We start from the raw sequence: 57,610 nt of genomic DNA on the forward strand, positions 1-57,610 counted from the left end.
TTGCTGTAGTGTGAAATATGCTCATAATATACATATAAATGTATCTGTGTTGGTAAATCTGTCGATACATTAAATACATAAGGAATCGCTGTCTATAGTTTGTTGGCAAGCATCCCTGTGTAGGGCAGATTCAAGTTTCTTCAAATCAGTGCGCAGGGGGTAGGTTTGGGTCACAATTTGGATTCAAAGTTTAACATGGGAATTGAGAGTGTATGGGGGGGGGGGGGAATTGAAAATATTTGCTTTTGAAATATGGACCATAGGATTAATGTTAAGGTGGGCTTAAAATTGGGAATAAAATTTTACATGATACATGTACATGAATATAGCCTTAGGGTAATAGAGGGCATTGTGTGGAAGTCTTGACTCCGTTTGGCTTAGGTGAGGTCTGACATAGTATGGGTTAAAACAAAATTCATGGGAATAAACAGGCTAAAAGATCTTTTTTAAAATCTTCTTAAGAACAGCAGGACCAGGTAAACTGAAGGAAGCATTGTGGAACTTTGGCCACTTGTTTGGAAACTGGGCTATAATTGGTGAATAAGTCAAATTTAGCATGGACCAATGCACCTCTGTAATAAACACTCAAAATGACTTGCTCCAAATTAATTCCCGTATTAAATGTAATTAATTATCTGGATTACTTTATACATTGCAATGATTGGATTCCAAGTGATGGATTAGTCAGATAGACTGCTCTGGAGGGATGGAGGACCGCAGATGGTACAGTGGCAGTATACAGTAGATGATGGCAATTGAAGGATGGATATATATATTTGTTGATGATGTTACATAGAACAAAACAGAAAGGGGTTCTTTACAATTCAATATTTGCTGTCTGCCAAGTGTTCTCGTGATCATCAAAATGAATTATCTGGCTTTTTTTTTTGTCGATATTTGCAGTAGTATCAGCAGACAGCTTTCTGTGGATCTGTGGATCCCTGCATATTCTGTCCCATCTGTTTCTATCAGTGATGCAATAATTCCCCAGTTTACTGATGGCAGGAAAACATCAACCTATTTCTAGCAGAGTGTATTCCATGAAATATTAATGGCCTTGAAAACAAATGTATTGCATTGATTTTCCATGAACCTTCCCATCCCATGGAACATTCAAATAGAAGACCTGGTACGACGTCCTTTTGTGATTCAGACCTGCAGATTTTCTTATGTGATTATACCCGGATGATTTTTATATTTAGTACCTGGATGATAATTCGTTTAATTGGGACCTTGATATACCATACATATTTTTATTCGTTCTTAGGTTCAGAAATCAATGCTATAAATCTTCCACTTTTAAAAGTTATAATTGCTATGTAAGCTAGTTGACATTTTTCTCAACAAAAGTTTGTTCATAGAATAAGGTGATTCAAGCCTGAAATGGGGGATAAAAATCCCACTTAATCTTGTACATGTATATCTTTTTTCTGTCCATGATATAAGATGTAATTTAGACTATAAAACATTATTTCAGGTAATCAAGTTTTAACAAGAGCCTGAAAGCAAATTATTGTAGATAACTACTGAAAAAATAAGACGTTTTATTTACATTTTATTTTGGAAATAAATGATTTTTGATTTAAACAGGTCTTATTTTTCAAAGAGTCGGTTAAGAAAAGGGATGAAAAACTGTACATTATTTTTCCATCAAATATTTTTGTTAATATTCAGATCAACTAAAAAATACTGGAGTCATTTCCATATTGACTGGTATGGTGTATCTCTACTTAGAAGTAATGAATCCTGTTGTACCTAACAATAACTTTAAAACTATCCTAACTTCTATCAATCTGTGGTTCCTTATCCTCAAAGAGGTCAAAGTTTGTGCTAATGGCCAAAAGAGTCATTGACCACATCTGTTTACTCTGCTGGAATTAAAACTGTTTTAACCAGTCACATGATTTTGTGTGATTTGTTTTTCCTCATAAACAATTTAGATTGATGCTCAAGGAATAATTAAAGATAAAAAAAAAAAATCAGCGAATGAAGTTTAAATAAAAAGAATTGAAATAAATGTAAAAAATGATTTGTGAAGTTTGGTGTTGGATTGTATTTGCAGGGCGGACTCGGGAGTGGTTTACGATTGAGGAAGCTACCCTGCGGTTGTCTCACAAGCCTGTACAAGTCAGCTACCTAGAAATCCTGAAGAAGGAACGAGACTCGGTCTCATGACAGTCACGTGACCACTCTCTACAGAAGAGTATCAATTGTCTGCATTGTTGTATGCATTGTGATAGTGAGATATTGTTTGACTGATAAAGAGGTATTTGTTGAATGTTGATGCAAGTGTTTTCAATGGTAGTTGTGATTGATTGATTTATAGGTAAACAATGAACTGCAGTCATTAATGACGCAGATCAAGAAATCCAGAGGGTTCCCATTAAATGAGGATTTTTTTAACAGAATGTAAGATGCAATCATTGTAGTGTATTTTGGAAGAAAATGTTGAAAGTGTAAATTAATAGTATTTGGAGTCTGGAAGTCGAGAACATTTTTTTGTCTGGTGAATGATGTAATGCTGCATTAATTGATTTTCACCTCTCATTTTTTCCAACAAAATTGAAGAATAAAAAACCTGAGAGAATCGGTAGCTGTTGATTGAGAATGATGTCAATTGTTAGACTGTGTTTGGATATGCAATGAGAGCAACTGATAATTTGAGAAATGCTGATCATTGCATTTCCAGGAAATGTAATAGAGTTGTTCCTATAGGTGTTTGAGTGATGAGGTTATAAGGAGAGGGACGATTATTCAATTGATGAAATTACTTCTTTTAGAAAAAGTAGTCTTCACAAGTTTTGTGTAGAGTTTGGCTGTAAACTATTTGGAGTGTGAGTGAAGAATTGCTGGCCTGTGATAATACATATGTTCCCTAGGGAGTAGGAGTGATGTAGTAGTAGGCAAAAATATTGTCCAGGGCCAGAGAGAAAAAAATTACCAGTCCCAATTATATTAAGAGAATATGACAGATCTGATATGAAAAAATTTCTGTGATGTTTTGGGAATTGGATCTAAAGATCTGGATTTCAATATGTTTTCATTTCCGATCAGTATCCATTTCAACCATTTGGGATTATATTGCACATAAGATACAGTTGTCCATTACTCTCATTATGAAAACAATTTTGATTCAGTGGCTTTTTACACTAATCAAACCCCAAAAGATTTGCATTAAACACAACACAATGTTTTTCATTCTGTGAGAAAATGATGGAAAATGCCATCATATGGTATTTGCTTTCAGAATGTTCTCTAAAACCCCCTTCTGTATTCTATGTATAGACATTTTTGAGGATAAAGAATCAAAACATGTGGTTTTCGTTTTACTGTTATGATTTAGTTGTAAACCCCTTTTTTTATTTTTGAATTGAGCCCTGTCTTTAGTGATTTGTACTGTAGTGCATTAAATGACCCTCAGTTATACAATATATATGTATGCATTCCACTGTTCCTGGAAACAGACAGCTTCACCGTTTATAGACGTGTCCTGATTTTTGTTGTCTCAGAATTCCATCATAGAATCTGTCCAAGTGTTAGCTGATGTGTTTAGTTGTGTGCAAGGCTGTCAACCTCTGTTGATTATAATTTTCTTTGCAATGTACAATCATATTAGACAATTTTTCACTTCTATTCTGGAAAGAATTCCTGTTTAAAAGCTTTAGTACGCTACACTGTTGGGAACACATTTTATTGCATCAAAGTACTCATCAGTCCACGTTTCATTTAATGCTGACATGGGTTGTAGTAATTTATCAACATGGCTACAATGTCTGCTCAGCCCTTTTTCTGTCAACAATTGAATAAAGGTTATCTAAAATTGTAAAACACTAATGAGTTGCATTGATGCTTTTGTACAGAATATACTCACATATAAGTCTTTTTGGGGTGGGGGGGGGGGATGTAAAACTATATCCAACTTGCATGCACATACTACTGCCAGAAGTGTTTTCTAACCGTACAACTTGGGACATTTGATGGGTTTTTTTAATGCATTAATGTCGGTTTAATCAGAAATAAATCAACAAGAGTGATTGTTTGAATAACAAAATAAGTAATTTGACTGAATGAAAGTATATTCATAATTTTATGTTTATGAATGTCAATATACAGCATTTTTTATGGGAACATTTCACATAAGATGAGCCCTGTTTGTAATGGTACATCGGTATTCTGTGTTTACTTAATCAATTTGGGAAAACTAGGTATTAAAATTTGCAATCTTTTCATTTTATTTGTTTAAATGTACCTGCGTGTAGTATTCATTTTAAAAGGCCTAAAGGGGTAAAGGGAGTGGTGGGGGGGGGGGGGGGGGGGGGGGGGGGAGGGATGCGTACAATGAAACAAACACAGACCACAGTATGGTCTTTAGGAAGTGGATATTATTTAATATAATTTATTTGATATATTTATTATCAATAATAAAGATGGATATTGATGTTCGGAAAATACATGTATATACAACAAAGAAACATAATTCTTGCAAGAAAATCAGTATTAAGATGGAAGACAATGTGATGAATATCAAGTCTGCATTTTAAGAGGGTCGATGTCTTTTAGAAATGAAAAAAAAATGGTTGCTAGCTTGTACAGGGGTGGACTTATATGTGAATATATATACAGTACATTTTAAAAGAAGATAATCAAATTTTCGGATATAAATTCATAATCTATATATAGATTATGAGGATTTAACATTTTCTATGATGGATCAAAGGGGAGTGAATTTTTTTCTCCAAATTAATCTAATTTCAAATCAATTTTTATTTATAACAATGGATTCTTGTAGCAGAATTCATCTCCTTCCCTCAGGGCAGTAGATTTCACACAAGGACTATTTTCAAATCATTGTATATTCTAGTAGACTATTTACCTTTCAGTATTTTATATCCACCAATACAAAGAAGTACAAGAGTGTAATGCTAATTTTAGTGAGGTCAACAATTCAAATCCTTTAAGCAAACAGCAGGAAATCTCTCATAAGGGAGATAACCATGAAATTCAGACCCCATAAATCTGCAAATTCATCTCAAATCACCGAAATTTGACCCCTCAAAAATAAGTGATTCTGCAGTTTTAAGTACTTCATTGTTTATTGCGCCAAACAATTTTTATTGGTTGTGGTGTGTGAATAACGAAAGGGGTGTCTGGATAGCATAGGGGTTAATACCCTTTTTCATCACTATAGCCCGAGTTCGATCCTCAGGATCAGCAGTGGTTGTATGTGAGAGGATATTGTGGTCACTAAGTACTCTGATTTTCTTCACATCAATAACCCCTTCACACCAATACCTGACCTGAAAAGAAGCATTGATAAAAGTTGTAAAACTTGTTTGGTAATTGTCTTGAAATAAGCAAAGTTTGAAACTTGAAAACAAGTATACTGTTCAATTTGCCAAAACTTCAGCTTGATATGAATCAGATTTTTACATATCTGATATTTATGTGAGTCATATTTAGCATATATTTTTGAATTTGAAATGTGCATCTATTTCAATATGTAGTGATAAAAAAAGCTATTTGAAAGTTTTGAAAATAATTTTAGAATAAAATGGAAAATTATTATTTACACTGTATTGTAGTATTGTTTTTACTTGGCTCTCATGTTGCACAGAACATCAACACTTTATTTTAATTTTTATAGAACGTGTATCCGAGAAACACAATTTCAGAATGGCTTCCATCCATATTGTACAGAAACATTCATCCTTTGTGAAATAGATTACTAAATGACAGAGCATTAATTATACTTAACAGGATATTACTGTATGAAGAAAGCTTGATGTGATTTGATTTGCTGTTGTTTTATTACCTATTTATTATGCGTTGTTGAACTTTAGTGATGGCATTATGATAGGGTGTAGTTATGACAACATTAATTCCACATATCTATACATCCTGTTGTTTATAAGTAATTTATATGTTTTATTACTTTTATATATGTATTTTCCCCTTGTTTGAAAGCCAGTGTTTACGTAGTTTGATTCCAGTCATTTTAGTCGTGCGACCACAAGCCCGTTGTCATCAGCAATTAGACTGTTACAATATATTTTTAAAATGTCAAACATTTCTGTATTATACATCAGCAACATTCACAGACATTGAAGGAAAATACCAAAACAGTTTGACATTTTTACTGTAATTTTCTTTTAAAAATTTGGTTGAAATGATCAAAGTGCAAATAAAAAAAGCAATTTTTTAAAGTATCAAATTCATGATTTTTTTTTTACCATATTTTCACACACAGCTTCATGGATTTCATAACCAAGTTATCAGACAGAAATATTTGGATCTAAACATAAAAGAATGGATTGATAGAGATGAATGTCAACAAGTAATACTGTTTGCATTTAAGGAGAAATAATACACTGTCATAATGGCTAACTTTCTTTTGAAACTTGACTATCAATATCAGCAATACATGTATATTCCTTTTAAATCTAATAGCCTAGTTGGGTATCTCAGTAAGTTAACATGTCAACTGTTAATCTGTACTTCATGAGTTCGAGTCTAGCAACCTGGGTTTTTCATTTTTTCCAGATTACTTTCTATTAAAAATCTGCATTTTTAAAAACAAAATAGGTAAATTTGAAACTTTTCAATTCCAAAATATTATTGTTCATACTCTCTACTTTCCATCCAAATCAGATTTCTCTGGTGTGTTATTCCTCCTTAAATCATCAATTCCCCCAATGGTAAGAATATTTGTAATATACAAAATGTAGATAATTCATGAAAATCGTAGTAAAACTTGCAACTGTTCGGGTCCCATGAATTCCAATTTAATGAAAATTCAGCTTTTATTCAGTGCCTGACTGAAATATAAATTAGGGGAGTCAGAAATATCAAACCAGTATATATTTATATATATATCAACAGTATTTTTGTCAATTGTTTGAGATTTATTTATATCTAACCAGACTAGTAATTGCAGAATATGAATTTCTTATATTTTAGAACTGTCCTGATTTCCTTGAGATTAACTATATCTTAAACACCTTTTGTACTGAGATTAAATAACTTTGACTCCTGAATTCTCACAACTTGCAATTTTGTTACAATCCTGATCACATTCTGTGACCCTAACTTTTCTGTATATCAGAATTAGTACAAAGAAGCTACAACAGAACTCCCTGTGAATCAGTTTGATAGGAATTATGTCAAATTTAAGCTGAACGTGTTGATAAAAATGTCAAAAGTTGACCACATGTTGATAGAAATGTTAAAGCTGACTGCTTTCGACCAACAATTGACATCTTATTTAAATTATTACTTGGTGGCAGATGTAGAGGGACTCGTTATTTGTTTTGCCAATTTCAGGGATGGAATAATGTTCTAAGGAAGATAACTCTGAGTAGATTCTGACACATTTGTTTGCCCACTTCTGGATGTCATTAAACTGTTGAATATGGTATATTTTTGGAAACAAAAGCAAAACTAATAAAAGATTCAAGATATTGTAAATATTTGTTATGTTTTTGGTGACATTTGGTATTTATACCTTATGGAAGTATAACGGGAAGGAAGAAAATGCAACAGACCAAACCAGGATTTGAACCCGGGCCCCCTGAATCTCTTGTCAGGTGCTCTACCAACTGAGCTAACTGGCGATTGAACCCAGCTGACCACTACACAAGCAAAGTTTGGGGGAAGGGCAGTGGGATATATTGCTTTCACTGTCCGTTTTCTGATACATTTTGCTTGAAAGTTTTCTTGGAGGCTCTTCATTTGCTTTATACCAGATTTTCGGTAGATAGTAAATTTTATTCAGGTATGAAACATAATTAAATGCTGAAACTCGTGTCTTTCTGGTCTTCAGCTATACGTCAAGATTTCAACCTAACTCAATATGGATGTTTTAAAGGAGGCATTGGGTCGAGCCTACTTTTGTTTTAGTAAGTGAAACTCTGTTGGAATAATGAATCGGATACATTTCACTTCCTTTATGCCCACTCAACAGGATTTCTTTACTTGATGACCAATACATTAAACTTTCTATATTTCATATCTTGGGGGGGGGGGGGGGGGGGGGATTAAATTTAGGGGAGCAATATAGAACTGTTGATGAGAATTATCTCAAGAGACAAAGACCAATCTGGAAAAATTGGGGACTCTTGGCTGATGATTGAGATCTCTTAAACATTTGTCACATTTAATGTTTCTCCATTACTAGATGATGGTCAAGACAAAATTTTTAATGACAGTACCTATGTCATATGACAGGTTCTGGTCAATAATTAGCTGCAGATCTGTAGCTCTTTGAAAAATATATTGATACAGACCCATTGTTTTTCCCAGATAGCTTATACAGATCTGCAGCTAGGTCATGCACTGTCTGGTCCTGTGCAACCTTTGTGCTTCATGGACCAAAGTGGTGATTTAATTTGTGTGTGTATACACACCAACAAAGATATATATGGAACGAAATTTTGAGTAAAGATCTAGGTCACTATACAGAGTCAAGGTCATTAGACGATATAGTCGTCATTACCTAATGAACACGTTTTTGTTGTGTATTTTGTGTTCAATTTTAAATGGATATACAAGGATAATATTTTGCACAAAGATAATGGTTCTAAAGATTCAATATCAAAGGTCACTGGAAATCCCATGTTTTCCATCATAGCATTTGGGAAGAGATTTCTGCGATTCACAACTTGCAATCAGCCCCGCTCTGCAGAGTTTTTGTTTCCATCTAAGTTTAGGACAATCCTCAAAATTCAATAAAACTTAACACAGGATAGAAATATTGATTTCTTTTATTTCATTTTTTCATTCATTAAGGTATATACATTTAACAGTTTTTCTTAAAATAAAGATTTACCTTGAATATCATTATTTATATCTATTAAGTTGAAGAGTTGGTCCAATATTATGATTATCATGCCTTTTGTGTCAATGTACATGAATTGTCAGAATCCAAATCACATATAGAAGTAGATATTTATATTGCTGTCTGCCAGCAGTAGATTGAAAACACTAATTATTATTCAACTTCCAGTTATTTCATTAACCCAATGAATGGTACATTTAAAATAAAATAAATTTCACTGCATCTACAAAAATACTTGTCATTTTCAGTCATTATCACCGTCCACATGCATCCTCTATCATACATAAAAATTAAAATTCTTCCCTGCTAGTCTATTTAACATTGATAAAGGAACCAAATGATGAACTTTTTAAAGCCTTGTACACAGGAAAATATTCCTTGTGAATTTCATGCAAAATTTACAAAAATTCATGGGAAATGTTCACATGAATTTCACCTGAAATTTACATAAAATTTATGTGAAATGTTCAAATGAATTTCACTTGAGACACATATGCCTGTGTACACATCTGTATACTATAGAGTGTGCTCCAGAATCTGTATATTGCCCATCTGTGTTTTGCAAATGTTTACCACTAATTGACGATAATTAACACAAAATAAAAATGGTAAACTACAATATCAAAAAAATCCAAGATATGTCTCCAGTCATTGCATTTTGAAATAATATGATACACATGATCTACAGTAACTAATATCCTAAATAGCCTAATTTTCAATTGATTTAACATCCAATGTTTATTTCAATTCAATATTCAGAATCGTATAAGCAATATTATCCAATAAAATAACAATAGCTAGCTTTGTCTGAAAACAGACAGTCAATACTTTTTTAAAAAATAACAACAGAGTACATAAACTGTAACAAGTTTTCCCCCCAAAATTGTCCCCTCCTCTACATAAATACTAAAAGTCATTAAACATAAAAGACAACAAAAAGCATCTGAGATGGCACCATCTGCTGTCAATCATATCTCCATGGTGATGTGTTGGTCATGTGATTTCTTTCTGAACTGGAGGTCGTATTACACTATTGTTCTTTACACTTTCTACCATCCACAATATTCCTTCCTTAACCCCCTCTCTGTTGCAGAAAAAATAAAACAAAAACATTAACAATATGCAAATGTTAATAATCATTTTCATTTAAGTAATGTAAAATCCAAGAATGAAAATCTCACATGTTCAGAATGTGCACCACCAATAAAGAACCATACACGTAACTCTTTAATCAAAGACCATGCTATCTCAAACTACGAAAAAACAAGATGGAGTGTTTTAACTCCAAAATTTCAAAACTTGTATTTTTTTTTGGTAGATGCATGTAGAAATGATACATTAATTTTATGAGTTTTCAGAAAATTTAACAATTCCATGAAGAAGTATATTCCCAATATGAAAACCATACTTCCCTAGTCTAAACATTTACATGTACTTATATTAAATTTTGAGAAACTCTCAATGAAATATTCAAACTTCCTTTACATAACCTTAACCTTGTCTGTTGCTTTGACCTTGACGTTGGAATGATGGACATGAGGGCTGGATCTCAAATGCTTCCAATAAAAAGCTATCTTCATTATATAATGAAATAAAGCAGAGGTGAGCAAGCTCACATACCCCACACTCCAACATTGCTTGACAATGCCTCACACAATGAATGGTAATGCTATGCATTACTGCAAGAATAGGACAGACGGCTCGAAATTCTAAGTTCAAAAGGGGCATAACTCCCACAAAAATTATTGAATCAGAATGTTCTGGGAATATGCACATCTACACAGTGTGTCCTTATAACTACAAAGTTTCATGAAGTTCTGTTGAGTGGTCTCAGATGAGTTGCGCTGACAAGAACAGGACAGACGGGCTCGAAATCTAAGATCAAAAGGGGCATAACTCCCAGAAAAATTATTGAATCAGAATTTCCTTGGAATATGCACATCTACAGTGTGTTCTTATTAACTACAAAGTTTCACGAAATTCTGTTGAGTGGTTTCAAAGGAGTTGCGCTGACAAAAAAGGGACTGACGGACGGGTCAAAAACATTATATCCTTTGCAACTTTGTTGCATGGGGTATAAAAAGATGTCCTTAAAGCCACAGTACTGACTAGAACTGCCTTGATCTTACAAAGAAAGGAGTTTTATATTCCTTCGCATAACTTATTTAAAATGTGGCATATTTAACCCATTTTCCCAGTCACCTTGACCACAGACCTTGCTTCAGGGTTCCGACACACCATCTGACCTCTAGCAACTTTTGTGTTATGCATTTAATTAAGCTTCTAATGTCACTCCATTGCAATGTTTATTTCTCGATTACCAAGTTAAGGCCTAGAAACAAATTTAAAATATTACTTTTACTAGTGACCTTCACCTACTTCAAATGACCTTGGTTCAGGGTCATGAAACAGCTTTATGTCAGAAGCACCATCTGTGCTAACAAATTTTATTCTTAATTTACTACTGACCTTCACATTGCGTAAATAACCTTGGTTCAAAATATTACCCTATCCTCAGTGATTGATACCCACCAGCATTCAGATCATGTGAAGTTTTGGGCATAAAAGACTTCACAGATCATTGATCAACCTCTTTAAGTTCACTCAATAAATCGAAAAATGCCACTCAGTGACTCTCAGACTGCAAGACAAAAGAAATCTCCAACGTATTAAAATTAGAAATTTGCACACAAACAAGTGACGTCACACAGAGAAAGCGGAAAAATCCATGAAGTCTCTGGTGTACGTAATACAACTTCGAAACCCACACAATAAGCTAAAACATTAATGTTCCAGTCACTATAGATAAACCCTAATATTACTAGTATAACAACTACCGGTAAGGCCCGTCAGTAAATGAAAAATCAACACGTCTCTTTTCAAGATAAGCTAGGCCCAATCGGGAAATGCACATGCAGCTTGCCACCTTGAACACTTCCAAATACTGAAGACAATCGATTCCATTTTCCGCCACAAAGGCAAACTGAGTACTACTCAGTGCCTCACCTAGAAGTCGTAAATATAATACCAACAAGGTATTAAAAAAGATATCAGCCATTTAGGCATTAAAGGAACCATCAAGGTTCAGCCACCTCAGTTAAATGGAGTAATAAATAAATTACCTTTCCTAAATACGAAGAACAACTGAAAGAATGTACAAAAGACCTGCGGGAGAAAACATGTCCTTTTAAAGAATAACTAATATGTCACACATACTTCCACTCAGATATTATCCAATGAGCACATCATCTGGCCATAAGGAATAAGATATTAACCAATGAGCACATCATCTGGTCATAAGCAATCAGATATTAACCAATGAGCACATCATCTAGCCATAAGCAATCAGATATTAACCAATGAGCACATCATCTGGCCATAAGGAATCAGATATTAACCAATGAGCACATCATCTGGCCATAAGGAATCAGATATTAACCAATGAGCACATCATCTGGTCATAAGGAATCAGATATTAACCAATGAGCACATTATCTAGACATAAGCAATCAGATATTAACCAATGAGCACATTATCGGGCCATAAGCAATCTGTTGTCTCAATTACAGAGTTATTGCCTGGATACATAATGGTATTCAAGTAAAGAGGCTGCCCTTCAAACAATCTTTATACCTCATCAACTACAGAAGCTGCCTTTCAAACAGACTCTTTCTACCTCATTTAGTTACTGATAGTAATAGAAGGGATATTACGCACTCAGCCTGACAATATGTCACTCACACACATTATGACCACTTACCCTTTTAATGCTGAGATGCCCATTATATTGGAGTCCCTGCCTCCAAACTTTTCACTGGTCTCGAAGAAAATCTGCTTCACACTCGGCACAGTCATACAATCCTAAAACAAGACATTATATAGTCCTATCACAAGACACCATACAGTCCTACAACAAGACATCATACAGTCCTACAACAAGACATCATACAGTCCTATAACAAGACATCATACAGTCCTATAACAAGACATCAAACAGTTCTACAACAAGACATCACACAGTCCTACAACAAGACATCACACAGTCCTACAACAAGACATCATACAGTCCTACAAGACATACAGTCCTACAACAAGACATCATACAGTCCTACAAGACATCATACAGTCCTACAACAAGACATCATACAGTCCTACAAGACATCACACAGTCCTACAACAAGACATCACACAGTCCTACAACAAGACATCACACAGTCCTACAACAAGACATTACACAGTCCTACAACAAGACATCATACAGTCCTACAACAAGACATCACACAGTCCTACAACAAGACATCACACAGTCCTACAACAAGACATCATACAGTCCTACAACAAGACATCACACAGTCCTACAACAAGACATCATAGTCCTACAACAAGACATCACACAGTCCTACAACAAGACATCACACAGTCCTACAACAAGACATCATAGTCCTACAACAAGACATCACACAGTCCTACAACAAGACATCACACAGTCCTACAACAAGACATCATAGTCCTACAACAAGACATCACACAGTCCTACAACAAAACATCACACAGTCCTACAACAAGACATCATACAGTCCTACAAGACATCATAGTCCTACAACAAGACATCACACAGTCCTACAACAAGACATCACACAGTCCTACAACAAGACATCATACAGTTCTACAAGACATCATACAGTCCTACAACAAGACATCATACAGTCCTACAACAAGACATCATACAGTCCTACAAGACATACAGCCCTACAACAAGACATCATACAGTCCTACAACAAGACATCACACAGTCCTATAACAAGACATCATACAGTCCTATAACAAGACATCATACAGTCCTATAACAAGACATCATACAGTTCTACAACAAGACATCACACAGTCCTACAACAAGACATCACACAGTCCTACAACAAGACACCATACAGTCCTACAAGACATACAGTCCTACAACAAGACATCATACAGTCCTACAACAAGACATCATACAGTCCTACAAGACATCATACAGTCCTACAACAAGACATCATACAGTCCTACAACAAGACATCATACAGTCCTACAAGACATACAGCCCTACAACAAGACATCATACAGTCCTACAACAAGACATCACATAGTCCTACAACAAGACATCACACAGTCCTACAACAAGACATCATACAGTCCTACAACAAGACATCATACAGTCCTACAAGACATACAGCCCTACAACAAGACATCATACAGTCCTACAACAAGACATCATACAGTCCTACAACAAGACATCACACAGTCCTATAACAAGACATCATACAGTCCTACAACAAGACATCACACAGTCCTACAAGACATCACACAGTCCTACAACAAGACATCACACAGTCCTATAACAAGACATCATACAGTCCTACAAGACAGCATACAGTCCTACAACAAGACATCATACAGTCCTACAAGACAGCATACAGTCCTACAACAAGACAGCATACAGTCCTACAACAAGACATCATACAGTCCTACAACAAAACATCATATAATCCTACAACAAGACATCATACAGTCCTACAATAAGACATACAGTCCTACAACAAGACATCATACAGTCCTACAATAAGACATACAGTCCTACAAGACATCATACAGTCCTACAAGACATCATACAGTCCTACAAGACATCATACAGTCCTACAACAAGACATCACACAGTCCTACAAGACATCATACAGTCCTACAACAAGACATCATACAGTCCTACAACAAGACATCATACAGTCCTACAAGACATCATACAGTCCTACAACAAGACATCATACAGTCCTACAACAAGACATCATACAGTCCTACAAGACATACAGCCCTACAACAAGACATCATACAGTCCTACAACAAGACATCACACAGTCCTACAACAAGACATCACACAGTCCTACAACAAGACATCATACAGTCCTACAACAAGACATCATACAGTCCTACAAGACATACAGCCCTACAACAAGACATCATACAGTCCTACAACAAGACATCATACAGTCCTACAACAAGACATCACACAGTCCTATAACAAGACATCATACAGTCCTACAACAAGACATCACACAGTCCTACAAGACATCACACAGTCCTACAACAAGACATCACACAGTCCTATAACAAGACATCATACAGTCCTACAAGACAGCATACAGTCCTACAACAAGACATCATACAGTCCTACAAGACAGCATACAGTCCTACAACAAGACAGCATACAGTCCTACAACAAGACATCATACAGTCCTACAACAAAACATCATATAATCCTACAACAAGACATCATACAGTCCTACAATAAGACATACAGTCCTACAACAAGACATCATACAGTCCTACAATAAGACATACAGTCCTACAAGACATCATACAGTCCTACAAGACATCATACAGTCCTACAAGAATCATACAGTCCTACAAGATATCATACAGTCCTACAATAAGACATACAGTCCTACAAGACATCACACAGTCCTACAACAAGACATCATACAGTCCTACAAGACATACAGCCCTACAACAAGACATCACACAGTCCTACAAGACATCATATAGTCCTACAAGACATCACACAGTCCTACAACAAGACATCACACAGTCCTACAACAAGACATCATACAGTCGTACAACAAGACATCATACAGTCCTACAAGACATCATACAGTCCTATAACAAGACATCACACAGTGATACAACAAGACATCATATAGTCCTACAACAAGACATCACTGTGTCTTCTCCGTAAATTTTTTTTTACAAGAAGCCAATGAATTACAGTTTAAAATCTTCACTTCCTTTAAGGATCAAAAATGGAAGCTATCTAAAATACATTATGGGCTTGGTACATAATAATGAAACATTGAATATTATGTGATATGAGTTAAGAAAAAAACAGAAATAATCAACATTTGTTTTTCGTTCTTTTATTCTGACTAGTTTCAATAAGTCTTGATAAATTGTATCTATGAGATGTCCATTCATTGACTTTTCTTGTCGTATCAATGTGTTGCTCTATCAATGAATTTTCTGTCATAGACCTGGTAAGGAAACCTTCACACAAGTTTTAATTTTTCTGGTTATATTCTTGAGAATTATTTACTTATTTAGACATCCTATTTCTTTAATCACCTGTTGTTGGATGAAAGCATGGCCTTTCTTATGCACAAATTTGAATTCTCTTTACCCAAGACACTTTGTGTCAAGATTAAGTGATGTCCAGTTTTTCTTAAGAATCATCATGTCTGATAACAGACATCAGATGAAAGACTAATGACAATTTTTTTTTATCAAATGTCTGAATCTACACATATCTACTGAAGGCCAAGCCAGTCAACTGAATATTGTCTACAGAATGTATGAAAAGGTATTGTACATGTAGAATGTGTACATTAAAAACTATCATTATAACTTCTGTGAGTAAAAAAGTGTAGATTTATGCATAAATCCAGTCTTAGGGTTAGTTGAAAATTAGTTGACCAGAACATAGTACTAGTACATATTTAGTTGAAAATCAGTTGAACAGAACATAGTAATAGTACATATTTTAGTTGAATATCAGTCGAACAGAACAGAGTACTAGAACACTTTTTATTACCTGAAGGTCTTGCTTGTTAGCCAGGACTAGGACAGGCACACCCTGTAACTGAGTATTGGCAATCATCTTCTCTGTAATGTTAAAAAAAACACTTTGAAAATTCTGGTCAATACATGTATATCAACAAGAAAAGTGAACTTATAAGTTCTAGAATTTTGACAATGATAACAAACCAAAGGCATCTTTAGACTCGTCTATTCTGTCAGTGTCCAAAGAGTCAACAATGTAGATCACAGCGTGGGACTCGGCAAAATACTGAAACGATCAACAAACAGTGCTACAGCACAAAATACTAAAATGATCAGGAAACAGTGCTACAGCACAAAATACTGCAACAATCAACAAACTGCTACAGCACAAAATATTAAAATGATCAACAAACAGTGCTACAGCACAAAATACTGAAACGGTCAGGAAACAGTGCTACAGCACAAAATACACAAACCATCAGGAAACAGTGCTTCAGCACAAAATACTGAAACAGTGCTACAGCACAAAATACTGAAACCATCAGGAAACAGTGCAACAGCACAAAATACTGAAAAAATCAGGAAAGAGTGCTTCAGCACAAAATACTGAAACAGTGCTACAGCACAAAATACTGAAACCATCAGGAAACAGTGCTGCAGCACAAAATACTGAAACCATCAGGAAACAGTGCTACACCACAAAATACTGAAACAGTGCTACAGCACAAAATACTGAAACCATCAGGAAACAGTGCTACAGCACAAAATACTGAAACCATCAGGAAACAGTGCTACACCACAAAATACTGAAACCATCAGGAAACAGTGCTACACCACAAAATACTGAAACAGTGCTACAGCACAAAATACTGAAACCATCAGGAAACAGTGCTACAGCACAAAATACTGAAACCATCAGGAAACAGTGCTACACCACAAAATACTGAAACCATCAGGAAACAGTGCTACAGCACAAAATATTGAAAAAATCAGGAAACAGTGCTACAGCACAAAATACTGAAACCATCAGGAAACAATGCTACAGCACAAAATATTAAAACGATCAACAAACAGTGCTACAGCACAAAATACTGAAACAATCAACAAACTGCTACAGCACAAAATACTAAAACGATCAACAAACAGTGCTACAGCACAAAATACTGAAACAATCAACAAACAGTGCTACAGCACAAAATACTGAAACAATCAGAAAACAGTGCAACAGCACAAAATACTGAAAAAATCAGGAAACAGTGCTACAGCACAAAATACTGAAACAGTGCTACAGCACAAAATACTGAAACCATCAGGAAACAGTGCTGCAGCACAAAATACTGAAATGATTTAGGAAACAGAGCTACAGCACAAAATACTGAAACAGTGCTACAGCACAAAATACTGAAACCATCAGGAAACAGTGCTGCAGCACAAAATACTGAAATGATTTAGGAAACAGAGCTACAGCACAAAATACTGAAACAATCAGAAAACAGTGCTACAGCACAAAAAAGTCATAGACATGCTGCCCAGACTCATGGATTTCATCGGAAAATTTACACTTTGGATTCCATACAGTTATTGATTTAGTATATCTATAGAGAATTTAACACTCGTTGGTAATACAATATTTGACATACAAAGGCTGTCAAAAAACTTTGTGGATAATGACGGTTTTGTAATTTTGAATGGTTAAGATCTACATCATACACACCAAAATATTTGTTATGAAATTCTATGTCAAATTAAGTTGGTTTTGAGTATTCTCACTTTAATTAAATGACTGCACTTTAAAAAGGTCTTGGAAGGCATGCACAGCCCCCGGTAAAACAGTTATAAACTGTTAAGTGTCTGCATTCAAATGATTATATATTTCATAAAATAGGTCAAACATAAATAGAATTTAAATGTGCTGTAACAAAAAACAACTGTCATTTTCTGATGTCATTAGTATCAGTTACTTGACAAGAAATATGTCTCTGAAAATCTGCAAAAAAGCAATGCCGGCCATCTGAACAGAGTAGCGTGTGATGATAAAATTCTGTGCTGACCAGAGGAAAACACCACTAAAGACAAAATAATAATTGAAGTAACAGGGAATAATCGGAATCATCCCACTCCTCCCCTCTCACTAACATCCCCATCCCCTAATGTCCCCATTACAATATCCCTAATCCCCTCTCCCTCTCACTAATGTCTCCAATACAACATCCCCAACCCCTCCCCCTAATGTCTCCACTAAATCATCACCATCCCCCTAATGTCTCCAATACAACATCCCCACCCCTCCCCCTAATGTCTCCACTAAAACATCACCATCCCCCTAATGTCTCCACTAAAACATCCCCACCCCCTCCCCCTAATGTCTCCACTAAAACATCACCATCCCCCTAATGTCTCCACTAAAACATCACCATCCCCCTAATGTCTCCAATACAACATCCCCACCCCCTAATGTCTCCAATACAACATCCCCACCCCCTCCCCCTAAAGTCTCCACTAAAACATCATCATTCCCCTAATGTCTCCACTAAAACATCACCATCCCCTCCCCCTAATGTCTCCACTAAAACATCCCTACCCCTCCCCCTAATGTCTCCACTAAAACATCACCATCCTCCTAATGTCTCCACTAAAACATCACCATCCTCCTAATGTCTCCACTAAAACATCACCATCCCCCTAATGTTTCCACTAAAACATCACCATCCCCCTAATGTCTCCAATACAACATCCCCACCCCCTCCCCCTAATGTGTCCACTAAAACATCACCATCCCCCTAATGTCTCCACTAAAACATCACCATCCCCCTAATGTCTCCAATACAACATCCCCACCCCCTAATGTCTCCAATACAACATCCCCACCCCCTCCCCCTAATGTCTCCACTAAAACATCCCTACCCCCTCTCCCTAATGTCTCCACTAAAACATCACCATCCCCCTAATGTCTCCACTAAAACATCCCCACCCCCTCCCCCTAATGTCTCCACTAAAACATCACCATCCCCCTAATGTCTCCACTAAAACATCACCATCCTCCTAATGTCTCCAATACAACATCCCCATCCCCTCCCCCTAATGTCCCCACTACAACATGTACTTACTTTGTCCCACAGTGACTGAAGCTCCTCCTGACCCCCGAGATCCCAGAAGTTTAGTCGCACATGCCCAATATCGATCTTACCAACTGACAAAAGAAAACATTATAATATAAGATTATAACTCTTGGCAAAATGGAAATGGACTATCTTCTTTCTTCAATTACATACAAACAATATGTAAATAAACTAAACATACTGTTTAACACAAATGGTATTAGCATTTACTATTTTCACATTCATAATTCAGGACTAAAACTCTAAAAGACTATGTACTGGAATAATCAATTATCAGTGAACCAAAAATACTCAATGCAATCGCTCTCTATTCAGTGACATGTTGTCATGGGTACACTGTGGATGCACCAAGTACCAAGACGATTAAAATCTTTTAATACAAAAGTATCATTGTAAAGGAAGGTGGTCTATAATATGCTTGTAAAATGTAGAGAATATATTTTGATGAACAGGATTGAACAGCAGGTGCAATGCCTATTTTTGTTCTCTCCTTAACTATCAGCAATGTCTTATTCACACCAAATATTCCAAACCCAGTATCGTACAATAGTTCTATAATACAACAGACCCAGTTTTTACTACACTTCCTTATGCCATCACAGCTGTGATATAATTTCTTCATAATTATTTCTAATCATACAATTTTCACTACATAACACTTCAAAACTAAAACTTTAACATTCTAAAAAAAATCAAATGACCTTTAAAGGTATCCTCTGAGTTTCAAAATACATCAAAGCATTTGATGTTTTGTACACCTAAAACAGACTTCATAAACTCTGAATATACTCTTTCTACATTGCTGGCTTTATGACTCCCTCAAACTTCACAACCATAATTCAGAATACTTGCTATATATACATATGAAGAGGAGAAATTTAATATATTATTAGGAGTTTATCCTCATATCATTGTACATCATTTATCATACTAGAACTTATATAACATGTATTGTTGATGCTTTCATGTAATAGAAAATTGTAATAATGTCATGTTATTATTCCATATAGTCTTCTTTATTATGTTTTATATGTTAAGCATATTACTGTACAAATTATTATATGCATATAATATGTTAAACCCATGAACTGTGAGGTTCTTGGTAATAAACAATAAAATATATAGGTATCAAAAAGTTACGAAAGTGGTTCTGTATTTAAACACTTTTAACTTTACACTTTAATGACAGCATGGTTTTTCTTCCTTGGCATGCTAATTGTCTTTGTGTACAAATTGTAATTATCATTAAAATTTGTCCACAACTTCAATAGGATTACCATTCAGGTTCTATTTTCTGAAGGTTTAATTTTATCTCCATTTCTTAAAATAACAGTCTTTCTTTTATCTACATTAACAGTAAGAACCCAGCTTGTTGCATATTCATATGATGTCTCTTAACATTGGTTATAGATCAGGTATATTATCAGCAAATTGACTTTTATTATTATCTTCATACATGAAACATAAAAGGAATAAAAACAACAAGAATTTCTGAACAAGTTGACTCTGACTTAATTCTCTATCCTGATCTGTAAACAAATTAACCTCAAGTAAGACTCTTTTGTAAAAACTTTGTCCAAAAAGGAAAATTCCTTTCTTCTTCAATTATGTCAATTAAGCCTGTCATCTTCAAAGAGGAAAAGTATGGCCTATAAGTCTGGACTCAGGCTATTGAAACACCTGGGTTACATTAGTTATCAAAACAGAGCCATAATCTTCTTTTATCCTAATCCTTGAAAATACAACCAAAAAAAAAAAACTACTGTAGACAACTGAAAATAAGTATTAAATATATTTTAAAAGCATTTTTCTTCTTCCCATATTAAAATCTCCAACATTTTGAACAATAAATCTCATTTTAATTCTTCACTTACTGTTTAGACCTACGGTGGTGGTGATTTTGTTCAAGTTCATTCCTTGGTAATTTTTAGTGAATTTGATTTTTGTTTGTTCTAGGTAAGTCTGAAATAAAAAAAAAATCAAATACATGAATCTTACAGCAATGAAAATACACAGTTTTGTTTTGAACAAAATTTAATTCAAGATATTAGTTGTGAAACACCATAGTAACAATGACTTGCTGACATAATCATTGTGATCTTTATGCCAAGAAATGAAGCTTGAAATTGACTTTAAATTCACTCACTTAAATATGTCATGAAGTGTCAATTCTGTACAGTTCAAAAGTCAGAGGCTAAAATTGCATGCATGTACACACAACGTTTACTTACATAAGAGCTAAAAAAACAATAATATGCCCCTGATCTTTCATCTTCCGGAGAATTTAGAACTTATAAAAAAGATTGGGTGATTTGAAGCATTGACAGTGATTTACAAGTGTAAAACGACAGTTTTCTTTTTAACTGCAGTTCTGGCAGTATTAAATTGGGAATCCTTACAGTTTTGCCAGCATTGTCCAGCCCCAAAATAAGGACATTGTACTCCTCCTTCTGGAACATGTACTTCCACAGCCCCGACAGCAATGAATACATCTAAAACAACAAAACTATCAAATCAAGTGCCGATTTGGTCACCGATACTGATCACTAATCTTACAATAATACCAAAATCACAGCTTACTGAAAGTTACCAGCTGTGTATCTAAAATCTCAGCTTTCCTTAAAGGTGAAACAATCACATGATAAGTTAACCATCTCCTATAAACATTTAACTTAAATCTTAACTATTTGTGAAATACCATTTTACCAATACATGTCAAATGACCAGACCGTGAATACACAATGAGTAAATCTATAGAAGTTTTTCATCAAAAAAAAAATTATTGAAATTTTGTTAAAGGAAAACACTTTCCACCCAATTCATTTTGTTTATTCAAACAGTTAACTTATCAATCAGTTTCAGAGTTTATACAATGTAATTAATAAATCATGCAAGTATTATTTACCATCAAACAGTACCATTGAAACAAAGTAGTTATTGTACGACCACTGTTTACTAAGATAATTATTTTACAATGTCTAAACTTTATGTGATAGCATAACACAAAAAGAAGTTCTAAAATTCCACGTTTCATTTGTCTGTTTGTAAACAGCTGGTTGATACTAGGAGTATCCGGCCGTCCCGTTGAGATTATGTGCCCTTTTGTGACTTATAGCAATATAGTTTGTTTCAGACAAAATCTTACATACTTCCAGCTATATCTATGTATACCTTGTCTACTCAAGGTTGCTTGAAATGGACCAAAACGTATGTTATACTTTACATAGTCGAAACCCAAAGGGCGCTGACATATTGAAATCACCCGGATGAAGATTTATTGTAAAGGCAAGTAACTCATTCAGAAAGAAGAAAAAAGTTATCTTTTTGTTCACGCAGAGAGAGAGAGAGAGAGAGAGAGAGAGAGAGAGAGAAATTATGAAAAACTTCATTTGGACATGTTTCTATTTTGTTTCACTTCTCAATGTTTGTGAAAAATTCAGTAGATGTAAAAAAAAAAAAAAAAAAATAAAAAAATTTCAGAATCCTCGTGTGGTTTCAACTCTTTAAAAATAAAAACTCCAGAGAATGAAGATTCTAAGTATATCATGCGCTGTTTTCACAACGTAAATCATTCATGCATGATATAAATACACCAAATATATCATATCAATTTTATGAGATTCTTTAAATAGTTCAAACAATATTTAATTAGGCCATGTACACGTATCGAACATAAATGGATTGAACAGCAGGCATTGCCTAAGTAACTTTTAGTCTAAGTCGTCTCCATACAGAATTAATTCTAAGGATAATTAAGAGTAATGGTGATTGTGTAGTATTAAACCTTAATCAGATGTAGTCTTTGGTTTGGACATGTACGGTGTATTTTATTGCATGTAGACACCTATGGTATACAAAAGGTTTAAACAAAAAGTCCTTACAATTTACGAGGTTCTCACCTTAAGATATTACAATGAGAGAGAGAGAGAGAGAGAGAGAGAGAGAGAAGTATAGCAGATATTGCCTAAGTTTAAGTGTCAGAAAACAGCAGGTAGTATTTGTCCTTGTGAACAATATTTTGGATACTTTATGAAAAAGTGAACACCGTTTTGAACAGAAATACTTCGACACAGATTTTGCTTTATAGAAACTTATACAAATCTACATTTTAATTATAGCATTATTTCCTTTACGATTTCCAAAACTATTACTAGTGATTGAGACTTAGGATAGTAAATAGCGGAGTTAAAAAGAAACATGGGCGTAGAGAGACAATAGTTGTTGTGACAACGGTCGTCTTATCTCTTAATTGGTTGAAGTTTTTTGACAGTGGTCATTTTCACACCTTTTTTTTCAACATCAAAAGTTAATAGAGCGAGAAGTGCTTGTACATTGTCCGCCCTTTCGGAACCCCTCACTTACTGAGTCTTTAGACTTCGGAGCAGGTAGACAAAAGCCATTTTAGATCTGACGGTAGTTGAGTTACTCATGTCGGATTTACACTCAAAAAAGTGCTTCACCGAACCTAGTGCTATCTATACCATTTCTTTTTAACATATTGTGCCGTACGGACGCATTTGCTTACTTGTTTTTAACCATGGAAGGAATCTATTCTCGAGAACTTTATTCGAGCACGTTTCCCGAATACAGTGAGAACTATGCCAGTAATATACCAGATGGCGAGGCAGTAAATATTCATACGGAACTACAGGAAGGACAGATGTACCTTTTCCCTAAAGATATAAAGGAGGAGCTGCCCGTGACCATCAAGCAAAAAGTGTCCGCGGAAGATGACATGGAGTGCGCGATTCCGGAGGAAATGTCTGGCACCGTGTTACAGCAAGAAGATGACTCGAATAGTTTCAGTGATTCTGGTAAAAAGTCTAATTGTAGGCGAAGAAAACGTCCTATCCCCAAGGGAAAACCCCCATACAGTTATATTGCCCTGATTAGCATGGCAATATGTAATGCCGAGGATAGAAAAAATACCCTACATGACATTTACAAATTCATAATGGAGAAGTTTCCGTATTACAGAGATCACCCCAATCCCAAAGGATGGAAGGGATCTATTCGTCACAACTTGGCTCTCAACGAGTGTTTCATTAAGCTTCCGCGTCGTAGTGGAATGAAGGGTCACGACTGGGCTATAAATCCAGACTATGAGGACATGTTTGACCATGGAAGTTTTCTCCGGCGCCGCTACAGGTTCAAAGACGGAACACGAAAGAAATCCCGGCTCGGTTCAAACGCAGAGCCACTGAATGTAAATCTCCCCCACATAGATTACATGAACAATCACGAGAACTTTCCTAACAGGTCAGGATTTATCCGACAATTCCAACCGAAGCCGTACAGTCATCTGACAGAGGTCAAACAAAATTCCGCGGCAACTCCGCTCTGGAACCCATTTGTGGAGAGGTCACCACCCCCACCCTACCCCGACCTCAAAAGCCCACCTCCTTATGGAAACACAAGTACAGAGTCCACCTCTCCCGCATCGAATGCGGACGGACACCTTAACTCCTCTGGAAATAGCGCCTCGCCTGACACTCCTAGAGGGTCCCTTCCAACCTACAGTCACAACACTGGATTTCCTGGATTCTGGACCCATGGTCAAAATTTGGCTTCAACATCTTCGTTTCCTTCCTTCACATTCCCTACGACCGGAAACGAAAATGGAGTTTATCCAATGAATCTGAATCCGGTCTGCCCACCATCTGTGTATTCCAAGTTCTTTAACCCAAGTCAGAATGTACCCGACACTGCACCGTGGTCCTCCACATGAACTGCCGCTTAGTTTTCACAGAGAGAGGTGCTATTCATTTTAACCTAACAGTGACATTTTTTGCAGAGGATATATTCTTTTTAAAATTGTAAATATGTTTTTAATTGATGAAAATAAAAGTTTAGACTTTTATGAGGTATTTAGGTGTTTATCAGTCTCACAACAGGTGTGCAAATGTAAGGGGCGTCTAGACAGGCATTTTTATATATATATATATATATATATATGCTTCAGCTGTATAAAGTTAACGGGTTTCAATTCTGTATCTTTGATTTTATTCGATTTACCACAAAAACATCCACTTTGACGCTAAAATCATTAGTTCTGTAAATTTTCGGCGCGATTCATGAAATGATATTTACATTTCCCAATGTTTTTGCCTTCGATATCTTTACCAATTAAGGTAGCTCCATCCTCATGTGACTTATCAATATTAATAGTTAAAAGTGGAAAAACTTTCTCAATTTCCACTCAATGTAGTTTAATTTAATTAATAACCAAAGAAAATGTATATGTTGCCACCTTTTTAAAGATGTCAGACATACAGAAACCGAAGCATACATCAATATCAGAAAACCACTCATTTTCGTTAAACAGAATAATAAAAATAGATAAAAACTTGTTGAAATGACAAAATTTAAATATCAACAGTTTAAAAAAAAAACTGCTAATTCATAAATTTGTATAGATTAATTGTGGACATTAGGGAAACCAATGTATAATAGACATCCAGTAGAGGAAATTCCAGCATAGGAGTTATTGCCCTTCACAACATTTTTTAAACCATAAATAATTGATTATCTATGAAAAATATAAACTTTTTCAGTAATAATAGTTTACCAGATTTTTTATTATATCCAGTGAATAAAATTCCTCAGAAAGATATATTTCTATCAAGTACAAAGTTTAATTTATTAAGATTTTTGCAAAAACCTATGACATCACATGAGGATTGATCAACCTTAAAGGGAAAGGCAACCCAAAAGATTTTTACATGATAAATGATAGGATTAATCATATGATAAAGATTTGTCAAACAATTCTGTTGATATATGGCCTAGATATGCTTCAGTACAATGAAAACGTCAAAAATTGAAATTCCCGCGATCTATAGAGGCTGCCATGATGTGTAACTCTTTTGTATTCAAGACCACAAAATCAGTAATTTTGACGTCACACCGTCTGTTCCGGTTTTGATGAGATTCTAAGTTCATTCACAGGTGCTTGGGTTCAGCCCCCCCCCCCCCCCCCCCCCCACACACACACACACCCCCCCTTCCCTCCGAATAAGCTACATGAGTTGATTTAATTATTTTTTTCTTGAAAATATTTCTAATGCAATTGTCAACAACGTCTTGCATACCCATAAAGTCCAAAATAAGTCCTTAAGAAATACCATCACTGGTTATTATAACAGAACTTATGATAACCTGTGGCTTAGGGTTTGTTTTGGGAATGTGTGAAAAAAGGTTATTTTTCAAAATTCCCGATTCAACCAAGTCATTTGAAAAGAAAAGACTACGTAAACTGTGGATCCATAATTTGCGTAATGACAAGTTGAGTTTCGAGACATTTGTATGAAGAATGTGTACCGTCTGCCCGGTCTGCGAATCGACTGAACGTCTTCTTTTCTCAATTTCTTCTTGCGAAAGAACGGGCTCAAATCTATACGGCTCCAAACTTAACTGTTCGTGACTTGTCCTGTTTACAGTGCTGCTGATGAAATAAACCGGAACAGACGGTGTGACGTCATAAATTAAACTCCAATGGTCACTCTTATCGGCGGGTAATTTAAAATACATGATAGATTAATATTGATTTAATTGTTAAGCAAGGATTTTTGTAGTTAAAGACTGTCAATTACGATATCAGTAAGTGATACTTTATTCATAAAAGGAACTATGTGGTTAGGGTTGCCTCTCCCTTTAAAATGATACATGTAGCTATTTATGGTATCACAGAGTTCGGGCCCAAAACGGGCTTAGCCCCTGTGCTCGTGAATGAGAAAGGAGTGTCTATGAATCTTGATAGATATAGCAATATTTTAACGCTTGGGAATTCCGACAGAAATGAAAGTAGAAGTAGATACAGAAAATACTTTTCATTTTTGAAAAATACATAAGGATATATTCACAGAATTTGTCTCAAATCCAAATCCGTTCATACTGACCATGAACAGCTTAAAAGTGATGTTTATTTCTTAAATGAACAGCAACGCTTCATCCCATTATGCTTTTCATGAAGCGTTAACTCGCTATAAATATGAAGTATGCTAGCGTAAAGCGTGCCTATTAAGTATTTTCAAACATGAAATTTATTTCTTGCATGTATGTGTCAAAGAAAACAGTGCATACTTTCTGGAATAGAAAGCTGTGATGGATAAACGATAACCGCCCCTTAGAGTATATGTTTATTTAAATACACTTTTTTTTTTAAATAAATGTTTTGTATAAAGATTCTTAAGGGTTTTTTTTTTGGTGTATGTAGTTTATGTGAAGATGTCATCGTGTTTTATTTTCTAATATTATAAAACTATGTGAATTAGTTTACTTTCATTGGTTTAAAAACATTTGATAAAAAATGTTATCGCCCCCTGAATGATAAAACGTAGCAACGGTCAATATTACTTGACAACAAGTGGTATTACAAGAAAATGTTGGTTGCGCGGAATACATGCGCATAGGGCCCATCATCAAAATCATACGACGATTCGTTTTAAGTTTGCCAACTGTAATACCATTCAGTATGATGAAATAAGTATTGCATGCAAGTGAGGGTAACATTGGAGATTACCCCCCCCCCCCCCCCCCCCCTCGATAAACCATTGTCAACCTCATTGCGGCATCGCCTTGGTCGACAATAGTTCTCTCAGGTTGATGATTTCCAATGTTACCTTCAATCTCACCAGAGCCAAGATACCCCTCCACTTTAGGAGTAGACAGAGACAAAGTTTTGAATTAGAAAATCAAACTGACAACTAGATTGGTTTTCTTTTTCAGATGTGGCTTCGCCCGACAACGTCACAGTTTTCAGTTTTATCATAGCACGACATCCCACTCCACGCTTTCAAAGGGTCTGATATAGGGGTTTATTATACAAAAGGTCTGATATGGGGGTTTATTATATAAAGGGTCTGATATAAGGGTTTATTATATAAAGGGTCTAATATAAGGGTTTATTATATAAAGGGTCTGATATAGGGGGTTATTATACAAAGGGTCTGATATAGGGGGTTATTATATAAAGGGTCTGATATAGGGGTTTATTATACAAAGGGTCTGATATAGGGGTTTATTATACAAAGGGTCTGATATAGGGGTTTATTATATAAAGGGTCTGATATAGGGGTTTATCATATAAAAGGTCTGATATAGGGGTTTATTATATAAATTAAGACAAAATAGTATCCAAGATATTCCCTTATCCATTGGAATGAGAACTATATACGTGACATAGCTCAGAAAGTAGTTATTCATATAAGGGTACAGAAGCAGGTGTGCCTCAAGGGTCTGTGCTAGGACCTTTCTTATTCTTATTATACATAAATGACATTAATTCTAACATAGTGAATCATGCAAGGCTTTTTGCAGATGACACATCTCTGTTTGTTTTAGTGGATGATGTGATTAGTTCAACACAGACATTACCATCTGAGTTAGAAAGTATTAGGCGCTGGTCTGTACAGTGGGCAGTTGGTTTTTAATCCAAATAAAACTGTAAATGTTGATTTTACTCGAAAATAAATGTCCTACTCTACATTCCATTTTGGCACTCAAGGTGAACCAATTATGCAATGTGACAAGCATATTCATCTAGGCCTTCAATTCCAGTCTAATGGAAGTTGGTCGTCATATATTCAAGGAGTTTACCAAAAAGCATGCAATTGTCTCAATATTCTTAGAATGCTCAAATATACACTTAGTAGATATTCCCTTATTAAATATATTTTTCTTTCATTGGACCAGTACTAAAATATGCTGATGTTGTATGGGGTGGATGTAGCGTACAAGATACAAAATTATTAGAAGATGTACAAATTGAAGAAGTGAGACGATCCGGAGAAAGATATTCCGATCGTGTAAGATTTAATTTTAGAGTATGACCGATAGGTGGCGTTAGTCTCGCTAAAGGGTATATAAAGAAGCGAGGCGGTGGATTCAACATCATTTTGGCACTTGACTCCAGAGTGAGAAGATCTGCAGTACCGTAGATAAAAGGTAATATTCATATTGTTTATTTCTTTTGATTAAAATCAGACGTGACTGAACAAGTCTTTCCTGTTTTAATTAATCGTAATAATCAAAACTCGAGCTGTAAGAGCTGGGACTCAAAAGAGCCGGGAGCCAAAGTGAGCCGAGCTACGAGAGCCGGGAGCCAAACAGAGCCACGACAGTAAAGTCAAGATTTGTACATAATTTGTACATAATTGATTAATAAAATTGTAAATACGTTACTTCAATCATTTATATGTATATATTGAACTGCTAGAATCATCAGCAAGTTATCTGAGGGATCTCAACCGCCGCATTTTGCGAATTAATAGGGATACACTCTACAGAAGCACGAACAATTACGGGAATGAGATATAATTCTTCAAGAAGGTATTGAATTGGGATGGGAACCTTTAGAAATCAGAAGAAGAAATCATAGGCTTAATTTCTTCTATAAAATCATGAATGGATGTACTTCAAACTACATGTATCTTGTAGAGATGTTAGAATTTTGTGAATCATCACATCATAATTGCAACCTTAGGGCCACTAGGACTTATTCTGTTCCCCCGGTTAGAATATCATCATATACGAATAGTTTTGTACATGCTACAATAAAACTCTGGATTAACCTTCCTGAAGACAAAACAAAATCACATTCCATTACATTTCAAAAACAAGCTTTAAAAACCTGCAAGAAATACACACACACATATATATATGATTATGGTAAACGTAGAATAAATATCATACATTGCCATCTTCGTAATAAGGCTAGCAATCTAAATGCACATCTCTTTAATCATTGTCTTATTAGTAATCCATTTTGTAATCTTGTGGTAATCCACGTGAAGATGGTTACCATTTCTTCATATAATATCCGTATTACAATGTACAAAGAGGAATACTCTTACATAACTTAAGTTCTCTTATCAATATCCCTGTTACAATAGAAATATTGCTAAATGGTGTCAGTGGTGAATCTCGCTGTATAGCTAAATATAATATTGTATATATTATATTCTTACCATATTTAAACCGGCGTGTAGTTGTACTCCCCTTTTATTCATAATACATATGTAGTTTCATTCTTCTCTCTTATCTGTAAACTATTTCTTGGTGTGTTTTTTTAATCGTTTATTTTTTTTATTTTCACGTACTATCGGTATATATTTATTATATTCTGTCATAACTTACCTTTGACCTATGAAGAGGGCTTAGACATATGGTAAGCCTTGTACTATTCATTCGTAAAATAAGATATCTCTTTAAATAGGAGAGATATCTCTATTGGTTAAAGAGATATCTCTGTAAGTTAGAGAGATCTCTTTTTACGCTAGGGAGATATCTCTGTTAACAAAAGAGATATCTCTTTACGCTTGGGAGAAATCTTTCTCTTTGAGAGATATCTCTTAAAGCTAGAGAGATATTTCTCAAAGAGAAAGAGATATCTCTCTAGCGTAAAGAGATATCTCTATCAATGTAAAAAGAGATATATCTTTAAGGTAGAAAGATATCAGTTTAAATTTTAAAAAAAGAGATATCTCTTTAACTTAAAGAGATATCTCTTTAGACCCCCCCCCCCCCCCCCAGGTGATCATAATGACTTCTCCCTGTTGTATTGTCATTGAAATGATGCAACCCTATTTTTTAACCAATCAAAATACTTCTAGTGTACAAATGGCGGAAAAGGTTGAAGAGGTGGTTGGGGTAACATTAAGAGCTTGTACTGCGTATAGTCAGTTTTTAAATCGAGGCAAGCTACTGACAAACAAATTGATGGTACAGGGGTTTCAACAGTCTCGATTGAAATCAGCATTTCGCAAAGTCTATGGTAGTTATAACAATCTAGTTCGTCAATACAAACTATCTTTGGGCCAAATGCTGTCTGACGTGTTTCATACCGATTGTTAGGCCGTTCTTTGCACACTGATTTTGACTACGAATAACTCCGTTTACCTGATCAGGATATAGGGCTCACGGCGGGTGTGACCGGTCGACAGAGGATGCTTATTCCTCCTAGGCACCTGATCCCACCTCTGGTGTGTCCAGGGGTCCATGTTTGCCCAACTATCTATTTTGTATTGCTTATTGGAGTTATGAGATTGATCACTGTACGTTATCTCCACCTTTCATTATCAAGTTGCCGAGAGGCTGAATCTAGTCTAGCTCGCAAATTTCATCAATTTATTGTCTTTGTTGTTTTTTTTACCTGTATACTCTTTACATGCGGTAAAAGCAAAATCTTCACCCGGGATTGCTGCAATCATGGTAAGATTTGCTTTGGCTAATAAAAATATTGGAAAGAGACATCTCTTTCTCTTTGAGAGATATCTCTTTTTCAACGATTAAAGAGATATCTCTAACACTTTGAGAGATATGTCTCTAGGAATTCTTAGAGAGATATCTCTTATGAAGGAGATATCTCTCAAAGTAAAAGTAATATCTCTCAGAGCAAAATAGATATCTCTTTAAGTGAAAGATATCTCGAATTGAAAGGGATATCTCTCTCAGTGAAAGAGATATATCTCTAAGTGAAAAAGATATCTCTCAAAGTGAAAGAGATATATCTTTAAGTGTAAGAGATATCTCTCTAAGTGAAAAGATATCTCTCTAAGCGAAAGAGATATCTCTTAAAATTAAGAGATATCTCTTTCAAATAAGAGATATCTCTTTAATTTAATGAGATATCTTATTTTTCGAATAAATAGTAAAAGGGCTTGCCATATAGATAGGCAATGTGCCTGCTGCCTTATCCTATTTATGTATGTATTTTCTATATATGTACATGAATAAAATACTGTTCAGATCTAAATCCCCACTCCACTCTCGCAAAATGCTAAAACTTGGTAGGCATTGCCATGAATAGGCTGGACCTCAAGGCGGGTCCCATTACTTTCTTGATCGAACTTCCATTTTCATCTTGCTCCTTTCGTCTTTCCCAAAACATTAAAAAAAAATTAATTTCGTGATGTCATGGGTATAGATAATAAAAAATTTCATGATAAAAAAACCTTGAAACTAATTATTAATATGCTATCAGATCGACATTAATCAGTGTCAATTCACACTTAGTAAACCTTACAATCAATGTGGTTTTCAGCATCTGATACCAAGGGTTGTATTTCTGATTTCATCGAAGTTATTAAATTATTAAATGTCTTTCTAAAACATTCTGTAATTTAAGTATCTGCGCGCACGTAACAATCGCCATACACACGCACAGAGTTAGAAATCTACCATTTCTCATGCAATCTGCGAAATATTCACATAATAAAATTATTATACGATATCCATTTCTAAAAGTATTCCAATATCAATCTATAGTCGTGTACTGTAGACTTTGAACCATCCCAGAAATCGTTATACAGCCCGCATGCTTCTTCGTTAAAAAAAAAAAAAAAAGAGCAAGGATGTTCATGAAAAGCATATTCAAAACATCGATAGATCAATCAATGTTAAAAATGGAAACATATATTTTATGCTTTATAAGGTCTTCCACTAGCAATCATTAATCCATTATTGAAATCCAAACACTTTAAAGCGCCGTGTATCGGCTGGCGGGCAGAAATCGGCTTCAGTGTTTGGATGATGACGTCAGTCGCACAGAGAGCCTAGAGTAAGCGGCTCCGGAGTAAGTGACCGATAAAGACCTGGCAGGGATGCAGCGGTACATGTATTGAAATGGCAGTGGACTTATTTAGACTAGTTCAAAATGGATGTACCGCACGACAGGTAGGTTAAAATACTTCTGTTCATTAAATAAATTATATTTACGTCTCAGTATTTACTTTTAGTAGTCTTCTAGTGAATTCTGAGCTAGGGAACTTAAAAATTATATTTACGTCTCAATATTTACTTCTAGTAGTCTTCTAGTGAATTCTGAGCCAGGGAACTTAAAAATTATATTTACGTCTCAGTATTTACTTTTAGTAGTCTTCTAGTGAATTCTGAGCCAGGGAACTTAAAAATGTTTAGCGTAGATTGAATCGAAAGGAAAATTTTCATTCGCACACTTTATTTACATTTAGCTATTCTTTGTTAATTCATCAACCTTAGTTTCTTCATTTAAATAACATAATCGGGTGTGTGTGTGTGTGTGTGTATATATATATACATTGTATATATATATATATATAACCCGACATATAGGATTATATATATGCATGAGATATATATATATATATATATATATATATATATATAAGCTCTTCGGAAATATGTCGGGTTTGTTAAAAGTCCATTAAAGCCGAGGACTTCAATGTTTAATCCGACATATTTGAATTTGACGTATTTCAGAGTCAGTAACAAATTTTACAAATGTTTTGTTTTGTAGAGGACTAAAACTTTTAGTATGCAAACATACATGTATATAAGAAACAATTTTAAAATATAAGTTTCAGACGTCATGGCGCCTATATTTTGCTACTCTTCTCTCTGTCTGAGGACATTTCGACGGCAATTTTATTCAACGACAGAGCGTCATTCTGGTCCGAGACAATATATATATATATATATATATATATATATATATATATATATATATATTGTTTTGAATACATGTACTTTGAAATATTTTTTATAATATATCGCTGTACAATTTTGAACAAGTAAAATAGTCCACATAACGAGAGAATCAATATTCTGAATTTAAATGGATGCGGAAGGTGGGTTGAAATAGGGAGTCATGGAAGCCCGTATTGTTCTCTATTTGATGCTTATCAAGATTTGGTCAGCATGACAGAAGTATTTCGTTTTCATATAGTTAATGGATACGCCTAGGCCAGTGGCGGGTTTAAGGGGGTAGGCGCAGCGGGCGCGCGTCCCCTAAAATTTTCAAATTTAAGGTAAATCGTGGTGTCTTGTTTAGAAAAATGTACTAAACGATAAAAGAAGCAATAATTTCTTCCACTCTCGGAGAAATGAATAACAAAATCTTTTGATTTCTTGGATTACTTTATTGGGAGAACTTAATTTTTTCCAAAAACCCTTAAAATTTGCGTCATTTTATTAATTTCACCTTATAAAAAATGATAGAAAATAGTACAAATGACTAAATAGGAGACATATTTCAAGCTCTATAAAACGTGTAAAATCCAGGAGCTTCCGGGGGCTTCGCCCCTTGGGCCCCACCAGGGCTTCGCACTGGACCCACTGGCCCCCAGCTTCATAAAATGGTGCCCCCTCCCCGTAACCACAATTCCTGGATTCGCCCCTGTAGGATACACAAATGGACAGTACGAAAAACTGCATTTTATAAAGAACCGCGTCTTTAAAGTTCGCGAAGTTTCTTCTGAATAAATTGCACGTTTTCCTGACTATAATCCAACAATTACATATAGCTTTATTTCTGGGAATTTGACACAAAAAGCAAGCATTTCCTGGAAGAACAATAATCGCTAACTGATACCGGTAAACAGGAGACCCAGTGGGCTACAGTGCTCACCTGAGTCACCACCTCGCTCAGACAGAGTAACATAATCTTATCGACGTTGATTTTGCCCCCCCCCCCTACTAAACCAACCCCCCATTACATTATCTGACAATGTTCTTTACACAACACGTAGGTTTTACACGATATTTACAGGAAGCGCACATTATATTAGGATGGCTAGACCTGTAGCCTTTGTGTTCTTTGGCAGACTCTGAATTGTTGTCCTTTCCTTTGATCGGGAAGCTTTTACATCATCGTCCGGAAGCACGGTCCGTTTGGCTTTTCTTAACTTAATTGGGACTCAAGGACGGAAGTTTTGTTGGAAGGCGTGTCCGCGTCTATTGCTTGGCTTCAAGTGAAAAGCCACTTAACATTACTGTCCTTCACTTTATGGTCGAAATGCATTATTAGTGATTTTCATTGGCTATTAACATGCCATGTTATATATAGTATGCATATTTGAATATTGCCCTCGTGTCCCACGGGAGACAAGAGAAGCGAGAGCGTGGATTCCCGATCATTTTGTTCCATTCGTTTTTGGCATTTCTTAGACCATACCAAGTTTGAACCATGAAGAGCTCGGTCTTTTATTTGAAGAAAGTTTTTTTCACCACCAGGTTTGGAGGTTCGAAATTGATCTGGCGGTTCTAAAGTCGAAAAAGCGAAAATAAAAAAAGATTAAATAAATTAATGATACCAGACATTCAGCGGACTTTGAAAGTAAAGTAAATTATTCCGGACAGGCTTCCGGGGGCTGGTGGCATCACAATGTACAGGGGGTTCCGAAAAATAAGGGGGATACTGGTTGACCGATAATTTTCCCGTCATGTTTCGTTACCGTCCTTTGTATTTTGATTCGGATTAGCTCTCATTCCAGCGACATAATTTCTGTTCCAATCTCTACCAGAAGGCATTCTGAATTTGCTGGAGATTGCTTTCTGTTAATGTATCACGGTCACCTATGCGTTTCTTTGCCTCTTTACTACACGAATTAATACTATTCGTTGAAGCGATATTATGCAATTATTGCATACTGATTTCGGTCAATCTTTGGTTTTATTGCACCAACCAGTTTAAGAGCACAATATTGAGCGAGAACGGAAAGTCCTAGGTTTGTATTGTGCTGTTGATTAGTACAATAGAACCTAGCTGCAGCACGGTAGCTCTCTGAAAAAATATTGTGACGGAACAATATTTTTTTCAGAGAGCTACCGTTCTGCAGCTAAATAGAACCCATCTTCCGACCTTCATTCATATAAACCCATGAATTGTCCTAAACCAACAAGCAGCATATGCTTTTAACTTTTCTTCTTTAGAGATATGTTGGGGAAACATGAGGTGTCTAATTCTGTCATTGCAGCATGCTATGTCAGTATTTGGAAACATAAGTTTTATCATTCTGGTGCATACTAGTAGTGCACGAGGTCCAGGGTGATGGTGGACGCCGATCAGATCATGGACTGATCGATAGCGACATGCTTGATTGATTTGAACATATTTTATTGTAACTGAATGTAGGAAGGGACAAGTTCTTAAACTTACGAATGCTTTCTCTCGACATGCTACAATTGCTTTCTCATTTTTACTCAATCAATAGTAAATTTTCAGGTCTATTTATGGGAACATGAGGTTAATAATATCATTGTAACACGCTGTACGATATTATGTAATTAATCACGTGATTTCATTTTAATCAATACATTTTTATAAATTACAATGAAAAAGGATATTTTATTTATCTAGTACGTGATGCTAGGATTATCTGAGATTCAATGAGAAAATGTACAACTTAATTATGAGCTGGTGTACTAATTTCTAGCATCAATTAATCATAGATTAATACGTCTAATATCTTTTAGAATAGGCTGCATAGTTGTTTACACTAAATCAGCGCCTCCTACGATCCTGAATTGGACACCAAGAAGTAGATTTCTGCGGTACTACCATCCCATGATTTCTGTACTCAGTATTTGTTACATTGTTATTTTATTATATAGCGACCACGATAGATGTACTGTTATAAACATATTTAAAGCGATAAATAAAAAAAATCGCTACTAAGTTTGAAACGAAGTGGTGGATCGAACAGTTGATTGACCTTGATACAAATATACAGTGCCGTATACAGTGCCGTGAATTTTAGCAAAACATTTCTCAATTATTCGCCCTTTACAGTTACGTTTGGTCACGGAAAATGGCTGTGACGTCAACGTGTCCAACGAAGACAACGAAACTTTGCTCATGTTCACCATGGCGAATTCCCGCGCTCCTGGGGAGAGGAAGGCGGAGCTCGTCCGAGCACTTGTACAGCGGGGTGCTGACGTTAACGCAAGAAACGCCAAAGGCCAAACGACGTTTATGTATGCATGCATCATGAACCAAGTCAACCCGCTCAAAGTTCTACTGGAACAGGTATTATATTGTGTTAAGGAGGTACTCTACATCGTCATAATGGTTGACTTCCTTTGAAAGCATGGATGAAAATATAAATATCAGCAATATTTGTCTATTCATTACAAAAATTCGTCTAGCTGAGTAGCTCAGTAGGTGAGCACGTCGACTGCTGAAATGTAGATCGCGTGTTCGAGTCCAATATGGGTTTTAAAATTTTTCTCAGATTGCTGTCTACTAAAACTGCATTTTTTGACTAAATATAGTAAATTTTAAAGTTTTCAGTTCCAAAATATTGTTGTACATATCCTTCACTTTTCATCCATATCAAATTTCTCTGGTGTAGTATACCTCCTAAAGAAAAATGTGGTGACTTATTTTCTTATCGACATCTGTGCCGTTGACCTGCACTTTAAAGTACATTTGCAAATATATATATATATAGAGAGAGAGAGAGAGAGAGAGAGAGAGAGAGAGAGAGAGATCTTTTGGTGTGTTTTTTAAAGTTTATGTGAATTACTACTAATAAATTTTTCGATGGTCTCGGGTGTTTTTGAGATGATTGTAGGAAGTATGAAATACACAGTAAAACTATATTAAAATGATGCAAAGGTTACCAGAAAATTATAAAGAAATCTTGCCAAGACCCTCTCGCCGTTTCCATCCAATACACAAATATTGGCCCAGTGAAAATACTTCTACCTCAAGAAAGTTACGATTAATCCTTTTATTCCTCTTGCAACCCGATCAACACTTTGTTTACCAAAAATTGCGATAGAATAATTAACGTTTGATTAAACCTATTTGCAAACAGATCTATATTTACTTTTCAAGGTTTCAGCAAAATTGTCCCCCCTGGCAAACTCTATGCATAAACATTCATTTAAACCAAAAACAAAGAGTTCTCCAAAAACCAATCAGAGTTCGTTTGAATATTGGGATGCCGAGGTCTCGTTTAAACTTTTAGATCGATAACTATAGATCTGGAATTTTTTCGGTATATCAAAAGTTTGCAGGCAAACAATGGTACTGAGCACTTAATCTCATGGAAGAGATTTCCTACTTCAAAGCAGTCGGATTTATGGAGGATCAATGACAGGAACACAATATTTCTATTACCTCAGTAGTGTGGTCAGGTTCTTTAAAACACTTATCTGTATCGGTACACCTTTCCCCCAATCAATGATACCGATCCGGGATCCATTTTTAATGATATTGCATTCACGCAAAAACTTTTCTAACAATGTCGAAATATGAACGATCATCCTATTGTCTTGAAGTATCAAGTTTTACAATCAATATTGTATGATGTATGATATGCCTCATTATTTAAATGTACCCATTCTGTCAGTGTTTGAAAAGAAAAAAACTGCGGTCTTTGAATTGTAGGACACTATGAATTAAATGTATCCAATCTCTCAGTTTTGAAATGTATGATCTTTCCATTGTAGGCCGATATAAATGTGAACATACAAGAACGGGATGGGAACACGGGACTGATGTACGCATGCTCGATCGGAAATGAACAAGTTGTGGAGGTCTTACTGGAGGCGCACTACCAAAAAAGAATTAATATTCTGTTTGACCTTATGAACTCTAGGGGCCAGACAGCTCTTGACTGTGCACAAACTATGCACCGTGAAAAGATTCTGAAAGTATTCTCTAATTATGCCATATCAACCGACAGCAGATTTAAACCAACTGTTTTAAAACCCAAAAGGGAACCGTCATCAAGGAGCAGGAAACACATCACAGGGGGAAGGTCAAAGAGGTCAAATGTGACCTCGACTTTGGCAGCCTCAGATACCGAGGATGAATTAGAGGAATTTGGCAAACTTGTCCGCACAATGCGTGAATGCGCAGCGGAAGTTAAACAGTTATGTTACGACCAGAATATTTCGTACGATAGTAATGGGAAAGCGAAGACTTCAAAATCACATAAAACAAATAGACAGAAAATGGAGAACAAGACACTGAACACGCCGCGTATAGAGATCCATCCTGATTCAGAGAATAAGCAGAACAATTCTGTAAAGTTGGACACTGCTGCTACTTCTCGAGCATCTTCGCGGTCAGAGAAAAAGAGAGACGCGAAAACACGAGTTTCTAACCAAACGATCTCTCAGAATGTTCCCCATCTGGAACTCCCAAGCGGAGATGTAACTTCATGTGAAACGCCAGTATTATCCGACAGTGCCAGTGTCTACAAAAAGAAAAGTAAAAGGAACACATACAACTCCGCAACAAAACATAGTGCCAGATTTCGAGACTTTTCAGTGGACACTATGTTTTCGAAGGGAGAATCAGTACAGCTACACAGTCGTGAGTCAACTGTTACACACCGCTCCGCCACCAGCCCTGCCGTCCTAGAGTCCGCTTTCAGGGATCCATGGTCTACCTATGGCGATCCGCTCCCTGGGATACAAAATTCGCCATCGTCCCGGGACCCTCTGTATCTGCCTCCTTTACATGCAGGTCAGGGAGGCGAAACAAACGAGGGTGTTTTAAAACCGGGAAAGGCCAAGAACTTGGATAAAGACATTTGGCAACTACGAGAGGGTCCCCCGGCGTCGCGTGAAAATCCGAATCGGTAGAAAAAAATACTGGTCATTGAACACCGCTTGGGTATTGCACTTGAAAAAAAGTATTGAAATTGATTTTCTAGTTACGTTAGTTGTGTGGTGATATTTTTTTTTTTCATATTCTCGTCTCGAACTCTTGAAGATTTGCCTATAATCAATACTTACCCCTGCCATTTCCATAAAGCTATTGATTCTAATCACTGAACGTCGAATTAACACTGATTGACAAATTCTGGGCAATTCTTACCAAAAATGCTAATCACAGAGTTTGTGTTTTAAACAGAAAAGGAACACATAGAATGTTAATTAGTAGTTTAGGGTACCTATTTGTAGAATTCAATGAAATTGAAGCCATTGGTTTCTAATTTCAGAAAAACTTCCATAATATAGGCTCATAGCAGACGTCATTCCTTGTATAATTGGTCATTGATCCGGGTATTTCAATAAATGGTTTGTTTCACGAAGTAAAATATGTCGTAATGCAATACACAAATTTTGCCAATGTTCAACGAGTTCAATACTAAGTCAACATCGAGTCATTGATTCAGAGTCTTAGACACCGTGGAATTAAAGGCAAATAACACTGTTTAATTATACATACTGGGTGTATGCTCTGTACATGTAGATTAATATTTAACTTGTTATGCGTTCGTTGATGCTGTGACCTGTTACCAATAAAGATTGTTAAGTAACCTGTGCGCTCAAGTCGTCATTATCAACTAAAGTCCCGTGTCGTTGGAATCCTTTGAAGTTGAGAATTGTAAAGATTTATTTTTTTCTTCTATACTCTTCTCAAAGTCACCTTCCTTTGAGACGGTAATGATTTGGTATTGTTTTGCTTTTGGGTTTTTTTTTTCCATTTTATTGCGAGTGCTTCGAGGAAACATGCAGTTGTAGGGCCGAGACGCTCGCCTGAGACTTCGTACTTTGATAGAAATATGAATCTTGAACTTGTGTGGCCAAACTTTTCTGTGCCCCTTAAGTACACAAAATCAATACATATAACTGGACAACTTTGGAATACACGAAGAATTTATTCAAAAACTTCTACGTGAGAAGAAAAAATCTCTCGCTGTGACCTTCAATTCGACTTTTAGATATATCGATGACGTTTTGTCTATTAACAATGATAGCTTCCATTCATATGTCGATTTGATATATCCCTGTGAGCTCGAAATAAAGGACACCACAGAGTCGTCCACTTCTGCTTCATACTTAGATATTTTATTGAAATTAGACATTAACGGCAAACTGACAACTCAACTGTATGACAAACGGGATGATTTCAGCTTCTCCATCGTCAACTTCCCACATTTATGTAGCAATATTCCATTATCACCTGCATATGGTGTTTATATATCTCAACTGATTCGATATGCAAGAGCTTGTTCTGGGTATAGTCAGTTTTTAAATCGAGGTAAGCTACTGACAAACAAGTTGATGGTACAGGGATTTCAACAGTCTCGATTGAAGTCAGCATTTCGCAAATTCTATGGTCGTTATAACGATCTAGTTCGTCAATACAACCTCGCATTGGGTCAAATGCTGTCTGACGTGTTTCATACCGATTGTTAAGCCGTTCTTGGCACACTGATTTTGACTGCGGATAACTCCGTTTACCTGATCAGGTGTGACCGGTCAACAGGGGATGCTTACTCCGCCTAGGCACCTGATCCCACCTCTGGTGTGTCCAGGGGTCCGTGTTTGCCCAACTAATTATTTTGTATTGCTTGTAGGAGTTATGAGATTGATCACTGTTCGTTATCTTCACCTTGCACGAAGACGCTTGAACATTTAAACATGTCCTACATGAAATTTAGTTCGACCCCAGGTATAGTTTGTTTGTGTCTACATTACATGCTGATCCATGCAAATTGTTTTGGCACTTGAAACCTCCGTTCGTGCGAATCTTTTATATATATATTCACCATGTATTTCTATGTTTGACTTGGGGGGGGGGGGGGGGGGCATGATTGGATAACAAACTTATTACAACCAAAGTTGAAGCAGATCAAAGGATTTCTAAATTTGGCCAAGAGGTTAGAGCGTTTGCCCTGCATGCAGAAGGCCGGGGTTTGAATCCCGGCCGCAACAGACCGAAGTCGTTAAAACAGGTAGTGACAGTTCAATCGCCAAACGCTCGACATCAAGTGTGAATGTCACGGGTCGTCGGAGATGACCTTAAAACGAATGTCCCGTGTCACAGAAGGTGTGGCACGCTAAAGAACCCTCACTGCTCAATGGCCGTAAGCGCCGAGCATAGGCCTAAATTTGAAACCCTTCACCGGTCTTGGTGACGTCTCTATATGAGTGAAAAATTCTCGAGCGAGACGTTAAGCAAGATACAATAAATCAATCTAAATTTCTGTGGTTTGAATTGAAGGAGTATCATAAAATATGATTTACTGAGAGCATTTGAAGGGGGTGACTCATGAATCAAAATTAATAAAGATGAGGGGGGGGGGTAATTTTTTAAAGTTTATTTTTAATTTTTCTTTATTTTTTTTTTTTTGGGGGGGGGTACTTGTTTGTTTGTTGTTTGTTTGAAGGTGGGGCTTTTTTGGGGGGTGGGGGTGGTATTTTGTTTTCAAACAGAGGAGATAATTGAAATAAAGATGTGTTAGTGGCTGAAACGAATTGGAGGTTCCTGCACACGAAAGTCCAAAATTCACAAAGCGTTAAGGGCAGATCGCAACACCTTTTGGTTTGAACTATATTAATTGAACAATTCACATGAAACATACAAACATACTGCAAGGACATATAGGATTCGGAAACGCGTAAAAACGTCACCTATATGGAGCGCCAAATTAACATAAACTCAAATAATTGAAGATATCTTCAATTATTTGAAGATATCATTAATTCATTTGATGCGCGCAACAATTGAATTAAAGATATCTTCAAATAATTAATGATATCTTCAATTATGAATTATTGCGCGCATTAATTGAATTGATGATAGCATTAATTCTTCAGCTGAATTGATGCTCGCTTTAATTGAATTAATGGTCTCTTCAAATGAATTAATGATATCAACAATTGAATTGATGCGCGCTACAATTCAATTGAAGAGAGCAATAATTGATATAATGCGCGCATTAAATCAATTGATGAGAGCAATAATTGAATTGATGCGCGCATTAATTCATTTGATGAAAGCATTAATTGATTTAATGCGCGCATTAATTCAATTATTGCTCTCTTCAATTGAATTAATGATATCTTTAATTCATTTGAAGAGAGCAATAATTCTTTTAGAGAGAGCAACTATATAATTAAAGATATCTTCAATTCAACATATCCACAATTGAATTAATGATCTCTTTAATTGAATTGTTGCTCTCTTTAAAACAATTGATGCGCGCATTAATTCCTTATACAAAAGCATTGTAAATGATTTAAAGATATCTTCAATTGAATTAAAGAGATCATCAAATTATTTATACCGAGCTCTAAATTAATTATTGCGAGCAATATTTCTACTAAATTGATGCTCTCATCAAATGAATTGAAGAGAGCAATAATTGAATTAATGCTCGCATCAAATCTATTATTGCTCTCATTAATTGAATTAATGCGCGCATCAATTGAATTGAAGAGAGCAATAATTGAATTAATGCGCGCATTAAATCAATTATTGCTCTCATTAATTCAATTGATGAGAGCAGTAATTGAATTGAAGCGCGCATTAATTCATTTGATGAGAGCAATAATTGATTTAATGCGCGCATTAATTCAATTAAAGAGAGCAATAATTGAATTGATGATATCTTCAAATAATTGAAGATATCTTCAATTATTTGAGTTTATGTTAATTTGGCGCTCCATACACCTCTGGTACATATAACGATGATACAAAATCGTCCCGTAGTTATGGTATGATCTTCATTTAAGTACAAACGGTGTTAAAACATAAGTATACGAGGGATAATGTGCGATGGGAATATGTAACATTTCCCTTCACGCCATGCGCTTCTGTCTGATTACAATAAGACAAAGAAAAGAAGATTACAGGTGGAATCATATTACATACATCTTCGCTAGCCAAGGGTTTACGATCCGCTCCGCTTCTCGTTTGTAGAGGCGGATCGTAAACCCTGGCTAGCGAAGATGTATTACATAATGCTTCAGGATTTGTGGGACACAAAAAATCTCTTACACCAATATTTTTTAATTAATGGCTCACTCGTATGAAGCATGATTTCACCATCAAAATATGATACAAAATTTATTTTATATGATTTTGTGTGTGTGTTTTATTCAGATTATTAAAAAAGGTGTTTGGTTTGCAAATCTATTTGAAAGTCCAAATTTACTGTGATTTTTGTGCAGGGTATAAATATCTGATAAATCCCGCCAAGAAGACTCGGGTTGACTTTGTAGTTCTTAGAAAATATTTATGAAAATTAACGACTTTATTTGAATAAACCTAAATACATGTGAAATGGAAATTTATTACTTTATCTTTTAGGAGACATTTCATTTTATTCCTTCTTATAGATATTTTATGGAGCATTCATAAAAAATACTTTGTGGTTGCGGAAGGTGCACAGCGTAGTTAATTTGAAGAGTATTTCAAATATCAGGATAATTCATAATTGGATCAGATAGTAGGCACTCCGTAGAAGGTACAAGGTCATACAGACATTAGAATATATAGATACACAAAGGATATCTGTGATATTTGAACACTGCAATGATAAAGATCATTCATGAGATGGCAGCTTATAGTTTATTCTACAATAATATCGTATGAACCTGTTGAATAGTTTAGACTTTAATGTGTAATTGGAAAAATCGATAGTTGTAGATACATGTATGAATATTACAAACAGAAGACACAAATTAGGAAAAAGAAACACGAAAAGAAAGAAAATCGGATATTGGTTCTATGATAATACTTATATATTCTTTATTGCTTAAGACATATGTCTTATCACATCAATTTCATAAATACATGTACATAAAAATGACATTGTATGGCAGTGTACTAATTCAAGCAAGCAACGGAGAATGACTTAAACAAGGTTTTCTCGAAACTTAAGTGCAAGACATAAATATTTCCCTAAATTGCAAGATTCGTGTACATTATGAACACTTAATAATTGTACAAATTTGAAAACAGATGGTTTTTGCCAATAATACTTTTTGATATATCTATGTCGAAATTCCTCGTAATGAGGGCAAATTAATATAAAGTGGCATTCGTCCTCTGTCATTTTTACAAAATTTACACACTCTATTTTCTCTAAGTATATTGTTATGGCGGCCTGTTTCAATTTCAAGATTACGAGAGGATAGTCTAATTCGACAAATGTGTCTTTTATAATAAAATGAAATTGCTTACACAAATTTCTTTGTAGATCAGAATAAATTCATGCACAAATTCAAATACTGCAATATTTTGGTTGAATTGTTATCTCCATTCAAAATAAGTCTCAAGGATAAGGGCAATTGCTTACTAAAGCTTTGGATTAGTTTTTGTATTTGTAAATTGTATTTTGGACAATTCATGAAGAAGTGGCAGTTTCAGGAATATTTCCACACATATCGCATATTTGATTTCCCCCCAAAAAATGATTAAATAGATCAGCATGTAAATTACTATAGCATTATTTCGCAGTTGACAATGAAGTATATTTGCTTTACGATTTATATTATGTCCTAGGATTTAGGCAATGAAGTTTTTTTTATTGCAGTCTTAATTCTGATAATGTTGGAACACTTCCAATTTTAAGAGACAAGTCATTCCATTGTTTTATATTCATATATGAAGCAGATTTAGCTAAACTTAAGAGGATCCTGATTTCTTAGAGGTAAGAATTCTGAGGTGGAAAACATGGTTGCAGAAGGTCTTGTAAATATTGGGATGTTAATCCATAAACTATTTTATGAAATGATAAAGGGTTTTGTATTGTAAAATGGTTTATAATTATATGAATTTATATATTGTAAATGATTTGCAACAGAGATGAATTTATAAAAGGAAATTAGTTTCATCAATAAATTTTTATTGTAAAATGGAGTATAAATTAGATGAATAGAAGCAAACTAATTTCTTGGTGGCAAGCGCCTCAAATAAGAAGTAATGTAACAATCTTCACTAAATTTTGGTCGGTATAATAAAAAAAACTTTAGAAATGAAATAAAATAACTCAGCTTTCAATTGTGAAATTACACTTTCTGAGATTGACATGTCATTATAGAAAAAATGTTGTTGTCGTGATCCACATGAAAGAAAAATACGGTAAAGTTATAGTATGATCAAAATTCAGTTTGGTTATTGATTATTGATCAACACCGAATGAGGAAGTGAACGACTGCTTTCAGTTTGAATGTAATGTCTGTAAAATCCCCGACAGCTATAATTCATGTATGTAGGCGGCTTCGATATGATGAAGGCAGACCAAAAAAAAAAAAAAAAAAAAAAAATGGCAAAAGAGAGGAACGTCTTCATATTCATGTATATACAAATGCATGTGCATTGAATTGACCAACGACACGAAACGAACAATCAGGTTCTCAAAATTTCGGGACAACTATCAAGTTTTAATCATTACTTAATCCTCATAAATTCTTAATTATTTGATTAATAATTAATCATTAATTAACTCGTTTTCCTCTGGGGATAATTCCGTTACCACTTATCCCTTCGCGCTTTGTGGATCACCCTTTGGAGAAATTAAGCAAGCCAAAAACAATAAACATGTAATTTCCAGTGTATATACGTTCGTAGATTTAGTGCTATCTTTTTAGTGCACTTTTTATTTATGTAAATATTTTTCGCTTGTCCTGAGGAAGGGACAGCTCATTCTCAAAATTTGACAATCTGTCTGTTTGTGTGTCGGTCATTTCAGTGCTATATATAGTTTTTGTATTTGACTTTGCAATCCACGTTATTGAATTTTATTAGAAATGCTTTCTTTTCACTGAACACTGCGTGTGTTTAATTAATATTTTTATATCTGATAGTTACATTTATTTTACAAATAATATGCATGTCAGTCACGTTTACCCGTGTTGTGCAATATACCCCGTAACTCGCCAACTAGAACTATAAAGCTTTATCTTATATTATTTTATTCGACACTTGGATATCGGGCGTTGTTGGAACCAAGTGCTTTATATGTATTTAAGTAAAAGGTACTCCTAAAAGCATCGGGGTAAACGATACATGTAAAGTGAAATCATAAGATTTTTAATTGAAATAACACTGAGCAAATATTTAAAAAATAAAGTGTCGGGTTGTGTGGTTTTTTTTTGTTTGTTTTGTATTTTTGCATCGAACTGTAAACTATTTATCGGCTTTGGTATCTTCACTGCATTGTAAATTATTCACGAGAAACGTCATAAAGAGGGGTGACATTAGGGATGAGACTGCTCATGGTTCGATGTTTTATGTGTCACATGGGGTGGGAAATCAAGGATAGACTTCACGTTATCTAATGTCCCAGAACAGTTTATCTACCTTGTAATTAGTAAGTCGTCACCCCACAGAAAACAGAGATCTCCCAACTACGGAACGGTATAGCTGACAATTATTGAATGAAATAGATATGTACTTGCAAGGTAGTTTAAGTTTCCCTGACGGCATCCAGTGAACTTGCCCTTTTTCGAAAACCAGGGAAACGATGGATTACGTGTTAAAGGCATTGCGATACTTGACACAGCCCTGGTACCCTTTAAATGACGTCCCATCTGCCATGTAAACCCGGGAGATCTGCCATGTAAACCCAAGGTATCTACCATGTAAACATGTGATATCTGCCATGTAAACACGTGATATCTCCCTGTAAACACGTGGTATCTGCCATATAAACACATGATATCTGCCATGTAAACACATAGTATCTGCCATGTAAACACATGATATCTGCCAAGTAAACACGTAGTATCTGCCATGTAAACACATGATATCTGCCATGTAAACACATGATATCTGCCATGTAAACACGTAGTATCTGCCATGTAAACACATGATATCTGCCATGGAAACACGTAGTATCTGCCATGTAAAAACATTTAAACAAATTTATTTTCCCCTTTCAGTTGACGTACAGTAAAACAATTCCGTATCTAGCCCATGGAATGCATGAGGAATTTAGTTTACAAAAACATTATTTTTAAAGAGCAAATGGATTTCTGGACATCAAGTGAAGCACCAGTTCATTCACGTAAAACGCTTTGGCAGCAGTACAGTCGTAAAATTCTCACTCACTCTGGAGAAGTGAATGTGTAATTAAAATAATAATCACGCACCTTGCGGTGTCATTAACAAGCTTCCTTTAGTAACCGGGTAATTTCTTCAGGAAAAAGACCAATTTGGACGTTCTACGATACCGTGCTCCATTGTTTGATTATCAGTTCCCAGGACAACCGTGGCTTAAAAAGCACATCATCGTGTTTTGCACTTTCCCGTACAATTTCATTGAAAGCAATGGAATAACGATTTTATTTAGTGCATTGGCGAAGAAATTATCTTAAACAATATTTAAGGACTTCGTCAAGTTTATATCTTTAGGAGACACTTTATTGAAATGTCCTACCATACCGTCGGTATCCCTACCATTCAAATAATCTGTTAGCGTGTCAGTGCACATCTCTCTCTCTCTCTCTCTCTCCCTCTCTCTCTCCTAATTCGGTTATATAGCAAGGCGTTCTATCTTCAATATCGTTTCGGTGTTATATAGGAAACCTTCCCTCATAGAAGCATGTCTTTTCGATACAGAATACTCTCGGGGGATATTTGTCTCCTTCGAAGAAGAGGAGGATATTGTTTCGCATGTGTCCGTCACTCGATGTGTTGTTCAACCGATTGCTAGAGAATGTCCATTGTTCATAGAACATTTTTACACAAGTTGACCTGTAGATGACCTCTATTGATTTTAAGGTCAAACGTTCAAAGGTCACATGGTTGTCTAGCTTACATAAGGTGGTTGTTATCCAACAGACAACCGTATATATACAGGTTGGTCATGATCACGGTGCGACCCCTTATGGTATTCAAATGAAAAGGCCATAGGATTTTCTAACGTGTTTACACAACTTGCTGGAGAGCCTTTGGCCGTATTGATTTCCAAAGGTCATTGAACTTTCATGTACAAATAATAATGCTGTCCAAAATTTTCTAAACGTTCTCCCGTATAAAATCCCAACTCCTCGTTATTGGGTACACACTCAGCAGTTAAAAGGCAGTAATTAGTAGTTTTTCTTCAACACATACATATCATAACAAAGCTAGAAAACTCAGGCTAGCAGTTTTTGGGAGTCCTGCATCATATCTTCAACATTTACTAGCTCTTATGACTATAGTTAACTCATTGAAACTCGCGTTTACCACGCGAAATATAATTAGATTTCATGTTATGTGAAAGAAGGGCTGAAAATGGAATTCCTTTCCAGACAATTATCAATAGATATTCTTATCCTGCAGTATCATGTGTAGATAGACTGTACCAAATACTGGTACGACCGTCAGTATGATATGTGTACTTTGTCAGTATAATATGTGTACTATGATATGTGTACTTTGTCAGTATGATATGTGTACTTTGTCAGTACGATATGTGGTGTATTTTGTCAGTATATGTTTTGTACTATGTCAGTATGATATGTGTGCTGTGTCAGTATATGTGGTGTATTTTGTCAGTAAATCTGGTGTATTTTGTCAGTATATGTTTGTACTATGTCAGTATGATATACATGTACTTTGTCAGTATATTTGGTGTACTATGTCAGTATGATATGTGTGCTTGTCAGTATATGTGGTGCATTTTGTTACAACTGTAGTATGATATGTAGCATTTTGACAATGTGACTGTCTCGCAAATTTCTTAGTTTGAGGAATTTTACACCAACCTCCATAGAAATTTTATTTCCCCGGCTGGACAATGACTTCCCGTATGGCTGTAGGAAAATGAATTCCCAACTAGTAGTAGGTGGTAAGGTTGGGTCTGAAGTTTACAAATGATAGTATATACGATGTCATACGATACATGAGCTTATCTGGAGATGTCATTTGGATGAGCATTAGGTTGAGAGGTTATCGGATGACGTATTGGGTTGAAAGGTTATCGGGTGACTTATTGGGTTTAAATTCAACGCCAATTTGGTTTTGGCAAAATTATCCGAGAACGTGCCATGAATAAAATCTAAATCCAATACGTGCGGAGATAATGTTTACGAGACGCTCGTTCCCCAGTTCCTTTGGTATCAATAGAATCCCGACCTTTCCCATGAGGCCTCGTTATGAACAATGAAGGTTGGTGGTCGAGCCATTACAATGTTATCTTTGGTAGCCAAGGGTTTTCGGTCCACAATGTTTATAGGAAGTGGAGTGGACCGAAAACCCTTGGCTGGTGAAGATGTTACACTGTGTATAAAACGCTACAGAAAGGCACGTGGAAAAGCCCTTATATAGGATAATTCAAGAAAGGCAAGAGGACGAACCATTATAGTCCCCCAGGGGAGAAGTCACTATAATGGCCATTCTTGGGGAGAAGCCACTATATGGCCATTCTGGGGGGAGATGTCTCACTCTTAGTAACGCTATTTTACATTTTGATAATAATTCTTTCAATAGAAAATGTTTGACAACGTAATTTTTAAAAACTTCTTGCATAATTATTACACGAGGTCTTCAGTACCTCTTTGGACCGGCGATATTCTTTGTCCTTAAAAGCCACCAGTTTAAAACTTTTAAAACCTTGGCACATACCGGCTTCCGCACAAATTAGCGTCTCGTGACCACTGTGTATAATGGAAGAAACACAAGGTATACAGCAACACGTGGTGAATCCTCCATTACCTATTCTCCAATAACCCTTTTACAACGTTCAATTCCGTATAATTGGGTATCAGGAATATCGACCTCGTTCTATCCATGATTTCCCATTTTACACGCACACAAAAACAAAACTCTCCTAACAAAATTTCAATAAAACAATAAAATCTACTGCAATTTAGATTGATAGTGTAAAAAAATTAAAAGTCGGGGTTTATATAGCTAACTGCAGAACTGTAGCTCTATGAAAGTTTTGGGACATACTAGAATACGTTATACTCCAATATTGTCCCCACCCCCGGAGAACTACTGTACTACAACTAATATACAGCAAGACATCGACATCTGTTAACCTTTACAATCTCTGGTGTCATGACTGGACTCAGTCTCTCAACATGGCGAAGGGATAAAAACAATCCTATATAATTTTATGACATCACCTATAAATTTTCAACAGGCATTGATTTATATGAATACAGTAGTACATTTATTGGACATCTGAATGGTTTTAAATTCAGTGGCGGCCCCAGGATTTTCCAGGGGGGTGGGTTAGCAGGATAAAGGCAAAAGGCACACTCATTTTAGGGGTCTTGGCATTTGCTTCGCTGGAAGATTTGGTGTAATTAAATTAAGCAAAATGGTGAATTCTCAGTAGTAATTTTGAGAATAAATCGTTATATAAAGAATTTAGAACTAATTAGTACTTTTTAAAAGTTTTCGAAAGGCGAGTTAGAATATGCGCAGTTCGAAAATCCTGAGAGCAAATCTGTACATAGCTGGTCTGTCCCAACATTTTCCGAGAGAGCTACAGTTCTGCAGAGACTTCAAATCCGCAACTGAGACGCCCAATGTTGTATAGGACTATATTACGTATAAGTAAAGTACCATGCCCACATCTGTCGATATATAGATATAGAGAATTTAAATACGAAAAATAAATTTCATTTCTGGAAATAAATGAGGGTATGAACTGCGCTGTGCTTCATGAAGTATGCCGATGTGAAGCGTTGTATAGTTCTTTCCCTCATGCATTTTCAAACATGAAATTTATTTCTTATATAATATATTCATGTATATCATAATTTATATATCTCTGCTTCAACTAAATGTTAATCTTCAAACTCTTACCTGCTACTAAAACAATTATGCTGCAACATGTCAGTGGAAAATGTTTTAATGTTTAATGGCTAGAGGGGGAACAAATTATGCGAGGGAATGTCTATTTTACCCAAAGTGTTTGTAATTTTTTTTTTTACTGTCCCTCATCCGAGAAAAAAGATAAACATAAAAAAGTTTTACCTCATCAATCACAATACAATTGATCAGCTTTAATAAAACTAATCAATCATAATAAAAATATCACAGAAAAAGAATGTTCCTAGTCATTTGAAAGATCCGAGAACACTTATCGCCATCACCCGAGGAGTCGGGGGCGCTTAATTCGTATGGTGCTGGATTGCTTGTTTATATCTGGGGTGCTTAATTAGCATGATGCTTGATTGCTTGTTTACAAGCACAATTTTATGACTCGTCAATAGATACAAACAAGCAATTACTGAAGTCGGTCACAATATCAAGATACTGCCTCCATTTGAACCCATCATTTAACAAACTTCATCAACAGCATACGGTCAGCGTATATTCTAAATGACAGTGACATAATCATGTGAAATGAAAAAGTACATCTGAACACAAGTATCACATATATGTCAGGCCATAGAACTATTCTCTGGATTCTAAAAGATCCACATCACAATTTTACCTCGAAATATTCTTAAAGACCTTTTCATGCTCCTTTGTTCTTTTATAATACATTTTTATTTAATCGGGATAGTGAAATCAACATCAGAGCTTAATAAGTACACCAATAGTGGTACATGATAGGCTCATCTGGGCCCACATGTACATGATGCATATCTAAGTTTGCATGCTTAAAGTCACATGCTGATACAATGTCAATTGCAATTCCGAAATGAGGCTGCAGTAACCTACTTCATTTTGGGTTGCAACACCTCTCTTCCTCGAGATGCAAAGACAAAGGTTGATGGTCCTGGGCCTCACAGTGCGCAATATATGATCTGGAAATGATTTGAATATACACAGCCATAAAATTCCAGGAGACAACAGTGACCTATTTTTGGGGCCATGTCACATATTTTCCTCAAGATGCATCAGCTATACGAGTTTAATACGGGGGCGAGTCAATAAGTAACCAGCCTAACTTATTTCCGGTTGAGATTCACCTCTTCTTTTTCGATGTAATTGCCCTCTAGTGTGATGCACTTAGACCAACGGTGTTCAAGTGCCATCAACCCAGAACTGAAAAAGTCAGGGTCCTTTCCATTGACCCAACTCCTCAACTGCCGTCATGACTTCTTCGTCAGACCGGAAATATCGTCCATGGATATCCTTTTTCAAGTTTGGGAATAGAAAGAAGTCGCTAGGAGCTAGGTGAACAACTTTAGATGAAAAGCATGCCTTTGCATCACTAGCCATGTTTGACATTCAATATAAGAATGATTCGATACGCGTGAAATTTTGTACCCAAATATAAAACATGTATTGAAACAAGGCATGAAAATCGTGACCGTCTCGGTCAATCGGAAATTGGATAGGCTGGTTACTTATTGACTCGCCCTCGTAGTCCTAAGCCTTACAGTGTGTAAGATATGATACGGACATGATTGGAGTTAGTATAGCCATAAAGTTCCAGGAGACCACAGTGACCCTTTTGGGGCAGTGGCACACCTTCACCCTCCAATATGCATCAACTGACGAAGTTTGATAGTCTTCGGACTCACAGTGTGAAAAATATGACCCAGACACAAAACAGCTAACAGATGAATAGGAAAGCCTATACAATGATATGACCCTTCATAGGGCGAGCTGCATATAAAAATGTGGCATTAATCTTTGATTCAATGTGCTATGTGACTGAAATTAAAAAGCAACAAATTAATTCTTGTATGTGTGTAGACAGACAATATGCCATAAATGTGAAACTTACATGCAACATCAGCTGGTATTGATTAAATTTGAACTATGACACCTGGAATGATATACTGCAACCATTAAACAAAATGCACTGTAGCTAGAACCTGTATCAATGTTATAAGCTTTCAACACACTCCAGTTTAACTTTGTAAGAATTAACCAGGACACTCAAGTTTAATTTTATCTATGTTTTAAGGACAGGGCACTCCAGTTTAATTCTATCAATGTTGTAAGGACAGGACACTCCAGTTTAATGTTGTAAGAACAGGACACTCCAGTTTAAATTTATCAATGTTGTAAGGGGTAACTAGGTTTCATACCCTATCTATCATAACTATATAGACAGCTGAGTATTCCTCTGTTTTTATTTGATTTTTATAACATTCCATTGTCCCTCATGCAAGCCCTTACACACTTTTGCTGGTTCTGTTACACTCAATCATCCTGGCTCTGTATCACAGTCCAACACAGAGAAGCACTAACTGGTTCCCACAGATATCAGTCTAATTAGTCCTCAGAATAGGTCATGTGGCACCCAGAACCAGTCCATAACACCTCCATATCACGGCTACCAAAACTGCTATCAAGGATATCACCATGACAATGTGCTGGTTGGAGTTTTTCTCATTCTGTAAATGAAGTAAACTTGCCTGCTGAATATCTTAATATTTCATCTTGATACTGTAGATACCTTAATTTTCACGAATACTTAATATCACGAAATGAATCATATACCTGTATTATCGACACTTGATACATTGATTGATTGAATATTGTTTAACGTCCCGCTCGAGAATCTTTCACTCATATGAAGACGTCACCATTGCCGGTGAAGGGCTGCAAAATTTATGCCTATGCTCGGCGCTTACGGCCTTTGAGCAGTGAGGAATCTTTATTGTACCACACCGCCCCATTTAGTCGCCTCTTACAACAAGCAAGGGGTATTGAGAACCTATTCTAACCCGGATCCCCACGGGACACACTTGATACAAACTTATTTTAAAAAATGATGAAAACGAAAACTAAAGTTTTGTTTTTATAAGTAAAATGAATACAATTTACTGTGTGGAATGTAATATATTCCTATGGTTTCTCAATGAAGTCCAAAACTGTTGGAAAAATTTGTATAGAGTTAGATAGGGAAGGGTAATATATTTCAACTTCTGGATATCATAAGAAATTCACAAGTTCCTTATGTTTTTTTATTTATTTGGGGAGTTGGTTACTTATTACAACTAAACCATGTCAATAAATATATATCAACCCATACATCCATTTTTTGTATGTATCAAGTTGTCCTTAAATGTACCACATTTGCTTTAAATGAAAAAGAACAGTCATCTGTGTTTGATATGACAAAGGATTAATGTTACATGTTGAAGACTGACTACCAAAACCCACATTTGTGCTTTTGTTAAAAAATTAAGCACGTTTAATGCAAATTCCAGATGAAATGCAGTTGTTATTTTAGTCATTTTGTACAAAATGACATAGATTAGTATCAATACTTCATAAACATGACATTTTTTCTGTCACTTTTGGTATTTTGACATAAAAAAAACCCCACACACTACTTTTTTCTCCAGATCTCTTCTATAAAACATAGAGCACAGGCTTGAACAAACTTTATACTTAGGACAAATATTATCTTTCAAGTACAATTATGCAACAAATTTTTTTGTTTGTTTGCTAAAAGTTGTGTTTTGTTTTATTAAAGGAGAACAATCACAAAGTGGGTGGTTTAAGGAGGAGTTACACACCAGAGAAATCTGATAGGGATGGAAAGTATCTAGACATGTACAATAATATTTTGAAATTGATGACTTCCAAATTTACCTTAATATTTAGTGGGGGGAAAAAAAGGTCACACCAAAACAAAATGAAAACACCTCCTATACGCAAAACCAGTCTACAGATCAACAGTTGACATGCTATCCCGCTAGGTAATGAAATTCTACACACAGTCTACAGATCAACGTTATCCCACTAAGTAATGAAATTCTACACAATCTACAGATCAACAGTTGATATGCTATCTCGCTAGGTAATGAAATTCTACACACAGTCTACAGATCAACAGTTGATATGCTATCTAGCTAGGTAATGAAATTCTACACACAGTCTACAAATCGATATGTTATCCCGCTAGGTAATGAAATTCTACACACAGTCTATAGATCAACAGTTGATATGTTATCCCGCTAGGTAATGAAATTCTACACACAGTCTACAGATCGATATGTTATCCCACTAGGTAATGAAATTCTACACACAGTCTACAGATCAACAGTTGATATGCTATCTCGCTAGGTAATGAAATTCTACACACAGTCTATAGATCAACAGTTGACATGCTATCTCGCTAGGTAATGAAATTCTACACACAGTCTACAGATCAACAGTTGATATGCTATCTAGCTAGGTAATGAAATTCTACACACAGTCTACAAATCGGTATGTTATCCCGCTAGATAATGAAATTCTACACACAGTCTACAGATCAACAGTTGATATGCTATCTAGCTAGGTAATGAAATTCTACACACAGTCTACAAATCGATATGTTATCCCGCTAGGTAATGAAATTCTACACACAGTCTACAGATCAACAGTTGATATGCTATCTCGCTAGGTAATGAAATTCTACACACAGTCTACAGATCAACAGTTGATATGCTATCCTGCTAGGTAATGAAATTCTACACACAGTCTACCGATCAACAGTTGATATGCTATCTCGCTAGGTAATGAAATTGCACACAGTCTACAGATCAACATGTTATCCCACTAAGTAATGAAATTCAAAAGGACAAGGAACATACTGCTGATATTTATTTTTCAAATTGTGTTTTGTAAGGAAGTAAGCCATTATGATGTGTTATTCCTTTGGATATAAATTTGAAATTGAGATAAAACAAAATTTGAATCACTTTTGATGCTATGTACTTCTAATAACTGCAAATATTAAAGACTTTAATCATGTGAAATGTATGGGATGTGAGCTTTTTATAAAAAAGGAAGATTTAGCCTTTCTTAAAGCTTTAAGATCTTGAGTTTTACAGGAAAGACTTTTATTAAACAAAACCATTTGAATGCACTTTATCAGGTGCACATATGTAAGAATCTACCTGTTCTCCCTACATACCTGGATAAGAACAGGTGCCCCTGACACCTGGCCCTTTTTCAAGGGCAGCGGAACGTCTGGACGTACAACATCTTTGTCCGACAGGAGCCGCCCCTTCAGGAAATGTTTACCTGTCTCCACAATCTGTACAGTCACCATCTTGCCCATTAGATTCTCATTCTTGGGAACCAATACCTGTAATTAGTGATACAGAGGATAGAATATGTTATAGGAACCAACACCTGTAATTAGTGATACACAGGCAAAAATATGTTATAGAAACTAATACCTGTAATTAGTGATACAGAGGCTAGAATATGTTATAGAAACCAATACCTGTAATTCGTGATACAGAGGCTAGAATATGTTATAGAAACTAATACCTGTAATTAGTGATACAGAGGCTAGAATATGTTATAGAAACCAATACCTGTAATTAGTGATACAGAGGCTAGAATATGTTATAGGAACCAATACCTGTAATTAGTGATACAGAGGCTAGAATATGTTATAGAAACCAATACCTGTAATTCGTGATACAGAGGCTAGAATATGTTATAGAAACTAATACCTGTATTTTAGTGATATAAAAGCTAAAAAATCGCTAAAATGTATCAAAGATGCGTTTGGCCGAGATTATGCACACTTGCATTCACGAAGTAAAAACATGCACATATTTAATATAGTTTATAAGTATGAAGCTTTGAATGGCCGCAATAGGTATTTAGTGTGGTAATGACCTTGACCTTTGGCCTTTGGATTTCAAAAGCAACATGAACCTTGAATGTCATCAGGATCTGAAGTCTGATAAACATGCATAAGCAAGT

At 35.6% G+C, this 57,610-nt stretch overlaps 5 protein-coding genes across 7 annotated transcripts in view; 3 read left to right on the plus strand and 2 right to left on the minus strand.

The window, feature by feature from the left end:
* LOC125670251 (diphosphoinositol polyphosphate phosphohydrolase 1-like) overlaps positions 1-3,828 on the plus strand; it is a 16,677-nt gene extending 12,849 nt beyond the window's left edge. Inside the window, exon 4 of the mRNA XM_048905327.2 lies at positions 2,063-3,828. Coding sequence (XP_048761284.1) covers positions 2,063-2,175 — 113 coding nt within the window. The 3' untranslated portion in view covers positions 2,176-3,828. The remainder of the gene's footprint in view (positions 1-2,062) is intronic.
* A 4,913-nt stretch (positions 3,829-8,741) lies between these two features.
* LOC125670943 (ADP-ribosylation factor-related protein 1-like) lies at positions 8,742-22,829 on the minus strand. 3 transcript variants are annotated; one of them, XR_007368448.2, is made up of 9 exons: positions 22,705-22,829; positions 21,933-22,025; positions 21,408-21,495; positions 19,522-19,604; positions 16,619-16,700; positions 16,446-16,516; positions 12,594-12,694; positions 10,015-10,086; positions 9,783-9,917 (listed from the first exon to the last, which is right to left on the minus strand). XR_007368448.2 is itself a non-coding variant. In XM_048906391.2 (8 exons), the coding sequence occupies exons 2-8, from the start codon at positions 22,023-22,025 to the stop codon at positions 9,827-9,829; spliced, it is 609 nt and encodes a 202-aa protein (XP_048762348.1). In that variant the 5' UTR covers positions 22,705-22,828; the 3' UTR covers positions 8,742-9,826. The 3 variants fall into 3 exon arrangements, 1 of the variants encoding a protein (XP_048762348.1); XR_007368446.2 differs by lacking the exon at positions 10,015-10,086 and adding an exon at positions 11,366-11,474 and having other exon boundaries at positions 9,784-9,917; XM_048906391.2 differs by lacking the exon at positions 10,015-10,086 and having other exon boundaries at positions 8,742-9,917; positions 22,705-22,828.
* Positions 22,830-23,899: 1,070 nt separating this feature from the next.
* Positions 23,900-25,393, plus strand: LOC125670895 (forkhead box protein E1-like). The gene has a single exon (XM_048906334.2). It carries the CDS (start codon positions 24,071-24,073, stop codon positions 25,259-25,261), a length of 1,191 nt encoding a protein of 396 aa, XP_048762291.1. The 5' UTR covers positions 23,900-24,070; the 3' UTR covers positions 25,262-25,393.
* Positions 25,394-32,911: 7,518 nt separating this feature from the next.
* On the plus strand, positions 32,912-40,573 carry LOC125671870 (uncharacterized). The gene is made up of 3 exons (XM_048907855.2): positions 32,912-33,207; positions 37,082-37,318; positions 38,749-40,573. The coding sequence occupies exons 1-3, from the start codon at positions 33,157-33,159 to the stop codon at positions 39,889-39,891; spliced, it is 1,431 nt and encodes a 476-aa protein (XP_048763812.2). The 5' UTR covers positions 32,912-33,156; the 3' UTR covers positions 39,892-40,573.
* Positions 40,574-54,006: 13,433 nt separating this feature from the next.
* LOC125667983 (threonylcarbamoyladenosine tRNA methylthiotransferase-like) overlaps positions 54,007-57,610 on the minus strand; it is a 29,990-nt gene continuing 26,386 nt past the window's right edge. Inside the window, exons 14-15 of the mRNA XM_056162153.1 lie at positions 56,805-56,978; positions 54,007-54,288 (exon numbers count right to left, since the gene is read on the minus strand). Coding sequence (XP_056018128.1) covers positions 54,184-54,288; positions 56,805-56,978 — 279 coding nt within the window. The 3' untranslated portion in view covers positions 54,007-54,183. The remainder of the gene's footprint in view (positions 54,289-56,804; positions 56,979-57,610) is intronic.

This window comes from Ostrea edulis, chromosome 4 (genome assembly GCF_947568905.1).
Source record: "Ostrea edulis chromosome 4, xbOstEdul1.1, whole genome shotgun sequence".
Taxonomy (NCBI): domain Eukaryota; kingdom Metazoa; phylum Mollusca; class Bivalvia; order Ostreida; family Ostreidae; genus Ostrea; species Ostrea edulis.

What these genes read in the sequence shown, in the direction of transcription:
- LOC125670943 (XM_048906391.2), bottom strand. Translation starts at nt 22,025, where the DNA reads ATGTATTCATTGCTGTCGGGGCTGTGGAAGTACATGTTCCAGAAGGAG. An exon ending in CACCACCGTAGGTCTAAACA is followed by an intron (nt 19,605 to 21,407) that starts GTAAGTGAAGAA and finishes TTCTTTTGTCAG; the next exon opens with TTGGTAAGATCGATATTGGG. An exon ending in GGCATCTCAGCATTAAAAGG is followed by an intron (nt 9,918 to 12,593) that starts GTAAGTGGTCAT and finishes TTTCTGCAACAG; the next exon opens with AGAGGGGGTTAAGGAAGGAA.
- LOC125670895 (XM_048906334.2), top strand. Translation starts at nt 24,071, where the DNA reads ATGGAAGGAATCTATTCTCGAGAACTTTATTCGAGCACGTTTCCCGAA.
- LOC125671870 (XM_048907855.2), top strand. Translation starts at nt 33,157, where the DNA reads ATGGCAGTGGACTTATTTAGACTAGTTCAAAATGGATGTACCGCACGA. An exon ending in ATGGATGTACCGCACGACAG is followed by an intron (nt 33,208 to 37,081) that starts GTAGGTTAAAAT and finishes CGCCCTTTACAG; the next exon opens with TTACGTTTGGTCACGGAAAA. An exon ending in TCAAAGTTCTACTGGAACAG is followed by an intron (nt 37,319 to 38,748) that starts GTATTATATTGT and finishes TTTCCATTGTAG; the next exon opens with GCCGATATAAATGTGAACAT.